This window comes from Pleurodeles waltl, chromosome 7 (assembly GCF_031143425.1).
Source record: "Pleurodeles waltl isolate 20211129_DDA chromosome 7, aPleWal1.hap1.20221129, whole genome shotgun sequence".
NCBI lineage: Eukaryota > Metazoa > Chordata > Amphibia > Caudata > Salamandridae > Pleurodeles > Pleurodeles waltl.
In genome coordinates, this window is record NC_090446.1 from 259,452,947 (window position 1) to 259,525,035 (window position 72,089).

Sequence of the window (72,089 nt, forward strand, 5' to 3'; positions counted from 1 at the left end):
CATAATATATACCAAGCATAGTAGTCCATGTAGTGCTCTAAGAAAGTCAGTGGAACACTGGGACCACACGGTATGGGCGAGTCCCACACAAGATCCCCGACCATGACGGAGAGAACACTGCAGGGGCATCAGAGAGCAACTAAACAGGCACCTCAGGGGGAGTGAAAGGGGGTCACCTCAGCCACTTGAGTGCACAACGCCAAATCCACGAGGGGGCCACAGCCCACTGTTCCATCCTGGGGAGTGCAAAGCCACAGTCTCTCAAGTCTCTACAGTGGGTGGGTTGCCCACTGTTCAATCTTGGGGAGTGCAAAGCCACAGTCTCTCAAGTCTATACAGTGGTTGGGTTGCCCACTGTTCAATCCTGGGGAGTGCAAAGCCACAGTCTCTCAAGTCTATGCAGTGGGTGGGTTGCCCACTGCCATATCCTGTGGAGTGCAAATATACAGGCTCTCAAGTCTATACAGTGGGTGGGTTTCCCACTGCCATATCCTGGGGAGTGCAAAGCCACAGTCTCTCAAGTCTCTTCAGTTGGTGGGTTTCCCACTGCCATATCCTGGGGAGTGCAAAGCCACAGTATCACAAGTGGATAACAGTCTCCACTGGTTCTGGAGGGGGCATGGTGCCCAGAGTGCTTCATCCTGCTAAGGACAGAGGTAGTGGATGACAGTCTCCACTGGTTCTGGAGGGGGCATGGTGCCCAGAGTGCTTCATCCTGCCAAGGATTGGGGTAGTGGATGCTTTTCTCCACTGGTTCTGGAGGGGACATGGTGCCCAGAGTGCTTCATCCTGCTAAGGACAGAGGTAGTGGCTGACAGTCTCCACTGGTTCTGGAAGGGGCATGGTGCCCAGAGTGCTTCATCCTGCTAAGGACAGAGGTAGTGGATGACAGTCTCCACTGGTCTGGACGGGGCATGGTGCCCAGAGTGCTTCCTCCTGCTAAGGACAGAGGTAGTGGATGACAGTCTCCACTCGTTCTGGAGGGGGCATGGTGCCCAGAGTGCATTATTCACCCCGTGACGGACTCAGTTGCATCAGTGCCCTTGCTGCTCATGGGCCAGCATTACTTGAGATGGCGGTGCCCTGTGCAGCGGTGCTTGAGGCGGCGGTGCCCTGTTCAGCGGTGCTTGAGTTGGCGGTGCCCTGTTCAGTGGTGCTTGAGACGGCGGTACCCTGTTCAGCGGTGCTTGAGACGGCGGTGCCCTGTTCAGCTGTGCTTGAGACGGCTGTGCCCTGTTCAGCGGTCCTTGACACGGCGGTGCCCTGTGCAGCGGTGCTTGGGTTGGCGGTGCCCTGTTCAGCGGTGCTTGAGACGGCGGTGCCCTGTTCAGCGCTGCTTGAGATGTCGGTGCCCTGGTCAGCGGTGCTTGAGATGGCGGTGCCCTGTGCAGCGGTGCTTGAGTTGGCGGTGCCCTGTTCAGCGGTGCTTGAGATGGCGGTGCCCTGTGCAGCGGTGCTTGAGATGGCGGTCTCCATTTCAGGATCTCAGCTGCTGGCGGTCCTTCATGGCCCAGCGGGGCTTGTGCTGGCGGTCCTTCATGGCCCAGCGGGGCTTGTGCTGGCGGTCCTTCATGGCCCAGCGGGGCTAGTGCTGGCGGTCCTTCATGGCCCAGCGGGGCTAGTGCTGGTGGTGGCATCCTGGGCAGGCGGGCTGGTGCTGGTGGGCCCCTCCTGGGCAGGTGGGCTAGTGCTGGCGGTCCTGTCCTGGGCAGCTGGGCTGGTGCTGGTGGGCCCCTCCTGGGCAGGTGGGCTAGTGCTGGCGGTGGCCTCCTGGGCAGCTGGGCTGGTGCTGGCGGTGGCCTCCTGGGCAGCTGGGCTGGTGCTGGCGGGCCCCTCCTGGGCAGGTGGGCTAGTGCTGGCGGTCCTGTCCTGGGCAGCTGGGCTTGTGCTGGAGGTGGGCTCCTGGGCATCGGAGATGATGGCGGACTTCTCCGCTGTGATGCCCTTCCCAGACTTGCCAGGTTTCTTGTGGCCCTTCCCCACCTTGGAAGGTGTCCCAGCTGACTCCACACTCCCACCGGGACCCCTGGGAGCGGCTTTGGTGGCTAGAGTCTTCCCCCTCTCCCGCCGGGCACTGGCCAACTTCTGATGCTTCACAGGTGGGGGACTGTCTGTGCTGTGGCTCCGTGCCACACTGGCTGCCCTGGTGGCCGGTGCACTCCAGATTCCGGTGACTACAGGCACCACTGGTCCCGGAGATGTTGTGGCTGAGGTGCTACTTCGGGACCTAGGAGATGGACGGGGTGGGGGAGGTGTGGGAAAGAGGTCAAGGGTGGACAGGAAAAGTTTTTTGGACACACTGGGATGGGTAGCTGGAGGGGGTTTGGGAGTGGAGTAAGAGGTGGTGGTTGTAGGAGGTGTACGTTTGGTGACTTTGGGTGAAGGTGCATGCTCTGGAGGCTGTCGTGAGATGGATGGCTGTTGGGTGTGTGTGCGTGCCTGCGTTTGTGTATCTTGGGAGGGGGCGTCACAGACACACTGGGAGAGGACACAGGGGACGTGTGAATGGTAGTGGGGTGGTGACTGCACGTAAGCGGGGTGTGGTGGTGGGTGTGCTGGAGAGGGACGTGGTGGCTGTAGAGGTAGTGCATGCAGGTGTGAGTGTAGACGAGACTGGGAGGGAGGAGGGAGACGAGGATGAGGGGAACACAGTGGAGGCAGTGGATGTTGGTGTGTCTGCATGTGTGTGATGATTGCGTGAGTGCCTGTGGGATGTGTGGTGCTTATGTTTGCCAGAGCTTCCTTTGTGTGTTGACATGTGTGCATGCTGGTCTGTAGGTGTGCTTGGGATAGGCTGAGGTACAGGGGATTGGGTCTGGGTGGAGGAAGTTGGAGGGGGGAGGCTAGACAATGGCTGCCATCAGTGCTGAGGCCCGAGTCTGAAAAGCTCGCTGAAGGGCCGCCTGACCAGAATGAATGCCCTCCAGGAATGCATTTTTTTGTTGCAACTGCCTCTCTACACCCTGGATGCCATTCAAAATGGTAGACTGCCCAACAGTGAGGGACCTGAGGAGGTCAATGGCCTCCTCACTGAGGGCAGCAGGGGTGACTGGGGCAGGGCCTGAGGTGCCTGGGGCGAAGGTGATGCCCACCCTCCTGGGTGAGCGGGCACGGGCAAAGGCTGAGGGGCTGCTGGGAGGGCGGTGCTGGTAGGGGGGGTGGTGGTTGTACCTGCAGATGCGGGGGCACAGATGTTGCTGCCACCTTAAGGGAGCTCCCATCAGAGGACGAATCCGTGTCGCTGGTGTCAGCTCCTGTCCCCGCCGTTGAGCTCCCCTCGCCCTCCGTCCCACTGGTAAACTCTGAGTCCGTAGTGTCGCCCTCCAGAGCCTTGTGGGATGCAGCTCCCTCGTGCTCTGGTGCCACTGCTCCTCTGCCTGATGATGCTAATGCACACAAGAACAGGGAGACCACAAAAAGGGGGGGACGACAGAAGAAAGACATGTTGAGTGCATGCATTACCGCTACCGTTGGTGGACATGACAGACACAGAAGCCCCCTGCACTATGCCACGCTCTTGGGGTCCACTGTTCAATTGCTGGAAAATTGCCTACAAGGCTATGGACGACATCTGCACACATAGATGACACAGGGGTATGACTAGGTGTACTTGGCACTCTACAGAGGTGGGGTGGGGTGCCACATGGCCTGCCTTACGGAGGGGCTTTGCCTTTGGAACTCGCCCTGGCCTAGGGGAACCCACAGCCCACCTCCCCCACCCAGACACCTCCACTGCACGTAAAGTCAGCAGAATGAGAGTGTACTCACCCCCTTGTGGCTGCTGTGATGCCCTCAAGCGCCCATCCAACTTCGGGTAGGCCACCGCCAGGATACTGAACATCAGGGGGGTCATGGTGCGACAGGCACCCCTCCCACGTTGGGAGGCCATCCCCAGCTGAGCCTCGGCCATCTTCTTGCTCCAGCGGCGAATGTCCTATCATCTTCTCCGGCAGTGGGTGCTCCGTCTGTGGTAGACCCCCAGGGTCCAGACCTCCTTGGCGATGGCACGCCAAATATCTTTTTTCTGGTGGGCGCTGACCTACATGAAATGTACAGGGGAAAAGAGAAGTTTTTTACGAACTGCACCGTCAAACTGATTGGTCCCATCCCTACCCTTGCCATGTGGCACATGCATTCACCGTCTTTCATGCACGCAGCACTCTCCCCCCTTCCTTCTTACATCCAGCCCTCTCCACACAGGCATATCCCATACAACAAGCTCCCTGTGTACTTACCTGTTTGTCTGGAGAACCGTAGAGTAGCGTGTACTGGGGGAGGACTCCATCCCCAAGCTTCTCCAACTTCTCCGATGTGAAGGCAGGGGCCCTTTCCTCAGACACTCGAGCCATTGTCTCTTCCAGACCGAGGTCACAGCAGCACTTGCAGTGTAGATCCTCTCCTGTCGAAGATCAGGTATCGCCGGCGTACATCGTCATTGGCTCCTGGGACCCATAGGGTCCAATGTTAACTGTTAACCAATGCAGCATTGCACCGCGGTCTTTGATCGCCTACCGCAGAGGTGTACAACGCCAGCGCAGTTACCTCACATCCCATTGTCCCACTTTACAGGTCAGGCAGCCGCCATTTCAGGGGCCACCATGGCTTCATTTTCAACTGCGTCACACATACCTTGGCCTAGACTCTACACACATACAGGCCATCTTTTGTGTATGAATGGTGTTCTGTGTAAACTGTGGGTACGTACCTCTGAGTTGTTTGACTCTGTTCTCGCTGTTGTCCTTCATAGGCACTTTCCGCTGGGACATGTGAGGAGATGGTGGCATCCTCCGGTGTACCGACCGTTGGTGGACCTGTCGACAATGGAGGAGCGACATGTGATTATCACATACAGGCTTGACCGTGCCACAATCCAGGAATTGTGTACCCAGTTGGAGCCAGACCTGATGTCAGCAATCCGCCATCCCACAGGAATCCCCCCCTCAAGTGCAGGTGCTGTCAGTGCTCCATTTCCTTGCAAGTGGGTCTTTTCAAACAACATTGGCCATTGCATCAGGGATGTCCCAGCCTATGTATTCCAACGTATTGTCCAGAGTGTTGCCTGCCCTTCTGAAACACATGCGGAGCTACATAGTTTTTCCTCAGGTGGAGGATTTGCCTACAGTGAAAGGTGATTTATATGCCCTGGGACACATCCCCAACATCATAGGTGCAATTAATGGGACCCATGTGCCTTTGGTTCCCCCCCCCCCCCACATGAGTGAACAGGTGTACAGAAACCGGAAGAGTTATCATTCGATGAATTTACAGATGGTATGTTTGGCAGACCAGTACATCTCCCATGTGAATGCCATGTTCCCTGGCTCAGTGCATGACGCCTACATCCTGCGGAATAGCAGCATCCCTTATGTAATGGGTCAACTCCAGAGGCACCGTGTGTGGCTATTAGGTAAGCACCTGGAAGCAAGTCAGTGGGAATGGGTATCTGGGTCTGGGGATATCCCTCCAGGTTAGTGCGTGTCTAAAAGTTGTCCCTCACCATTTGCAGGTGACTCTGGTTACCCCAACCTGTCATGGCTACTGACCCCAGTGAGGAATCCCAGGATAAGGGCAGAGGAACGCTGCAATGAGGCCCATGGGCGGACTAGGAGGGTGATCGAGCGGACCTTCGGCCTCCTGAAGGCCAGGTTCAGGTGCCTGCATATGAAAGGTGGATCCCTATTCTACTCACCAAAGAAGGTTTGCCAGATCATTGTGGCCTGCTGTATGCTTCACAACTTGGCTTTGCAACAACAGGTGCCTTTTCTGCTCGAGGATGGTCCAGATGGCGGTGTTGTGGCAGCTGTGGAGCCTGTGGACAGTGAAGATGAGGAAGCAGAGGAAGAAGACATGAACAACAGGGACTCAGTGATCCAGCAATATTTCCAGTGAGACACAGGTAAGAGTACAGACCTGCCTACTACATGTACTTCAACACTACTACCTCTCTACTGTCTGTCGTTTTCACCCAGTGTATGGTCACTGAGTTGTCACTTTCCCTTACGATTTCAAAGATGTGGGTCCCACTGTGTGACATCTGCTTAGATTCCTCATGGACTAGAGCTGTGTGACATAGGTATGTTGACATTACAATTGAAAGAGCATTTTGTCACTGTAATTGCTAATACACTATTTCGAAATCACAGACAGACTCCAGATTGTTTTGTGCTTTAATTGTGTTTATTTAAGTGCTCAATATTGGAGGGGGTAGTGAAATGGTGAGGGGTGATGGCGGAGGAATGTCCATGGCAGAGTCCAGTCTATTAGTCTCACAGGTGCATTGCCCATATGGGCATAGGAAGTGGAGCTGGGGCAGTTTAAGTATGGACAGGGTGACAAAGTGGGACAGTAGGATGACAATCAGGGTGGTCTCATTTCTTGGCGGGGGTCTTGGCATCGTGCTCTGTCTTTGTCCTGGATCTCAGGGAGCGTTTGCGGGGTGGTTCTCCCTCTGCAGGGGGTGGGGTGCTGGTGTGGTGGTCTGTGGCGGTGCCTCCTGTCCACTAGCGCTGGCGGAGATGGTGGGCAGTTCATCGTCCATGCTAGTGTCAAGTGACCCTTGTAGTCCCACAGTGTCCCTCCTGGTGTTGAGTACTTCCTTCATGAGACCGCCAGCCTTACAGTGGAGGTCCTACCACTGCAGAGCCAGCGGTAAGGACCGCCACATCAGGAGTTGTGAGGTTTGGCAGACGGCAAGCTTCCACAACCCCATCATACCAGCTGGTGCGGTGACACCGCCACGGCCGGCGGAGAGCACCTCCAACCCGGCGACAGGCCTCAGCCTGGCCTCCGGATTACGAGGGTGCAAACCACGAGGCTTACTGTGGTGGTCACCCTGCCACGAAAACCTTGCAAGTCATGCATCTGGTGACAGGAATATTCACTCCTATTGCCGGCACACACATACACACATGTCCGCAAACATGTACATATCCCCCCACCTGTCCACACACTCACACACACACCCCACACCCCTTCACTCAAGCATGCATACACATACACACCCATTCAGCATATGCATACAAGCATTCAGACACACCCACTCACTCACATTGATCAACACAGACACCCCCATTCACATGCACAACAACGCAAACACACATTCACATTCACTTGCATACACACACGCATTCAGCCACCCCGGCAAACATGCACACACACACACCCAAACACACAGACTCTGCCCCCTTTGGACGCCCATCTACCTCCGCAGTTGAGGGGGACATCCAGGAGGGAAGGTCTCCGCCAAGCTGTATTACAGCTTGTAATACGGCGGGCACAGTCTTGCGGTGTGGCGGTGGTGGCGAGGGACCCGCCCCTGCAGCACCGACCACCAGCACAACTGCTGCCTGCTTTCTGCCTCAATAATGGCAGAAAGCACCCAGCACTTGTAATATGGACTGGTGGTCATCTGATGGGTTGGGCTTTAGCAGTCAGTGTTATTGACCACAAAAGCCAAAAGAGGGCCCTATGTCATTCAGCTTAGCTACTCTACTCAGATATCTAACTACTGGGACAAACGAAAACACAACGTCAAGGCTAGAATAGAAATACTGAATGTGCTCCTGGTTATAGAATGTTGTTAGTAACAGACTACAACTTATCCCATAAGTAAGGGGCAAACTATGATAAGTAACACCTTCTTTGACTGATGAAGGAACTTGCGTACACACATAACAATTCCTCGCATCCATCATCTCAACATACTCAATAAGCGATAAAAAAACATTAGAAGAAAGTTACCCTTGTGCATTGTCTACGTGCTGCTATTTCTCATCTAACCTAAACTTCTCTATCTCCGTTAGTGCAGCAGTTGTCTCTAAAGCTGAAGTATGGTTGGCTTTACTCTTGTAAAGAACAGTCATTCCAACAATCAATAACAAGCACAATATCACACACACAATTACCAAACCAATACTCATGTATTTACAGCACCTGTCCTTCCTATCCTGCTGGCTAATGTTATTCATGATCTGTAAAGAATCATAAAGTAGAAGAGAAAATGTAATAGCTATACAGAAAAAATCAGAAACAAAATCTTCAATCTTCTTTCAGCAATTATTTACAGCTCTCATTCTCACTTCCAGGATCCTTTGGCAAAAATCGGTTTAGCAGCTTGTCAAATCAAATTTCAAAAGTGTTTTCCGGTTACTTTCAACAGTCTCTTTTTATTCGTACTTTTCTCAAATTAGTCTCAACAGTTCAGTTCATTAATTTCCTTCAAGTGCTAAAATATTGACCTGGAATGTCTCGATCAAAACCAAAAATACAAACATTTTCTTTGCCAGTGACTTGTTGTTGCATACGCCCATTCAGGACCTGCATACTTTCGACTTGCTATTCTCTTTCTTTTCAACTTTTGATCTCCATTCTATTCTCCTTCACTCAAGTCCTCTCTCTTTGTCGTATCTACTTCTTCCTCAAATGTTCTTACAACAATTGCTTCCTTTCTCTTTGATTGTGACTCCTGCCACTTGTCTCGTTTCAGTGGACCTTTGGTCAATGCTCTTTTCAGTGTTGAGCTTGAAATGTCTTCTTGCGCTTCAGGATTTTCTCTTGACAGACCTGCAACTGGTTCTGGAAGAGTCAGACCACATTGGCTTTGATACACCTCAACTCCTTCCCCCTCGGGGTCTGGTGTTTGCTCTGTTTGTCTCTCAAAATAATGTACATCAGGGATAGCCCCCCTCTGACTAGACTCTTCTGCTGCCTCAATTGAGATTGGCTCACTGTCACTCTCCTGGAGGTCTTCTCCTTCGCCTCTGACAGGAATGACTGAACCATTCTCAATGTGCTCAGATCTGGTTTGAGTTCCTTTTTCTTCTCTTTCCAGCTCTTAGGCTTGTCTGGTTGTTGCTGGTACTCTCAACGCCTCTTCATTGTCCAAAGGACATGCCATTTTTCTCATATGACTTGTGTGGATCCAGTTCGGAACTCCAGCGCACTTCACAGCTGTGGTAGTGATCAGATTTACCTGGAAAGATCCTTTCCACAGAGGTTCCTAACACCTCTTCCTCATATGTTTTTGGACCACAACCCAGCCACCAGCTCTCAGGTTGTGCCTTTGATCTTGAGACGGTTGCAGTGTGGTGGCTTCCACATGCTGAGAGAAAGAGTGAACCACATCAGCCAGAACTTTGCAGTAGTCCAAGACCATATCATCTGTTACGTTCACAAGAGCATTTACAGGAACCACTGCTAAGCTCATTGCTCTTCCCATGAGGATCTTGTGCGGTGACAATCCTGTTTTCCTGTTGGGTGTGTTTCTCTTGTATCCTCAGAACTAATGGTTATGCATTGGGCCATTTCAGATTTGTGGACGCACACATTTTCACCATTCTTGATTTCAGGGTACCATTCAGCTGTTCCACTAGTCCTAATGCTTCAGGGTGGTAACTACAATGCAACTTCTGCTCAATGTTAAAGGCTGCACATAGCAATTTAACTACTTCATAGATGAAGTGACTTGCTCTATCTTATTCTAAAAAGATCGGAAACCAAAAACGTGGAGTCAGTTTCCTAAGCAGTAGTTTTGCTGCTATGAGGCTGTCATTCCTTCGTGTAGGGTAAGCTTCAATCCAATGACTAAAGATGCAATCACCAACACATATCTCAATCCTCCACATACCGGCATCTCAATAAAATCCATCTGCGTTCTGCTGAATGGACCTCCTGCTCTTCCAGATTAACCACTGTCTCTTTTCCCGCGTTCATTTGTTGACAACTGCTTCAGCAACTTGTCTAAACCACAGATTGAATCAATTTTGTTTAAAGAGACGAATCATGGCTTCCCCCCCAACATGTGCTTGACCATGATAATACGTAGCCATTTGAGACAGACTATTCGGCAAAGCCAATTGACCCTCTTCTGAATCCCACAATTCATCCTGTCGCTGTACACATTTCATTTTGCTCCATCATTTTTCTTCCCTGTCAACATTATTCTGCAGTGTTCTCAATTCTTCCAATGTATCTATCACTTGCAATGCATAACTAGGACATGTTTCATCTTCTTCAGGCAACAAATCCCACTTATCCTTGAATGATATACAATTCAATGAGCAAACCTTTGCTTCTTGATCCATGTATCTATTTCCCATTGACACTAAGGTGGTCATTCTGAACATGGCGGTAAACACCGCACCACCAGCATTGGTGGTAAATACCGCCAACAGACTGGCGGTCCGGACCGGCAAATAATGAAGCTCATGAGAATCAGGCAGCAGGCCATCCACCCACCGCCATTTTGGTAGTCTCGTCAACGACAGAGGAGGAAACCCTCAGCCCGGTGGAAAGGCCCTACCTACCCATTAAATTATAAAACACCACACTGCCATCAGTTCCAGGGCGGGAAATGACCCATATAAAGGGAAACACTCACCAGAGGCACACAGAACATGCCAACTCAGACATGGAACACGAGTTGGAAATAATCCCAGTGCTTCTGCTTGCCATATTTCTCCATTATCATGACCGACGACGAAGATGACGACTGTAAGTACAGCAGCCTAGTACACATGGGAGGAAAGGGCACAGTTACACACCCACCCACCCCACGCACACCGCAACGCACTCCTAACCCCTGCCACCATCCCAAGCCATACATGCCATAACAAGATGTACTTACCAGACACAAGCCAACAAATACCTGCACCAATGCACACACCTGTGCACACCACACCCCCACAGTGAAATGCTGCACAACAGCTCAATATTGTGCCAACAGGACTGCTGGGCACTAACATTTACTGCAACTTGATTAAAAACAAATGTCCAAACAAGGCCATAGACCAGTCCATACTCAAGTTCCAGAAGGGCAAATGTACACTTGTCTCCCACAATGGCAAAGGAAACTCCACTGAGAAGGGGCATCTATGGGGCAGTCAGGCACCATTAGGGGCAGGGGTGGCGGGTGGTGAGTCAGGTTTTGAAGGGGGGAGTCTTGGGCTTAGGTTTAGGATGTGGAGGTGGAGAGGATTTGGGCTTGCCCTTGGAAGGAGGGGTAGTGAGCCTGTACCGGGGGTTGGGAGAGGGACCTGGGGCAGCACAGGCTTCTTCCTCCCTGAGGAAGTGGCACAGGAATGGGAAGGCTGGACTGTTGAGGACTTTGAAGAGGAAGAAGTGGACTGGGCTAGGGCATGGGAATGTTTAGGGACAAGATGGGTGGGCCAGTGGGTTCAAACAGGTCAACACGGGAGAGAAAAAGCTTCTTAGGCGCAATTGGAGGGTATGTGGAGCCAGGTCTGGGAGTGCACGTTGAGGGAGTAGTGGTACAAGGTGTAGGTGTGCTAGACGTGGATACAGGTGTCTGTTTAGTCTGCTTATGTATGTTGGATGTGTGTGGTGTGGATGAGTGAGAGCGTTTGAGTGTTTTGGGAGGAGGAGGGCTACACAGTGGGAGAAGACAGGCTGCCAGTGTGTCTATGGGTGTTATGTGGGTGTCTGCAGGTCTGGTGAGTGTGCTGCAAGTGTCTGTGAATGTAGTTCTGGTGAATGCAGGTGTGGTGTCTGGGCTGCATGCCTGGATGTTAGCTATTGTGGTGACTGCAAGAATAGGGGCAGCAGCAGTGACTGAGGGTGCAGTGCATTTGGGTGTGCATGGTGAGATGACAGACAGGGAGGCAGAGGAGGTTGACACAGTGGGGGAGGTGGATGTTGTTGTGTGCGCTTTGGTATGTTGGGTGCAGTGCCTGCCTGTGGAGGGAAGTGTGATGGTTGTGTTTCATGTGTGTTGATCTGTGTGCATGGCTGTCTGTATGTGTACTTGGGATGGGTGAAGGGAGTGGGGTGCTGGAAGGGGTAGAGGTGGTGGATGGGGAAGGAAAGACCATGGACACTGGCTGCCGTCAGAGGAGGCCAGAGCCTGAAAAGATCTCTGTAGGCCAGACATAGCACTGTGAATGCCTTCTAGGAATGCATTGCATTGATACATCTGGGATGCTAGACCCTTGATGGCATTCACAATGGTTGTCTGCCCTACAGAGATGGTTCTCAGGAGGTCAATAGCCTGCTCTGTGAGGCCAGCAGAGCTGACTGGGGCAGGGGATGAGGTGCCTGTGGCGAAAGAGACACCCACCCTCCTGGGTGAGTGGCATGGGCAACTCGATGGGGAGCAACTGGGAGGGCAGTGATGGTATGGGGTAGCGGAAGATGGCAAAGAACGAGTAGGACCAGTAGGGTCCACACCACCAGAGAGCTGCCAAAGGAGGTGGTATCAGAGTCACTACCTCCTGTGGTAGTTACCTCCCCGTGGTGCTCCCCTCGCCCTCCAACCAACTGGTCCCCTTGGCGTCGGTGGACTCTGCCACATGGGTCCTGTGGGCTGCAGCATCCCCACTCGCAGGAGCCTCAGCTCCCTCGCCAGATGATGCTAATGTACACAGGGACAAAAGAGCATAGGGTGTGGGGGCCAAAACAAGAAAGAAGTATGTCAATCCCAGGGAATTTGTACAAGTTGTGACACATACAGTACCACCCAGCTCAGGCACAAACCCTCAGCAGACACAACACAGGTAATGAATGTGCTCCTGACTTGTAGGCATGACCCCACCGTATACTTCATTCCTATCCTGCCCCACTACTCTGATACACTTTGTGAAGTGAACCAATGAGAGACGATGTCAAGCCAACACATCTGCAAGTCCATGAGGCTACACTGAATACAATGCCCCAAACAGGGAACCCCTCACAGGCCTACAGACCCAGCCAAAACTACCTAGGACACTACCACATGGACATGGAGGGGGGCAGGACTACAGGGACACAACTGTCTATGTGCCTGGCATTACTATGCATGCACCCCTTAGCACCTAACTACACTCATCATAGTGGCATCACAACAGTATTGGTACTCACCCCCTTGTGGCTGCTGTGCGGCCTTCAAGTGCCCTTACAAATCCACTGACAGAATGCAGGCCATTAGGGGGGCCAGGGTCCGACTGCCCCCCCCTTTCGTCGTTGGGAGGTCTTCCCCAGCTGGACCTCTCCGGTCTTCCTACCCAAAGCCTCAGGTTCTCCCACCGCTTCCTGCAGTGGGTGCTCCACTGGTTGTAGACACCCAGGGTCTGCGCTTCCTTGGCAATGGCTTGCCACAATCCTCTCATCTGATTGGCGCTGACCTGCATGGGATGTGACGCGTGAAGACTGGCAGCGTTCTACTTGCGGATCGCAGTCAGATCGGCTGTCTGCATTTCACGCGACCGGTCCTGCTGAGGGCCGCTTTTCAGTTCGCGACTTGTTTTTTGGGCCACAGCGTGACCTGAAACTTTCCCTTTGGGCTCTGTTTCATGCTGCGCCCACCATTTACCCCCCTAGTTTTACTTACCTGTTTCTAACTCTTTTTGTTCTTATCTTCTTTTTCTCTTTTTCTTTTTTGTTCCTTCTGGGCCATATTTTCTCTTTCCCAGGAGTCTGTGTTTTCTTCCCTGCATGCCTTGCTCCCTACCTTTTATATTACGGTTATTTTTCCATTTACGTTAATGTGGCATTTCCAAATCCAAGATGGTGTCTTCATTACTTCCTGCATGTTACTTCCTGCATGTCATTTCCTGTTTGTCAGTATATAAGCACATTTGGTGTTCTGTTCCTTGCGTTGCAAACACTTCAGTTCCGGTTGTGCTCCTTGCTCCTGTATCCTGTGATTTTGGACTTTACCTGCTTTTCCCTGTCTGCAGTTTTTGTTCCAGACTTTTTTGTCTCATTTTTTTTTCTTTTCTTTATATCTTTTTTAGGAGTTCCTTGATCTGAAGTTTTTCTGAAGATGTTTTTTTCCCTCTGGGACTCCTTCTCGAGGGTACGGCCTGCTTGGTGTTCTATTGTCAGCAGCACTGTGTCTACTGGAAAGGCTCGCCCCTACCTTGGTCAATCCAGAACAAGCAAGAAACCTGGTGGTACCCAGAGACTGGCAGATTACAGTGGTAAGAAGCGTTCAGGTCGTGACATGGGACACACAGAGTAAAGAAACAGACGTCAGTGTGGGTGTCCTATACACAAATGCCATGCCCGTTCAAACTGACATGGCCCATGGAGACATACATATGGACAATCAAAAAACTGCCAGACACACTACGGGTGAGCATTCACACAGTGAACAGAAACGCATACATGCATCTGCCACAGTCACACATATCTAAGGAGGACAAATAGCAACTCACCTGCTCCTCTGGTCTCCCATACAGCTTAGCATACAGAGGAAGGACCCTGTCCACCAGCTTCTCCAGCTCCTCCGCGGTGAAGGCCGGGGCACATTCCCCTAGACACGTGCCATCTCATGGACCAGAGTCCGGACACAGCAGCACACGCAGTGGAATTCTTCCTTTCTCGTAGTGCAGGAGTCAAGGGACTGTCACAATGGCGGTAGATACCGCAGCGGTGTGCACAGTCACCACCAGCTTGGATCATGATTGGCCCAGGTTCCCCATTGACAACCATGTTAGCCAATGCTCAGGTGCACGGCGGTGAACACCGCCTACCGCCATGATGAGTTACGCCAGCGGAATGAACTCACTTCCACACTGCACTACCTGTATGGCAGAGGGCTGCCATTTTGCATCCACCACGCCTCCATAGCCTGACTGGGGGCCACATCCATGGCTCCATTCCCTCTTCCCTTCATCGAGTACTGACATGAGTGCTGGTCCCCTACATGTAATCATGGTTGAAAGTCTGTCTACACTGTGATGCCTTTATGACTGCGACACCTCACCACACATTAGCCTGACAGGGTAACCTCCTTCTTTGTGTCTGCATGCGTTATATATGTGTTGCATGTAAAACATGAATTCTGTCACCATGTGATGCAAGTGTATGTCCCAACTCAAAGTGTCTTCCTTTCTCCCACATAGGTACAGACCCATGTGGCGAGGGAGAGCCCATCTGTTTACAGACCCCTGGTAGATCTGGCCACCATGGAGGAACGTCACATCATCATAACTTACCGACTTAATCGAGCTACAATCCTTGACCTCTATGCAGAAATGGAGCCTATTCTGAAGCCGGCTAATAGGAATGACCATGCCATACCTACAACGGTGCAGGTACTATCTGTGCTACATTTTTTGCCCACAGGCTTGTTCTAAATGACAGTGGGCATGGCTGCAATGGTATCTCAGCGAATGTTCAGCCACATCCTGTCCAATTTCCTGAATTCATTTGTTCAACACCTGCAAAGTTATGTTCAGTTTCCCCCATAAGGCTGATCTCACCACTGTCAAACCTGGATTCTATGCCTTTGCAAATATCCCCCATGTGATAGGTGCCATTGATGGTATCCACATAGCCCTCATACCCCAAGAGTAAATGAACAGATGTTTTGGAATCGTACAAACTATCACTTCATGAATGTCCAAATGGTGTGTACTGCTGATAAGTGCATTTCACATGTCAATGCAAGGTTTCCATGATTCCATTGTCCGGAAAAACAGCAGTGTGCCACACATGATGGGACAACTACAGGGGGACAGAGCTTGGCTCATTGGTGAGTGTGTATGACACTGGATCAGTTACATAGCTGACAGGCAGGCTGTATGCAAGTAGATTGCGTGTGTTTCAACCCTCTTTCACCCACTTTTTCAGGGGATTCTGGCTACCCCAACATGGAATGGCTCCTGACACCTATGAGGAATCCCAGGACAGATGCAGAAAGGATTTATAATGAGGCACATGATCGTTCTAAGAGAGTGATTGAGCGGAACGTAGGGCAGCTGAAAGCAAGATTTTGTTGCCTGTGCTATGTCCCTGCCAAGGTGTGTAAGATAGTGGTGGCCTGCTGCATGCTATCCCACGTCTGGAAGAGGAGTATGCTGTCCAACCAGCCCTGCTACCTCAGAGGAGGGACGAGAGTGATGGTGAAGAAGAGGGTGGAAGCATCATCTGCGCACTTTACCACTGCTAACCAGTGCTAAAGTGCATATGCTCTCTCCCTTTAAACATGATGACACTGGATCCTTCCCAAATGGATTATTTAATTTACTTATAAGTCCATAGTAAAGTGCACTATATGTGCCCAGGGCCTGTAGATTAAATGCTACTAGTGGGCCTGCAGCACTGATTGTGCCACCCACTTAAGTAGCCCCTTAACCATGTCTCAGGCTTGCCATTGCAAGGCCTGTGTCTGCAGTTTCACTGACAATTTGACATGGCATTTAAAAGTACTTGCCAAGCCTAAAACTCCCCTTTTTCGACATATATGTCACCACTAAGGTAGGCCCTAGGTAACCCATAGGGCAGGGTGCTGTGTAGACAAAAGGCAGGACATGTACCTGTGTCGTTTACATATCCTGTTAGTGTAAAACTCCTAAATTCGTTTTTGCACTGCTGTGAGGCCTGCTCCTTTCATAGGCTAACATTAGGGCTACCCTCAAATACTGTTGTAGCTGCTGATCTGAAAGGAGTGGGAAAGTCATATTTAGTATGGTCAGAATACAAAATCATGCTGACTGGTGAAGTTGGATTAAATATTACTATTTTAGAAATGCCACTTTTAGAAAGTGAGCATTTTGCTGCACTTAAATCCTTCTGTGCCTTACAATCCACGTCTGGCTAGGTTCAGATGACAGCTCTCTTGTGCAGTCACTCAAACACAAGATGCTCAGCCTCATTTGCATACATATGCATTTTGAATGGGTCTTCCTGGGCTGGGAGGATGGAGGGCCTGACACTTAAATGTCAAAGGACAGTAGCCTGTCCTCACACAAAGGACTACCACCCCACCTACAGGGACCCTGGCAGACAGGATTGAACTGAAAGGGGACCTTGTGCCCTTCTGAGCCACTCTTTGAATTCTCCCCCACTTCAAAGGCACATTTGGGTATTTAAACAGGGCCCCTGCCCCAACCAACTCAGGCACTTCTTGGAGAAGAACCTGAACAAGAACCTGCAACCTGCCAAGAAGAACTGTCTCACTGCCCAAAGGACTCACCTGACTCCTTTCTGTGAAGGACTACTGCCTTGCTGTTGCCCTGTTGCATTGCTGTTCTCTGGCTGTGCTGAGAAGTGCTCTACAAGAGCTTGGATAGAGGTTGCCTCCTGTTCCCTGAAGTCTCTGGACCAAAAAGACTTCATCTCCGCAAGAAGAACTCCCTGTGTGGCAGAATTCGATGCACAGCCGGCAGAAAACGACGCACAGCCTGCATCTGGGGAAAAATTAACTGCACGCTGAACCGGAATGACGCAGCCCAACTTGGCAAGGAGAAGATCGACACAGCGCCAGTGTAGAGACTGGAATTACGACGCACGGCCCACTGGATCGATGCACAGCTGAGGCGGAACAACGCAGCCCACTTCCTGAGAGGAATCTACGCAGCGCCTAACGTGCAGTAGAAATTTCCAGGCAACGGCCACTGGATTGACGCAGCCCCTGTGACTTCATCCTGCTAGTGTCTGAATTCAACACATTGTCCCTGGGGCGTCCGAAAACCCCGCAACTCGAAGGGGATCCAAGACCCAGCGCCAGAAAACAACGCAAAGCCTTCCCTGTGTGAAAACATCCGTGTGCAGCCAGAGAAATCGACGCACACTTCCCTATTTTCCACACATTCCCTCCTTTGTGGTTCCTTGCAGAGATTTTGTACTTGCAAGGGACATTTATTGCTTTTAAGAGACTAAAGGCACTTTATAACAATTTTACAGTGATATCTCAACATATACTTATTGCATCTTAATAGTTTTGACCTGCATTTTAGCAGGTAAATATTATATATTTTTCTAAACACTGTGTGGTGTATTTATGTGGTGTTAAACTGAGTTATTGCATGATTTATTGCACAAATAATTTACACATTGCCTTCTAAGTTAAACCTGACGGCTCAGTGCCAGGCTACCAGAGGGTGGGCACAGTATAATTTGGATTGTGTGTGACTTACCCTGACTTGAATGAGGGTCCTTGCTTGGACAGGGGGTAAGCTAACTGCAAACTAAAGACCCAATTTCTAACACTATGATACTGATGGCTTCATTGCATTGTTTCAGGGTGACTTATGTAAGGGCCGTGGCGTCCTTTACCAATGATATAGCAAAATCATGATTAAAGTGGCAGATGCAAGTTAACGATATGGAGTGTACAGTGTGGCATACTTCAGACACTACAGTCTGTTAGACCCCCTCCTGAAATAAATGCTGCTTTATGATGGTAACTGGCTAATGCATTCACATTCACAATTGATTGCTCATATTGATTAAATACAGATGCTTTGATTGCACAAGTGTATTCATTCAAAGTCAAAACATCCATGAGTGTTGGGACAGTGGAAGGGAGTGGGCACATGGTGAACAACATACTCAGGTACATATGCTCAGCTGTTGGTAGCACAGGGGTATAGTCCATGAGGCCGTTGGAAGATGGTGAGATGGCAGTGGCATGTCAACAAGGTAGCTCTGTGGCACACAAGGGAGACAGTTCAGGGCAGAGTCACTTCCTGGCGCTGGGCTTGCTCTTGGCTAGTGTTTCAGTGGGATGTCTGGGTCTGAGGGCACGTTTGTGAGGTTGAAGCTGGGCTGCAGGGGTAGGGATGCTGGTGTCCTGTGAGTCCTCTGGCAGTGCCACCAATCCAGTAGCTGCTGTAGATGTAGATGGCAGGGCAGTGTCCTGGCTAGTGTGAGGGGCTTGCAGGTGGGTGGAGGACTCAGGCTGGATGTTTGTCTGGCACTGCAACATCCCTGCAATTGAAGCCATGGTAGCACTGAGCTGTTTCCATTGCTCTGTGGCCTCCTGGTGATGTGCTACCTGCAGCCTCTTATTCTGCTCCAACTTCGCAGGGATCTGGCCCATCCTGTCCTGATAATGGTGGTATGCTCCCAGGACCTCAGCAATGACCTCCTTGGCAGCAGCATCCCTCCTTGGGCCACCACCCTGGGCCACTGATACCCTCCCACTGGCCCTAGCACACTGTGCCTGTGTCCCCTGCACAGGTCTGGCAGTCCCATTTGCAGTTGGCCCTTCATCATCCTGCCTGGTTGTGTGTCGAGACTCAGGGCTCTGTACATGTGGATAGCCAGTCTGTGGCCTGGAAACACTGGTGTGGGGTCGTTTGGCCAGAGCTGATGGTGGTGGCTGAGTGGTAGGGGTGTCAGTGGTGTCCTGGGTGGGGCTTCTGAAGGGTGACTGTCCAGGGGAGTGGGATGGGCCAGGGATTTTCTCTGTGTCCAGGCATCCCTCTGCACTCTCCTGAGTGGGCCTTCATCTTCAGGTGGAGGACTGGCACTCCTTGACGTCTCCATCCGGGTGGCATGGGTGATGGTGCCTGTGTGTGAGAGAATAGAGATGTGGGTGTCCTGTACTTTCTTGTCAATTTCAGAACTGGTCAGCAGTAATTGGTGGTTGAATTCACATGTAATGGCATGCAGGGTCCTTTTGTGTTCATTTTGATGCATTATTGAGAGGGGTGGTGGTGCATTGTGGGTGTTGTAGTGCTCCTGAGATTACATGCATGGGTTGGCGACTGTGCTCAAGGGTCTGGATGGTGATTTGTATGGGGGATTGTGGCAATGCAGGTAACTAGGATATTAGTGTGGGGGCATTGTGGGCTGGGTAGGGGATGGGGCTGCATGGTGGTAGTGAGAGGGATGGGGAGATGCATGTATTACAGGTGTGGTGACTGTTAAGGTATTGCAGTTGACTTACCCGAGTCGAGTCCTCCAGTGAGTCCAGTGATGCCCTCTTGGGGCAGGATAGCCAGGACATTCTCCTCCCAGTTGGTGTATTCAGGGGGAGGAGGGGGGACCACCACTAGTCTTCTGTGTGGCAATGTTGTGCCTGGATGGCATGGAACGTACCTTCCCACACAGGTCGTTCCATCTCTTCCTGATGTCATCCCTTTGTGCTTGGATGGTTTCCCACTGCGTTGACCTTGTTGAATATCCTCTGACAAAGCTCCATCTTCCTGACCAAGGGTGTCTGCTGCACCTGTGCCCCGAATAGGTGTGGCTTGATCTTGAGTATTTCGTACACTATGGTCCTTAGCTCCCTGTCTGTGAAGCAGGGGTGCTTAGGGGGTGCCATTGTGTGTGTTGGTGGGTGTGTGGCTTGTGATGGTGGGTGTGCAATGTATGGGTTTTGATGGTGTTTCTTGTGTGTGTGACGTGTGATGGTTAGTTCAGTGTATGCGTGTTGTGGTGTAAATATCTGTCGTGCAATTGGCAATGCAACGGTTTGCGGGGTGTGTATGTGTGTTTTAAATTGTTGTGAATGTGTGTCAGTTGTCTGCTTTTTTAACTTTCCAATGTGTGTATTTGTTATTGGCAGGCCCATTGCTGGCTGTGGCAGCCCATACCGCCAATGGTCATTCGACATTCACTGTCCGCCAAGCTGATTTGTGTATCATTATTTGGTGGGTGGGGAATTTGTCTGCATGGCGGTGGTGGGGTGTTGTGTACGGGCTTTCCACCATCGTTGGCCCTGGCTGTGGGTGGAGGTTGCAAGATTTTTGGAGGTTTCTCTTCTTGGCATTATTTTACGGCAGTATGCAGTTCACCACCAATGACGTTCCTTTGTTCACCGTCAGCACGGCGGTTGGCGGTGATTGCCGCCAGGTTCATGATGAGGGCCTAAATCTTGCGATTTCAGATGTGCACTGCATTTCACCACTGCAATTTTTTCAGCCATTTGGATAGCTTGCAACAACTCTTGAATTCTCTCACCATTTCTTGCTGGTGAACCAGAAGAGGTAATGAAACCTCTCTTTGACCACAACTGGCCAAAGTCATGGACTATTCCAAATGCATACTGGCTATCCGCATAGACAGTAACTTTAAGCTGAGCAGAAACATGACACGCTCTAGTAAGGGCTACCAGTTCTGCTACTTGTGCAGAATGAACTCTTCAAAACCAGAACGCTTCTAGTATACCAGAAATTGTGCACACAGCATATCCTGCTCTCAGTATTCCCGTATTGTCTTTTAGACAGGAGCCATCAACAAAGATAATTTGGTCATTTTCTTCCATTCGGGTGTCTCTTACAGTAGGTCTCAGTTTTGTGAACAGAACAGTTACTTCAAGACAATCATGCTCAATGTCTTCTAATTTTTCCATTTCAACATTTTCGGAAGGAAGTAATGTTGCTGGGTTAAGCACTGGTAATTTTTTTATTGACACATTGGGTGACCCTAAGATACTCGTCTCATAGCGAAGCAATCTAGCACCTGTCAAGTGCTGCATTTTGGTCCTTGTATGTAAAACTTAAATGGAGTGAGGGACCATAATAGTCAAAGGATGTTCCATCACAATGCCTTCACACTGTGCGAGGCTCTGTCCAACTTCTGCAACTGCACGCAAACAGCCTTTTAAAGCTGCTGCAACTGGGTCCAAAGTAGCTGACAATATGCTACTGGGTGGTTTACACCTCCATGGACCTGTGTCTAGACAGACAAAGGACACACATCATGCTCATAATAAAACAATGTGAAGGACTTAGTGTAGACAGACATACCCAAAGCCGGAGCTTTGCACATACTCTCTTTCAACTCAGAAAACGCTTTCATACTAGCCTGATCTAACACCAGGCGACTTCTTTGTGAGTCAGCTTCTGCAAAGGCTTGGAAATGACTGAAAAACTGGAATCCACTGGCAACAGTAGCATACCATCCATAAAAACATCCTGAAATCTCTCTGTGTGGGTGGTGGATTTATCTGCAATATGTCTGTGAGCCTTTCTCTGGAAATGTTCTTTATTCCCTTCTCAATCTGGTGACCGAAGTATTTCACTTCTTTCTGACAGTATTGCAATTTAAGTGGGGACACTTTATGACCATTCTTTCCCAAATGGTTCAGTAAGGGAATTGTGTTATACTTGCACTCTACCTTTGTTTTGGATGCAATCAAGTTATCAATGTACTGTACCAATGTCAATTGGAAAGGCAATTCCAATGACTCCAGATTATTTTTCAAGATCTGATTGAATTTGGAAGGTGACTCTGAAAACCCTTGAGGAATTCTACACCACAGTACACTCAGTCCACAAATTTGAAAACAAGAGAAATTGACTATCCTCATGAAGAGGCACAGAAAAGAAGGCTTGTGAGAAGTCTATGACAGTGAACTTTTCAGCATCGCGTGAAATATGAAACAAAATCACAGCTGGATTTGGCACCATGGGGCAACATTTGATCACAATGTCACTTATTTTTCTCAAGTCCTGGACAATTCAAACCTTCCCACAGGTCTTTTTCAATACCATTATCGGTGAATTACATGGGCTGCTCAACACTTCTTTCAAGACCCCTTGGTTTACAAATTCTGCAGTGATGTGAGCAACCTTCATAAGGATGTCCTGTAGCATGTGATACTGGGGATGTGAGCAAAAATTGCATTTGGTTTTACAGGAACTTTAACTGGCTGAACTCCCTTTATCAGACAAATCTCTTTCCCTGTCAAACCCCACACTCTCTCTTTAACCGTTCCCTGTAAATCAGGAGGAAGCTCCTTCACTGTGAATACTGGAAATAAATTAATCAGGGGGTACTCCTCATTTATAGTCCTCTGGTTTCCTTTGAGCCCCCGCAGCGCCCCCGGCCCAGGCCCAGCCACCTTGCGGAGCATGCAGATCAGACGGCCATCGCGCTCCGTGGCCAGACCATGCTCCAAGGAGCCGATCTTTTCAACACCGCAATATCTAGCCCTGAATTTAGATCAACTGGGATATCTCGACCTCCACATTGTGGAACACATACTTCACCTTGCATCATTTGACTTCCATTCTGGTACCCAACACCTTACATTCCAACAACATTCCCTATATACAGCTGATTTTGAAACCTCTTCTTGGCTAACTTGCTCTGGGAAAAGATAAACTTCTCTTTAAACCTTTTCTGTTTCATTTCCATTTCATCACTACAGTATCGTGCACCTCAAAATCTCATCTAAAGGTTTAGTTTGCCAGCAAACCACATTCTGCTGTATGTACATAACATTTTTTGGGTGCAAACCAAGAACGAACTGTGACACAACACTTTCCATATCTACCTTTTAGAATTTTCTTAACCCCTGTGTTTTAACACATCTCTAGCATTTGTTCATATAGGCATGCACTGATTCTTTATCTTCTGGAGTCACCCTATTGATCTTATATCAATCAATGTCTGTTGTCAGAACCTTTCCTTTCGAGAAAGTAATCACCTCATCATACTTTCTCACCACTGTAGATGAAGGTGCACGGGTTCAGGGATCTCTTGGAGGTTCTGTATGTGGTCACCTATCTAATACTCAGCACATACTTCACTAGGTACCACAAAGTCAAAAAACATATCCAAACCTTTCCACAAAACCTTTGAAATTTTCACAAGCCTATCAACCTGGGTATCCCATTGAGCAGGATTCTTTAACACCTGAGGGAAGATGTTTGTGAATGTTGCAAGATCACCTCAAATCCATGGCACATGAACATGTTCTCCACCTTTTCTCTCCCTCATAGAGAATGTAAAAGCCTCATCTTCATCAAGGGTACTGGAGGTAGTTTGACATTTACCTCAATAGTGTCTGGTTGCTTTTTCTTTTCCTGCTTTTTCACCCATTTGCTCTCTGATCTGTCAAAATCACTTCATTTCCAAATGCATTTAACAAGTTCAGCAATGTGCACCTGCATCCCTGAAGTTCGCATAGTGACAATATGCTTCATCATCTAATTGTGCCTTGAAACTTGTCTGCAAAGGAATAAACTTAGGAATATATACCTCATACTTTCCTATCAATTTTATTTATTTCTCATAGGTACTAAAAGCAATCTTTGTAATTTCTGTACTTAGGTACACCAGTTCAATTTCCTAGTATTGATTCCGATGTGAGATGTCTAAATATCTCCTAATGATTCTTTCAGTTCCACCTTCAATTTTGGTGTGTCTGGTGATCTAGCCCTCCTCATGTGGATGCTTTCTCTCTGTCACCTATCCACCTACTCTCAGATGTTTCTTCATACCACGAGGATAAAATCTCATCATTGAATGGGCCAAGTCCCCCTTGAGAAACTAGAGTTTTCTCCCTTCTCTTAGAGACTGGACTTTTTGTGGTGGGGTCCAGGCAACAATCCAGGAATTTGCGAGGTCGGGATAAATCATGTCAATGCCACTCTACCTACAGCTCCTGATATAGCAGGATTTGGGACAATAGTTACTTGTGTAGATACAATAGAAAGTGCTAGAGGTTAAGCTGATATAACTTGTGTCATTGGTGCAGGAACAGTCACAATAGAAGCTGAAACACTTGGAGCAATCAGCAGTGGCTGCTTCAGCAGGTGCTACTGCAATCAAAAGAGTTGGTAGGGGTCCCTCAATCCAAACTACATTTGGCTGAACAGGAGCTATGGCAACTGTACCACTAGATGTTGTAGCACTATCTGAAGCTGATGACAGAGTAACATAAGGCAGTGTTTGTGAGACAGAAAAGCATCTATTAGATCATCACCAGAATCACTGTTGGTACCAGGTTTCTCCGCAGTATTGGCTTCTTCATTCCCCTGCTTCTGATTCTTTTTAGGCTTCTCTAATGTCAATGCTGAGTACATTCTAGCTTCCTCAACTTCACCTTTTCTTCATCTATGCTGTTCTTTGTCCACTTAGTATCAGCATAATTAGGCACTGTACTCTTTGCTTTATTCTGATATTCTTCTTTCTCTTATGGATGTGCTTCATTCTTCCAAGCATTTATTGCTTCACAGTGTGCAGTTCTAGGAGGGGGTTGCATGTCATATACTATTTCCCTCAAATTCTCAATAATCTTGAATTCAAATGTACCATATTGTGGAAATCTCAATACTGTCTCCTTTTCAATAATCTTGTTCATTGATGTAGACACAAACATGTATGAAGCCCTACACTTGTTGCAATATAATGACCTGGCGTACCTTCCAATGGAGCCTCCTCACCTTAACAGACAGGGACTCAACACATCACCTCTCATTAAATCTCTAAGGACCACAACCCCTCAACAATGAAATGAGCAAATTCAAATGACATTGTTCATTGCAAGGAAGATGGTGCTATGACGGATAGTCGTGGACAGGGTCAACGCCGTGGGACAGCACCCCAGAACAAGGGATGACATCAGGAAGAGGTGAAATGACCTACGGGGCAAGGTGCTTTTTGTGGCTGCAAGACAACAGGTAGCCGTACAGAGGATTGGCGGTGGACCCTCACCTCCTCCCCACAGCTAACAACATGGGAGGAGCAAGTCTTGGCGATCATGCATCCTGCGGGCCTCGCAGGAGTAGCAGGAGGACTGGACTCTGGTAAGTCAAATCTTTACTACTATATCCCCCACCCTACCTGCATGCTATCACAAACTGCTACCACTAGCCTCACACCCATCACTCCACCACCTCACATATACCCCACTATCACAACCCACCCATCCCAATACCAAGCCCTGCATGCAACACCAATGCATGGACACACATCATAGACCTGCATGGACACCCATCACTAAAGGATGCCCATTAGAGAGAATCACCTAGCCCACAAAATCACCACGCACACAAGGCAAAGCTGACAGGGCTATCACAACCATGGAGAGAAACACACCCATGCACAAGATGGCACATGCAGATACAGTAACACTGCATTTACATCCCCACAGGACACCCACTCAACGTCACCGGAGAGGAGGTACCACCAACATCCAGTCCCCCCACAGAAGAGGCCCACAGTGATGACAACAGCTCTGCACGCCTGGATCACGATGACCAACCTGCCCCATCGGGGAACTCTGGACAGTCAGTTACCCTGCCACAGTCCCATACCACCACTCACCCTCCCCCCTCAGGAAACACCAGCACAGCACCCACCCAGCGGGCCCATACCACTGTCCCCAGGATACGTCAATCAGCAGTGTGTCCACCACTACAGGGACCCCAGGCAACCCCACAAACCCAAGACAATCATGGACCGGAGGTCAGTGGCAGTGGGCACACAGATCAGGGTGACAGAAGCACAGGACAACAGGGAAGCTGGGAGGACTGCTGTGTGATGGGTCGGACAGGCCCAGGGAACCCACTGTCCACGAGGCACTTGCAGGGATCCTGGGAGCATACCAACATTCCCAGGAGACCTTGGGCCAGATGCTGGCCAAGTTGCAGGAGACCCAGAGGCTGCAGGAGGGACGGTACATGGGGATCAAGGAGGACCTCAAACACATCCACACCATGCTGGTCACCATTGCAGGGGTGCTGGCTGACATGGCCAACACCATGAGGGAAGCAGTGGCACAGCAAAGGGCCCCTGACACTAGCCACACTGAAGAACAGTCCTCCACCTCCGCCGGCAGTAGTGGACAAGATGCCCTGCCACTGGAACAACAGGCCTCCAGCACCCCAACACCTGCAGAAGGACAACCACCCCACAAACGGTTCTTGGGATCCTGGCAGAAGCCAGAGAACATTGCCAAGACCCCGCCAGGAAACAAGACTCTCCTGATTGTCATAATCCAATGACTACTGGCACCACTGGTCCCGCCGATGTTGTGGCAGAGGTGCTAGGTTGGGACCTGGAGAGTCGGGCCCTAGGAGACTGAAGGGGTGGGGGAGGTGATGGAAAGTGGTCAAGGTTGGCCAGGAAAAGTTTCTTCAGAACACTGGGACGGGGAGCTGGAGGGGGTATGGGAGTGGAGGAAAGGGTAGTGGTTGTAGGAGGTGTACGTTTGCTGACTTTGGGTGAAGGTGCATGGGCTGGAGGCTGTCATGAGGTGGATGGCTGTTGGGTGAGTGTGTGGCTGAGTTTGTGTACCTTGGGAGGTGGCCTCCCAGACACACTGGGAGAGGACAAAGGAGATGTGTGAATGGTAGTGGGGGTGGTGACTGCACGTGAGCGGGGTGTGGTGGTGGGTGTCCTGGTGATGGACGTAGTGGCAGAGGATGTAGTGCATGCAGGTGTGAGTGGAGACGAGACAGGGAGTGAGGAGGGAGACAAGGAGGAGGGGGACACAGTGGAGGCGGTGATTATTGGTATGTGCGCATGGGGATGGTGCTTGTGTGAGTGCCTGTGTGATGATGTGTGGTGCTTATGTTTTCCTGAGCCACTTTTGTTTGTTGATGTGTGTGCATGCTGGTCTGAAGGTGTGCTTGGGATAGGCTGAGGTAGAGGGGATTGGGTTGAGGTAGTGGAAGTTGGAGGGGGGAGGCTGGACACAGGGACAATGGCTGCCATCAGTGCTGAAGCCAGAGCCTGAAATGCTCTCTGTTGGGCCGACATGCCAGAGTGAATCCCAGCCAGGTATGCATTTGTTTGTTGGAAATGCCTCTCGACACCCTGGATGGCATTTAGAATGGTTGACTGCCCAACAGTGAGGGATCTCAGGAGGTCAATAGCCTCCTCATTGATGGCAGGAGGGCTGACAGGGGCAGGGCCTGAGGTGTCTGGGGCGAAGGAGATGCCCACCCTCCTGGGTGAGCGGGCACGGGAAACAAGCTGAGGGGCTGCTGGGAGGACGGTGCTGGTAGGTGGGCTGGCGGCTGTACATGTTGTTGGGGTGACCACAGAGGTGTCTGCCACCGCCATGGAGCTTCCATCAGAGGAGGAGTCACTGTCACTGGTCTCCCCTCCTGTCCTCGTCGTGGAGTTCCCCTCGCCCTCCGTCCCACTGGTGGCTTCACCCTCTGTGGATTCACCCTCATGGCCATATGGGATGCAGCTCCCTCCGTCGCTGGTGCCTCTGTTCCTCCGCCAGATGATGCTAATGCACACAAGGACAGGGTGACAAAACAAGAAGGGGGGGATAGACAGAGGACACACATGATCAATGCCAGCAACAGCACTATCGTTGGCGTACACAACACACACTGAGCTGCCCTATGCACTAGGCCATGCCCAACCACTCACTAAGGTAGTCACAAGCCCATGGGGTACAATGCCTAATGCCAGCACCTGCACACCTGACACCCACAGGAGCCTGCACACTAGTAGTTGGCCACTTGTACCATTGGGGTAGGGGTGCTTCAGAGCCTGCAAACAAGGGACCTACTCTGACATGATAGCCCTGGCCTAGGGGCACCCACAGCCCACATCCCCCAGCCATCTAGTTCCTAAAGCACGCTGAGTCAGCTTTCTTAAACTGTACTCACCCCCTTGTGGCTGCTGTGATGCCCTCAAGCGCTCATCCGACTCTGGATAGGCCACCGCCAGGATGCAGAACATCAGGGGGGTCAAGTTTCGACGGGCACCCCTTCCACGTTGGGAGGCCAGCCCCAGCTGGTCCTCCCATCTCTTGCGGCAGTGGGTGCTCCGCCTGTAATAGGCCCCTAGGGTCCGCACCTCCTTGGCGATGGCAGGCCAAATACCCTTCTTCTGGTGGGCACTGACCTAGAGGGTAAAGACAGCGGAAAGTGTAATTACTCACCGTCATACTTATTGCCCACCATTTCCCATCTATGCTCTGACGCACATACAGTGACCACCTCTCATGCAGCAGTCAGGCCAGGACGACTTAGCACCTCCCAACATGTTGCTTACACCCACACCACTCCAAACAGACATTGCCCATGCATCATGCTCACAGTGTACTCACCTGTTTGTCTGGAGGGCCGTAGAGTAGCGTGTGCTGGGGGAGGACCCCATCCACCACTTTCTGCAACTTCTCCGCAGTGAAGGCAGGGGCTCTTTCTCCAGACACATGAGCCATTGTCGCTTCCAGACTCAGGTCACAGCAGCACTTGCAGTGTAGGTCCTCTCCTGTTGATGGTCAGGTATCAAGTGAGTGAATGGGTAGAAAATGGTGGTGACATCCCTGGCGGTGCGTACCGTCACCGCAGGCGTGCATCGCCATTGGCTCCTGGAACCTATAGGGCCCAATGATAACCAATGCAGAGTTGTGCGGCTGTCTTTGACCGCCTACTGCGATGCTGCACAACCCGTCATTTTCCCTGGTCCGTCGTCACAGGTCAGGCAGCCGCCATTTCAGAGGGGCACATGGCATGGCACCTAAGTACGTCATAGCACATTTTGGCACATATACTGACTCCCGATTTCACACACTGCTTCTGTAACATTAATTGAGACACAGTTGTGCTATCTATGTGGTAAATGACCTTCTGCTGACAGTTCTCCTCCATGGGCTACAACCGTTGAGGCAGATGATGAGATGGCGGCATCCTCTGGTATACAGACCCCTTGTAGAGCTGGCGACAATGGAGGACAGACACATTACAATCACATAAAGACATGATCGTGCCACAATCCAAGAACTGTGTGCCCAATTGGAGCCAGACCTGATGTCAGCTATTGGCCACCCCACAGGTATCCCTCCTCTAGTGCAAGTCCTGTCAGTGCTCCATTTCCTTGCAAGTGGCTCCTTCCAAACTACAGTCGCCATGGCATCAGGGATGTCTCAGCCAATGTTCTCAAGCATGTTGAGCAGGGTGTTGTCTGCCCTGCTGAAACATATGCACAGCTACATAGTGTTCCCCTAGTTGGAGGATTTAGCCACAGTGGAAGCTGATTTCTGTGCCCTGGGACATATCCCCAACATCATTGATGCCATTGATGGTACACATGTGGCATTTGCCCCCCCCGCAGAAATGAACAGGTGTACAGGAATAGGAAAAGCTATCATTCGATGAATGTGCAAATGGTGTGTTTGGCGGACCATTACATCTCACATGTGAATGCCAAATATCCTGGCTCTGTGCATGACGCCTATATCTTGCGAAATAGCAGCATCCCTTATGTGATGGGCCAACTCCAGAGGCACCGGGTGTGGCTAATAGGTGAGCCCAAGGTCCCCTCACAGTATGAGTAGGTGTCTGGGTATGGGGTTGTCCCTAAGGGTTAGTGTGGGTCTCACAACTGTCCCTCAATATTTGCAGGTGACTCTGGTTACCCCAACCTGTCATGGCTACCGACCCCAGTGAGGAATCCCAGGACAAGGGCAGAGGAACGTTACAATTAGGCACATGGGTGAACTAGGAGGATTATTGAGAGGACATTCGCCTCCTGAAAGCCAGATTCCGGTGCCTCCATCTGAAAGGTGGCTCCCTGTACTACTCACCCAAGAAGGTGTGCAGATCATCATGACATGCTGTATTTTGCACAACCTGGCAATGAGACGCCTGGTGCCTTTTCTGCTGGAGGATGAGCCTGGTGATGGTCTTGTGGCAGCGGTGGAGCCTGGGGACAGTGAGGAAGAGGAGGCAGAGGAAGAAGATGTTGACAACAGAACAAACATTATCCTGCAGTACTTCCAGTGACACACAGGTAAGAGACTGTAGCTCCTCTTCACATTTCAGTATACTTTGGGACATTGTACATGGCAGCCTCTTACCCTCTGTCTATGGACACTGACTGTTCTCTTTGGGTTTCCTTTTTTCAGATCTGTGTACCCCATTCTGGCTTCTGCTGTGTGTACTGCTGCCCAACAACTGTCATACGTTGGTATGAGTAAATGAACATATACCTTGCATGTTTTGATAATGTTGTAGTAATACATTTGTGAATCATCAGACTGACTCCAGATTGGTATTTGTTCCAAGGGTGTTTAGTTAGGTGCTAATAAGTATAGGGGTATGTGCAAGTTGCTGGGGTGATGGTGGAGGAAGGACCATGGTAGAGTCCAGTCCCATGGCATCACAGGGGCATTGTCCAAGGGGGCATAGGAAGTGGAGCAATGGCAGTTCAAGGTGGACAGGGCAATAGAGTGGGACAGAAAGGTGACAATCAGGAGGGTCCTATTTCCTTGCGGGGGTCTTGGCAATGTTCTCTGTCTTCTGCCTGGATCGCAGGGACCATTTGCAGGGTGGTTCTCCTTCTGCAGGGGGTGGGGTGCTGGTGGCCTGTTGGTCCTGTGGCGGGCATCCTGTCCACTAGCGCCGGCAGAGGTGGAAGGCTCTTTATTGGTCCCTTGGTTGTGTCACTGCCTCCCTCATGGTCTTGCCCACATCAGCCAGCACCTCTGCTATGGTGCCCAGGATGGAGTAGATTTTTGTTATGTCATCCCTGATCCCAATGTACTGTCCCTCATGCAGCCGTTGGGTCTCCTGAAACTTGCCCAGTACCGTGCCCATGGTCTCCTGGGAATGGTGGTATACTTCCATGATGTTTGAGAGTGCCTCGTGGAGGTTTGGTTCCCTGGGCCTGCCCTCCCCCTGTCGCACAGCAGTCCTCCCAGCTTCCCTGTTGTCCTGTGCCTCTGTCCCCTGAACCATGTGCCCACTGCTACTGACCCCAGGTCCCTGATTGTCCTGGGTTAGTGGGGTTTCCTGGGGTCCATGTAGTGGTGTACACACTGCTGATTGACGTGTCCTGGGGACAGTGGCAAGGGCCCGTTGGGTGGGTGCTGTGGTGGTGTTTCCCGAGGGGGAGGCTCTGTGGTAGTTTGAGACTGTGGCAGGGTAACCGACTGTCCAGAGGTCCCAGATGGGCCAGATTGGTCATTGTGATCCAGGCGTGCAGAGCTGCTGTCATCAGTGTGGGCCTCTTCTGAGGTGGGGGAACTGGATGTAGCTTGCACCTCCTGTCTGGTGACGTTGGGTAGGGGTCCTGTTGGGATGCAAATGCATTGTTATTGTATATGTGTGTGCCATCTTGTGCATTTGGTGTATTTCCCTTATAGAATTGTGCTTTCCCTGTTGCCTTGGCCTTGTGTGATTGGTGATTGTGTGGGCTGGGTGAGTCTCTCTAGTGGGCATGCTGTGGGGATGGGTGTCCATGCAGGGCTGTGATGGGTGTCCATGCATTGTTGTTGCATGCAGGGCTTGGTATTGGAATGTGTGGGTTGTGATGGTGGGGTGGACGTGAGGTGATGGAGTGATGGGAGTGAGGGTATGGGTGGAGATATGTGATAGCATGCAGGTAGGGTGGGGGGATAAAGTAGTAAAAATTTGCCTTACCAGAGTCCGGTCTTCCTGCTACTGCTGCGAGTCCCTCAGGATGCATTATTGCCAAAACCTGCTCCTCCCATGTTGTTAGTTGTTGGGGAGGAGGTGGGGGTTCACCACCAGTCCTCTGTACTGCTATCTGGTGTCTTGATACCACTGAACGCACCTTCCCCCATAGGTCGTTTCACCTCTTCCTGATGTCATCCCTGGTTCTTGGATGCTGTCCAACGGCGTTGACCCTGTCCACGACTCTCCGCCATAGCTCCATCTTCCTAGCAATGGACATCTGCTGCACCTGTGATCCGAATAGCGGTGGCTCTACCCGGATGATTTCCTCCACCATGACCCTTAGCTCCTCCTCAGAAAACCTGGGATGTCTTTTGAGGTGCCATGATGTGGTGTGAGTGATATGTGTGAGGGGATGTGTGGGGTGATGTGTTGGGATGTATAATGTGATGTGCGTGGATGGTGTATGAGTGATGGTGTTCTGTGCCTCTGAGTGATTGTGTGCTCTTTGCTTGTCTCTCTGTGCTTGGTCTCTTTTTTTGGGGTTGTAAGGGGTTGTGGGTAGTGTGGGTGTGTGTTTTATAGTTATGTGGGTGTGGTGTGTGTATGTGTGTCAGGTGTGTGTATTTTTGATTGTCCAATGTGGTATAGTTTTGTAAGTGTGTGTGTATTTTGATTGCGGTGGTGTGTACCGCCAATGGTTTACCGCGGTTGAAAGACCGCCACGTTGATTCGTGGGTCGTGATACTGTGGGCATATTCTTGTTGGCGTGACGGTGTGGGTTTTGCTATTGCCAGTTTATCACTGACCTTTGGTGTGGCGGACTTGTCTGGGTGTCTGTATTGTGGTGGTATTCTCTGTGTGGGTCATCATATCCGTGGCGGATTACCACTGCCGTCATTGTATGTTGGTGGCCGTCAGCATGGCAGTAGGCGGCATTTACCACCAGGGTTGTAATGAGAGCCATTATGCTTGCTTAGAAACATTAAGGTTTAGCCAAGAATAGAGATTTGATTTAACCCTAATCCCTGGGGATGCTGACAGATAACGCAGAGGCACCTTGGGAATTCCTGACAAAGAGGAACCTCTGCCAAGGAGAAGAGCTGAAGAGCTGGAGGAGGAGTACTGACCCTTTGCCTGTGACTGTGCTTTGCTGGGTTGGACTGCAGTTGCTGCTTCTGCCTGAAAGAGGACAAAGTTTGGACTTTGTGGTATATTCCTGCTTGTGAAGAATCTGCAAGGCCTTGGACTGAGCTTGCCTCCTGTTTTGAAGTCTCATTGCCATCAAAGACGTCCTCTGCCAGCACCTGAACTCTCTGCTGAGACTCCTGCCAAGTGGTGCCCTATCCAGTCCCTGGGCCCTTGAATGGTGAAGCTGGTAGAACAAGGACTGAAATCCACACACAGGAAGCCATGGTGGGAATATTTCGATGCACCACCTGCAATGCGGCTGTAAAAACAACGCACCACCCACCTCACGGCTGAAATTGACGCACCACCTGCACTGTGGCTGTAAAATCTATGCATCACCTGCATTGTGGCTGGAGAAACAATGCAAAAACCTACTTGTGGCTGCTGAAACCGACACAAACCCCATGCAGAGTGGTTATCCATCACCATGTGGCCTGATTTCTCATGCAACGTCGCTGGGTGTCAAAGTCATCCTGAACCTGCGAGGTTCCCCATTCAGAAAATGACGCATCGTTCTCTTGCGGGAGAGAAAAACAGCACATCGCCTACCCAACCGACTTGTGAGTAAGGAATCAACGCATTGCTGACTTTTCTGATGCACGCTCGCCCATGCAGCTTTATTTTTGATGCAAACTAGGTACAACATTTCCATTGTTTTCTATGAAGTAAAAATCTATTATTTTGAAAATTCATAACTTTACTTGTGTATGTTTGATGTTTTTTCTCATTTTGGTCTTGTTTGATTTAGATAAATATTGCCTATTTTGGTGTGGTGTCCATTTTGTAGTGTTTTCTCGGTATTACTGTGTGTATGTTGATACAAATACTTTACACATTGCCTTTGAGATAAGCCTGACTGCTTGTGCCCAGCTACCAAGGGGGCGAGCAGGGGTTACCTAAAGTTTGTTTCTCCATTGCCCTGACTACAGTGAGGGTCCCTGCTTGGACAGAGTGCAAACTGACTGCCAACCCCATTTCTAACAGTGCCCATACAGGTGCACCTCTATTTTGGGGGTGTTAAGCCTCTATAAATGGTCAAGCCTGTGTTCTTCTGTTATGGGGTGTAATTGAGCTCATACCATTAAATGTGGCCTTCTCGTGTCGCTGGATTGATCAAGGTGATGATCCAGCACAACATTGCAGTCTCCGCCCAACACAACATATGTGGGCCTTACACTGGGGAACTAGTGCTATAACCCTGTCTAAAAACAAAGGGGTTGGTAGTATTGGGTTCATGCACATAAGCCAGCTTAAGGGGGCGGCCCTGAAGTGTGCCATGTAGGACCACATAGCTTCCCTGTTTGTAGCAGATGGATGCACTTGTGCACCACTAAAGCCTTTTGTGAATGGGACTAACCAGGCCATGGGCATAATTGGATTATGCTTAAGTATGTTTTTCTGTAAACCAGACTTTTTACAGTTGAGGATGGGAAGTGTCAGTGAGGTGGAGCACCTGTAGACAGCAAATATCAATCCAGTGGTGATGGAGATAAACAAATATGAGGTGAGTTTTACAATGGTCATTGAATCTGTAAATTTTCCAGGTGAGGCATTTAAGAGTATTCATCGCAATTCAAGGTGGTGCGTGATCTAGTGGTGGATCCTATAGTGGCTTCTCTGGATGCATGAGAATGTCTTGGATGTACTGTGAAATGTGAGTGTGTATGTGCTCTGCCATAACAAAACACAGACATAACAACAGTGAAACACCCCTCCTTCCACCCACTTCAACGCCCCCAACTCGTTAAACTATCTGAACACTCCCCCTTCCCAACATGTGAGCAACCAAGAAAGATAGAGGAATACATCCCTCTGGGTGTCAGAAGGCCTTGGAAACAGTCCAGCTGTAGTAGGCTGGGTAACAGAGGGTGGAAAGTAGTCATATCAGAGGGCCTTATGGCAGCCGATTGTTCAGTGTGCTTGGCTACAAATTGGTACTTAGCTAGTCACAGCAGATGCAGTCTGGCCCCAGGGGGGTATGTCCAGGCCCTGCCAAGCCCAACTGGAATACCACCAGCACCAAGAGGATCCTAGAACCGGGATGCACCTGTGGACAGCTGGTCCTAGTGATATTTTAGGAAGGAGTGTGGTCAATCATTGTCACTAAGGTTAGAATTCGGTGTGGCCTCTGGTGAAGCGCGGTAGGACCCTGGGTGGACTCAGGTTTGTATAAGAATTTAAGGGCTGCCTTTGGATCCATAAAGAGGTAGATTTTGCCCTGCAGAGAAATATAAAGCTTGGCAGAATAGATCAGGCAGCTAACACCACTGCTTTCAGGAGTTGTCGCTTGGCGGGCAGTAATTCTCTGCGTGCTGCCTGTATGGGCAACGTGAAATCAGGTTAAAAAAAGAGCAAGTTTCCTTGATTCTGGACATCACGTTTCTACAGGGCCATTTTCAAGATGATTCTCTGACTTTGTAATTAAGGAAATGTGTCTTTATTGGTCGCACTGGGGCCTCAGGCAGGTCTTCATGGTCCCAGTGAGTGGTGGGCATTATCCATGATGAGCGTGAATGATAAAGCCCCACCAAACAGATATTAGAGCACAGTCTAACAGTATGGGCCAGATGACAACCTTGAAGATGGGATACTCCCCCCCAAAAGTGACAGATAACTTGTCCGAGGGTTTTACAAGTTCCATAGGATGTAATAGAACTTGTAATACGGCGGGTGAGATATCTGTCATGTTTAGAACAGAGTAATCCCCTACGCCAAGGTCTTAATGAGGCCCTATGGGTCCATTCTCTTCGTAGTAGTTGACTCTGGTATCCCCAAAATGCATAAGTTGTTCTGCCAGGACCTGTTCTCCAGTGTTTAATTATTGTTTTTAAATACCTCTATAACTGCCCGGGAGGTGTTAATTCGCAGCATCCATGACCTCTGCTACTCATGCCTTCAGTTGGTAGATGCGCCCGCCATGCTTGTCCAGTCAGCAGACATCTGTGCTTTAGGTGAGTCTTTTCTTTCTAATATATCATTATTTTTATGGTCTATTATTTGTGTATTAAAGCTATGGGAAGGTTAGGTTCAGAAGCACTACTTGACAGTCATGGATACATCTGTCATCAGGTTTAGATTAGGTTTGGATTAGAAGCTGGAGCTCAGATATAGTAAAGTTTTGTAAATGCACTCACAGGACAATAAGCAGTGCTTCATGACACAACCAACTTTGTCAATCAAATTTGTCTGCAAAAGACATTTTTGTCCTGAAAGTTCACACAACCACAGCACAAAGGGGCATATTTATACCCTGTTTGCGCTGCATTTACGTCATTTTGTTTATGCAAATGCGCCGAAAACTTAACTCCATATACATATTGTGATGCTGTACATGCCTAGTGTCAAAATGATTGGAGTTTGCACCATTTTGTGGATGCGTGAACCCACCTTGTGACACTGAGAGGCAAGGTAAGCGTTCCCATCCAAAAAATGATGCTATCCCCATAGCACCATATTTATTCCTCATGCTAAAATGATGCACAGGTAGGAGGCGGACTGAAATAATGCTGCTAAGCCTGCTTAGCGCCATTATTTAACATCTGGGTCAGACCAGGTGTTAGGGGACCTGTGGACCCATTTCCATGGTCAAATACCATGGAATAGATCCACAGGTGCCCACCCCAAGCTCCAATAACAACTCCACCCACACCAGAGGGACACAACAGGGTGGGAGACCCTATCACAGGTAAGTAGGGTAAGTATAGGTAAGTATTTCTTAAAACATTTTCTAAGTGCCATTGGGGGCCCTGGTATGGGCCCCCCTACATGGCACTGGGTGCAATGGCCATGCCGTGGGGACACTGGTCCCCTGTGATGACCTTTGGAGTGGTGGACATGACTCTTGTCTTTTCTAAGATAGGAGTCATGTTTTTGTATGGTTGAGCGTCTGGAAATGACGCAAGGCTGGTTAGAGGCATTTTTATTGCCACTAACCAGCCTAGCGTCATTTTCTGTTGCACAACCTCCTTTTCTCATACCACCAACCCCACCCGGCTAGTGTATTTTTTTTTACACTAGCCCAAGCTAAGCGCCAGCTTGTGCCATTCCTTAAATATGGCGCCCGCCTGACGCTGTAGAATGGCGCAAGTCCGTACTAAACTTTTTGATGCAAAAATGCGTTAGTGCAGTTTTGCATCAAAAAGTATGCACCTAAATTCCTTTGTATCACAGAGTGCTAAACATCTAAAACATGTAGGGAAAGGGTTCATATGTTGTTGAGCTGGAACAGCACAAACACCTTTAGAACTTCACTCTAAGGTAAATAACTAAACCAGCATGATTTGGATTTCCATCAAAACCCAGTTCCAAATGAAATGAGGTGCAAACATGGGAAAGCAGAATATTGCCTAATATCTGTGAAATTACACATTTTATACAGTTTACCCTTATATAAAAATGTATACTGTAGGGTGAAACTTGAATACGAATCTGATGCAAGATTCCGATGGTACTCCGTAGACTGCCACAGCAGAGCATAATTTTACGCACAAACTTATGCAATGTAATGCAACTCCTTGCATATACTGCACTTTGGCATTTTTCTGCATTACATTTTCATGCAGAGCAGTGCAATATTTAGTAAATCAAACCCTGGATTTATTGTATTACAGAAGATACTTCTCTAAAGTCACCAATTTCAAGGAATATTCATTTACTGATTTCCGATTGACCATACCCTTGAACACTATAGCCTTACTGATGTGCTAATTGATTTTTTTTTTAAAGTAAAATATTGGGTGTATTCTTTAATATAACATGCCACCCCAGGTAGTTTGTGGAAACTAAGGTCCAGATTTACAAAGCCCTTGTATTGCTATCGCACCCCTCAAGGTAGTGCAAGGCAACGCAAGGGCTTCAGTGAAATTTAATTAGTCATGCAAAGTCACTATCCATGGTTCTGTGTGGCTTAGTAAATGTGGAGTAATGTAAGGCAGTGCAAGGGTGAATGTGTGGGAACACCCACACTCCATCCATGGAACGGGTTCTTAGGTAAGAAAAATGCCAGGCAGCACTGCCTTGTATTATTCTGCCCTAGAAAGGCGTTCCATGGGTGGAGAGTGGGTGTTCCCACGCATTTACCCTTGGTTTTTGGCATACTCCCAAATGTACTAACAGTAATAAACCAGGGAATGTGTCAGAATGCTATGCTACGCTCTCCCAGGTGAGGCACAACGAGGAGAAATTGCTTCATTTCTTGTTGTTTCTTCCTCTTTCTATGAGTGCTGCATTTGTGGCACAAATAGAAAGATGAAAAACCCTCAGAGGGTTGTTTTTGTGCAGAAAGGTGTGCTTCCTGCACAAAAACAATCATGCCTGTAATGCAAGCACCGTTGCACCATGGTGCAGGAGTCCATGTGTTAGCACTAGGCTTCACTCAGTGTGCCAGTACAGCAGGAATGTGTCATACCTTACTACAGGGGTCTTCCAACTGTGGGGCACAGCCCCGTGTGGGTCCGTGGCTAGATTCCCAGGTGACTAAAAATGCCTCAACAAGTACTCCTATATGAAGATGGCCTAGAACACGACTTTGTGTATTAGGCATGTTTCCAGACTATCTTCTTTTACATGAGGCCCTAAAAATATATGAGAAACTGATTAGCTTAACTTACATTTACTTTCCATTTAAGGTTTCTGTTACCTTATATGAAAGTGAAAATCAAGAGAGTTACATAACATTTCGTATTTTTTAGCCATGTATATTCTGTGTCTGGTTAGGGTCGAGCCTGCGTCGCATGCGCTTGTGCATGCGTTTCGCTAAGCGAGACGCTTTAGCAATTAAAAAGGGCTCGGAGACCTGTCCACGTCACGTCAGTGTCTTTCATTGGCTCGTGGGCTTGTCTCTTAGAATCTGCTTGATTTCATTAGTGGAAGGAATGCATACGTCATGCCTTTTCCGGTGGATAGCCCTCCTCGAGCGCATGGACCAAGTACAGAAAACAAGCGAAGCTCACTGTTTTCCGTCCGGCTCGTGGACTACTTTTTCTCTATTTTCCCTGCGCGATCTCACTTGGCAGAAGTCGATCGCTTTACAAAATATCGTCCCTCTTACACAGTTAATTGCACTGTTTCCAGTTATGTAAATAATTGCACTTTTGCCGATAGGTTTCATTACCAGTGAAAAGTCCGGTTAGGAGTTTACTACGGTATCAGCTCTTAACACGAGCAAACACAAGACCTGTTGCATTGCAAATGCTTGTTTTTCACTTTCAGTTAACTGCATATAAGACAATGCAGAAGCCTTAAAGGAAAAATAAATGCAAGTTTAGCACTTGAAACAACATTGTTTTATTATATGCAATTTTCTTTGGTGAATGTGATCACTGCAGATGTGTGGAATAGTGACTTGTGTATTTTTTGTGCTACGAGTATGCAAGTCATTAGGATGTTGGGGAATTATTGGGGCGCTTTTGTTTTAAAAAGCCATTAACGCAGCAGGTGCAGCCACACTGGGGCCAGGGCTATGAGGTGCCACCGCACCACAATCGTGTCTGCCCTAATAGCAAAAAAGGACTGGGAGACATTTTCATTGCTAGCATAATTTATTTTTTATTTTTTATAGAAAGTGCCAGACAGCCTCCTTTGGGTCTCCGGCTTAGGCGTGATGGCCCAGTAGAGTTGACAGAGGACACAGCATGCTTGGAGATATTTTAGCTGGATCGCAGAGAGATGGCAGAAAGGTTTGGGGCAAGTTGTGGGTTCTTTGGTTTAGCTAAGAGCAGGGGAGGCTGCCTGCTTCGCAAGGCAATAGCTTTCATTAATGAAGCCTGAGCAGTGGCAGTGAAGCCCACAACTATCAGGGGCCCACTGCATAACAATTATTATTGTCTGCCTTTACAAAATGGGCATGAGGGGGTGGCTCACTTTCCTTATTAGTATTAGGGAAGCGGGCGCCCTTACTGTAAAAGGGGGGCAACATATAGGAGCTATTTGTTTATGAAAGAGACAGTTTGTTTCAAGATTGGAGTGTTGGGCAGACTTGAGGGGAAAATATGAATGAGTTAGAGGAGGTAGCCTGCTTCTCAGGGTCTCATGTACTATATTGCTGCAGGTACAGTTGCTTTGGAAGCCGGCTGACAGCACCCCAATTATTGGACCTAGGGTTTTTGGTTGTTGTTTTGTTTTAATATAATTACACTTTTAATAATCTCACATTTAGTTTGAATTTTATGCCACAGAAACATTCCCCTGAAATGATGTCATAAGCTCTGCTCCCTGTGCTCAACCATACCTCTCATGTTCTCTATATTCTTGCCATAAATATTTGGAGGAGAGCTCGACTCGATTTTGCTTAAAGGGGCTCAGAGCAAAATGTTTGAAGACCTCTGCCTTAGTAGATATGATGTATTCATGCACCTTCCCTATGGGCAAGCACAGTGCAGCAAGTTGTTTTGGTGCATTGCGCGACTTGTTAGTAAATCTGCCCTCAATTGGCTGGAGGTGATCGGATGTCTTGAAGGGTAGTGAAAACATAATGGACGATTTGGGATTTTTTCCTCGTACCTTTGTGCTAGTTTCTTTTATAATACACTGAAATTCAGATTTAGCCTGCCTGTTACCAAAGTGTACAGCAGAAATAATGCCTATAGAAGCATGTCTCATTCCTAATCATTTTCTTGACTGATGAGCTAAAAGCCCCCACCATCTCAAAGTCACATAGAAGTAATGAGTTCATTTTCTATAATGTGACATGTCAATTAACAGTGAAGACAAAAGGTTTAATTGGTAGAACAATGGCCCTGATAATAGGGGTAATCTGACCTGGGGATATCTTTTCTATTAGAATTAGTAATGTCTTTGGCTAGTAGTAAAAGGGGATGAGTCCTCAATGGCAGCTGAGAAATTCATGATTATTCAGATGTCAGACGTGTATTCAGAGGGTGCAGTCAGGGACATGGTGTTTCAAGTGTTTATATATATGTACACAATTGTAGGTATGTGTATTGTGTGAAGTGTATAAAAAAGTTAGATGAAATAAATATTGAAATATTAGCAGCAGCAACAAGAGTGTCATATACAACTCAGAGATCAAAGCCACATGCCCCATCAAGCAGACTATTACCAATCTGCACTTGGCGGGATTATGTATCTGATCATGTGATAATTATTGACATCTACTGCCTCTTTCTTCTTTTATTTATATTTTAGAAAATGCAATAAAGATTGATTAAAGAACAGCCTCGTAGCTCTGGGCTTTGAAAACTGGTAATCATCTGGTTATATAACAACAACTTGCCTTATATACTGCACTTATACAGTTTTCAAACATTGTGAAATCAAAGATGTTACTATCACCTCATTTATAATGCTTGCTTAACCGATCTTGAAAGAATGAAAGGCTTTGTTGCCTTGCTAGCATTTGAACCTGTGACCTTAACATCACTGGCAAGGGTTAGGTGTGAGCTTCACCTCACGAGTCACCATGCCTCTCATGGTCCCTGTTTGTAAAATCTGCATAAACATTCATGCGGGTTAATTACTTACGTATTACTGATGCCAATATCTCTGAAGGGAATTGTGCATTAATATATTTTTGTATGCTTTTGTCTCAATAAGGACGGTTTGGATTATCAATTTTACACAATAATCTGTAAATAATTAAAAGATGCCCATTAACCAGAGAGGGATAGTCAATAGTCCAAAGATACGTTTGTGGAAATCCAAGAAAACCTTTGGATTCTAAACAACAAAACTGTAGTTAAAAAAAAAAAAACATGCTTATTGATACTTATAAAACAAATCACAAAATGCACGGAAGTCAGACACATAAAAGGGTTATCACATCAAGAAAAATAAGCAAATATTTCTTATTATACAGCCTTGATCTGCTTAACCATTTCAGTTCACCGGATGGCCAGGAGTCATCTGATGCAACAGTGCTCATGTGCGTTGGGCAGCTCCCGGCAGTCCACGCACATGGCACTTATAATCCCTCTGCTGTAGGCACCAGAGGGATTTCTTTTAGAAAGAAATGGCCTCCAGAGATAGGGAGAGCTTCCCCATCTCCTGAGGCTGTTTCTTTTGTTTCAGTGAAATGACGATCAGCGTGCACGTCATACTATTTTAGCCACCTGACCACCGAGGCAGACAAGCCAAATGTATCCTTCTCCAGTGGATCCCTGCTTGGGCATCACCACCAGAGGGTGATCCCAGAGCAGGGATCCACCCACTAGGCACCAGGGAGGGAGGAGCGGCCCCTTGGGCAAGGGCTTTTGCTCGCCCCCTTTTTTCGGCATTTTCAGTCTTTCTTCCCCTCTCAGAGGGCAGAAAACCCACTAGAAAAGAGGGATTAATTTTGTATATATATACTGTATATGGGTGAGGGGCTGACCTGAATGGGTTTTGTACTGCCCTCACCCCTCCCACAAAGCAGCACAGTCTTTTTGCTCCCCTACGGGGACAGATGAAAGTCTACTAGGCACCAAGGATTCACTTTTTATTCATCTATGGGCTGCCCAGAATGGGCACTACAATATCCCCACCCCATCCCCCAAAAATCAGCACAGTTGTTCTGATCCCCCTCATGGGGAAGAGGGGGCAAATGGCCCCCCGAGGGGGGAGCAGAAAGCTGTCTATGCATCAGAATTTGTTTTTGGTAGTGTAGCGTTACTAGAATGGGAATGGAAATGCACCCCCTCTCCCTAAAAATAATGGGTACAGTCTTTCTACTCCCCAGGGGGCAGATGGGGATTATTAACTCTGATCTTCTCCCAGGTCAGGCAGAACATCCACTGAACACCAGAGAAACCTTTTTTTTTAATAGATGGGTGGCTACCATCATGGGCATGGTTATGCCCCCCACCCCAACTGAAGTGGGCAACAGTCTTTCTGCACCCCCATGAGCTAAAGCATCTTATCTCATTGGCAAGCAATTGGACATGTGACTCCTTTGGGTTTTGATTTTACGTATGGGCCAAGAGAGCTTAGCTATCTCCCAATATTGTCTCTCCTGCAACGGTGAGCAGCAGCACTTTTTGGAAACATCTGGGGTAGTCCATGGTGGTGTGCTTCACATGCACCCCACACAGTTTTCTTACCCACCATGCCCTGCAAACCTCCAACTTTGCCTAAAATCACAGATTTTCCTTACCTTTCTTTGATGGAAACTTCTGTAATCTGCAGAAATCCACAAAATTCCTTCCACCCAGATTTGCCCCCTCTGTACTGATATAAAATCTGCTACACTTGTGTGGGTGCCCAAATAAGGATTTAATAAGTCAGCAGGAAATTTAGAACATGATATGAATGAACGTAGAAAACAAAACTGCACACACATGCAGGAGTTGCATGCCCCAATGCCCCACATCTACCACATCACATCTATTAGTAATTAAAAACAGGTATATAGAATGCCAAGTAAGGCATATACACCAATATTGAAGAAAACACAATGGTGATAATTAGTAGTTAATAATCTTTTTATGGCTTTACAGGTTTTAATTTTTCACCCTCTATGGCACTTCAGATGAAGGCCTCCCATTTGCACATCAGATTTGTTTTTCCTCCTGTGGAGACAGTCCTGACTACACTGTCAGGCCTGGCTCCCTCCAGAGAGGAAAAAGAAGCAACTTCAGAATGTTTCTGGCCTGCTCAGGAATTGCATTCCTAGGACTTAGGATTTGTGTTCTACTACAACAACCAGCAAAGTGATGGAATGAATGCTTGAAATATTCTCAGCCATTGACAATTGTTCCAGGCCACATTCCACACCATAGTGTTTCACCCACCATGCCACTCCAGAGAGAAAACTACTGCATACAAATTATCCTTGTCCCTGATCCCCCTGGAATAGTCTTCCTCAAATTGCCAGGCCATATTCAGGTCCTCTCTGAAGTAAACATAAGCTATCACAGACCAATTTCAGCATAGTTTATCAGTGAAGTATTGCTTGAGTCTTATGGCATAGTGAGCACAGGACGTTACCATAGGAATACCCATTGTCATTAAGAGTTGGGCCAAGAGTGATTTTCATAGGACTAATCTCTATCTAGAGTGGCAACATAGGGGAAAATGATAGATGGAAATGAACCAAATCCATTGCCATTGGTTGATATTAACTCAATAATTTCTTTCATCACTTTATTGTTTGCTACACTGCACTCCTTAAGTGTGGTGGGTATGCCCAGATGTGTAATGCAGTTCTTAGAAATGACTCATGACAGAGATTAATTTACTCATTCATCACATCACGTTTTCCAGTATACGCCCTAAATGTAATGGGGATGCCCAAATTTGGATCCCATGCTCGCTGCACCACAGGAGTTAAGTTGCACCTCACTGAGGGGGCTCGTGTAGGCTGATAGTGTTTTGGTGTTTCTGGTGTTCCTACATACAGGGAATTGTCTTGAAGTCTTTACTGGCCCATTATTGTTGGAGGAGAGGCAAGAGGGATTTTCATGTGGCTGGTCTTAAAGTGCACAGGTTACCCTTTCAACCTAGCCCTGCCTGCCGGGAGCCCTGTAGGGTTTATCAGTCCTTTGTGTGAGGGCAGGTCACTGGCCTTTGAAGTGTAAGAATAGCCTCTCCACCCTTCCTGCCCAGGGAAACCCATCTGTATGCAGATGAATGCAGATGCAGCTGAGTGTCCTGTGTTTTTGGCTCTCTGGGTGGAATGCACAAGGGGAGCTATCAACCAGCACAGGCTAGACATGGATTGTAGACAGGCTGTAAGGCAAAGATGACAGTAATGGCAGAATAATGTCTACTTTCTAAAAGTGATATTTCTGAAACAGTAATGTAAAATCCAACTTCACCAATAAGTTGGATTTCCCATTACCATTTTGGCCATACTAAACATAACAGGGCTACTCCTTTCAGATTGGAAACTACCACTTAAAAGTATATAAGGGCAGTTCTAATTCTGGCCTATAAGAGGAGCATGCCTCACAGTAGTGAGAAACAAATTTGTGAGTTTTTCACTACCAGGATATCTAAAACACATGTCCTGCCTTTTACTTACATAGCACCCTACCCTATTGTTTACCTAGGGCCTACCTCAGGGGTGACTCATATGCAGAAAAGGGGGGGGGGGTTTAAGGCTTGACAAGTATTTTAAATGCCATGTCTAACTGGCAGTGAAATTGCACACACAGGTCTTGCAATGAAAGGACTGAGACATGGTTCAGAGGCTAATTATGTGAGTGGCACAATCAGTGCTGCATGCCCACTAGTAGCATTTAATTTACAGGCCCTACGCACCTCTACTACACTCTGCTAGGGACTTGCAAGTCAATTAAAAATGCCAATTGGGTAGGAGCCAATGTTACCATGTTTAGGGAAGAGAGCACATGCACTTTAGCACTGGTCAGCAGTGGTAAAGTGTGCAGAGTTCTCAAATCAGAAAAAACAGAACCAGAAAAATGGAGGGAGGCAGGCAAAAAGTTGGGCGGAGATCACCCTAAGGCTATCAGGTCTAACAGCCTTGAGTAACTCATCGGCTTCATCTTGGATCCTTCAAATTGTGAACTTTGTCATTATACATCACACGCAGGGAATTCTAAAATCTAAACTGGGTCATTGCTCATAAACTTTTGAATTTCTCAAGCCACCTGCCAATCGCCAATTGCCTATTTATAGTTGCACAAGATAGGTCAGACCTGATTTCAAAGGAGAAGTCCTTCCCTCCTAAGGATTACATTTTTAGCATTTAGCAAAATCTTTTCTTTTAAGGAGTAGATCTGAAAGTTTAGAAGGATTTTACGTGGTTTGGTTTTATTAGCATTTCTCATAAATTGATTCCTATGGATTATCTGGATATCCCTTGCAATATCTTCTATCTGTGTGTCTATCTGTGTTCCTGTCTTTATAAGGGAAAACATACGTTTTTAAATCATCGCCTTCCCCCCAGTCTGTAATATTTCAGCTTCTTAAGTTGTTTCTTCTTGAGCGATTTTCCAATTGCTCTAATTTTTCCGGAATTTCCTGCTCATTATGGTGGTCATTACACACACTCACACCTCCATACATGCACACTCGCATCCAACATGCAACACACACCCGCACCCACACACATACAAACATACACACACAACCCCCCCCACACACACACAACACCCCCACCCCTTCCCCTGTCAGAGACCAGACTTACCTGTGTGCAGGGGGTCCTCCGGCAGGAGACGGGACGGGGCGCTGCTGCTACCAGCAGCGTCCGCCAGCAGAACACCACCAGGCCATAGTATGGGTCATAATATGGCTGGAGGCGGTCTACTGGCATGGTTGGCAGCAGCTCCACCTTAGCGCCATCCGCCGGTATGGCCACAGCCTAATTTCTGTCATCCGTCTGGTGGAAATCCGGATGTGGTCATAATACAGTGGACGGCTGGTAGCCGTGGCGATGGTCTTTTGGCAGCCATCGCTTTGGCAGTAGGCGGTTTTTACCACCAATATCAAAATGAGGGCCTATGTTTTAATGCCTGTATCTCCATCTGGTTTTTCCCCAGCTCCACTTTTAAACACGTACTGTGTCCTCGAGAGCCTGGATTCTTACAGTAAGAAGATCCAATTTTTTCTCAAGTTCTTTACAGGATCCCCTCATTTCTCTCTGATTTGCAGAAACAGCAAAGCCCTTTTTTAATATCAGCCGAGAGAGATAGAATCATAGTTTCAAGGAAATCTTTTATGATTATGTGTGGTTGCTCTGTGGTCTTTGAGGAAGTTGACTCACGTATAGGCTCCTGTCTAGGCTCCTGTGTAGGCTCCTGAGAGAGAACAAGACCTGAAGGGACAGAGCATGCTTTGGTCGGGTTGCTGGTTACTTCTCCCCCTGCACCCCTTATGCCTTGGGGTTCTCCTCCAATTTCTCCAACCTTCCTTTTTGTGTAATCTCAAGTAGCCATCCTTAGTACATTTTATGTTGCTTCTTTTTTGAATTCCAGTCCCTCCCTTGGGTTTTCCTTTGCTTCACTATGAGCTCTCCTAACATCCATCACTATAGACAAAATCTTGAAAAAATACCGTAATGAAGAAGTAGTCAGTCAGTCAAAGAACTTTATTCGGCGATTGCCATAAGTGCATACAAAGACACATATTACGAATCTGTAAATAGTATAAAACACAATTAAAAACTGTAAAAACAATTTCTAAAAACACCATGTAAGCATCTGATCTAAAACCCCTTGACATGTAACAAATAAATATACTAAAACATGATTAAGAATCGCAAAAACACAAAATTTACAGATGTTATCTCAGAATAGAAATCTCTCACAAACATATAGAGATTAAAATAGAGTAGACCTTTTCCTAATACTTAAAGAAGCTGTAACAAAATTTAGTACGTGATGACAAGTTTGGATATCTGGCAGTCTCTGAAAATATAATAGAGCTTCCTTATAGTGGATAGGTCTAAGATGACATAAAATGGGTAAAATAAAAGCCTTTCTAGGAGCAGCATATAGAGGACAAAAGAGAAAAAAATGTGAGGTGCTCTGCTTTGATTTGGAATCACAGGGGCAGGGTGGTAAATCCTTTTTCCAAAAACATGGTTTGGGAAAGGCTACCTTAGAATGAATCAGATTAAATCAAAAAAATGTTAAAAGAGAGGTTTTTTCAGAACTTGAAAAGCAGATCAAATAAGGTTCAAGACATGGGACAGTTACAATCCGGATATAGGGATCGAAAGATTTCAGTTTTAGTGAGCTATAAAGTCTCAGCTCTGATATGTGCTCAAAATAAGTTGACTTCAAGACAGACCTAGAGTTTGTGGTTAACAATTGGGGTTCTTCAAACATGTACCTAAGCCCTAGCTTCTCAAAAGAGTTTCGTAGGAACACAAGCCAGGGAATCCTATTTGAGTTGTCCAATTGTAAACAATCAGAAATGCAGTCTTGAACACATTTTGCCGCAGGGTTCAGCCAGCATCTAATCCAGAGCAGTAAAGGAGCAATAGAGACCCTGTCCTCCAAAAAACGTTGACCAATTTCCTCATGGCTGATGATGTTTGCTATACATTTTGGAACCGTCAGTAGTCTACGCAGGAATTTATTTTCAGCACTTTGGAGAGAGGGTATTTTGTTATAGCCCCAAACACCTGCCCCGTATAGGACTGCTGCAGCACACTTGGAGTTATAAAGTGTTTTCATCTGTGCATAGGGTCTGTGACCTAATTTACTAGTAAAGTGAAAAATCACTTCATTATTCCTTGTCAACTGTTGGAACTTGAAATTAATGTGTGTCTTCCAGGACAAAGAGGAACTCATATACATACCTAAGTAACACATTTTTTTTACCTTGTTTAAAATATGTCCTCCCATCATATTGGTATTACGTGGGCCACATGTCATAACAAAAGTCTTAGGGCAGTTTACTTTCAAATCAAGGTTCGACATAAAATTATAAAATAGGTCCAAGAGTCCCTTTAAACCATTTGCGGTATGAGCAATTAAAACTGCATCATCAGCATATAATAAAACTGGAAGCGGTCTCTGGTCCATCTTTGGTACATCCTTTCCATGTTTTGCCAGCGAATCGTAAAGCCCATTTATATATATCAAGAAAAGAAAAGGTGCTAAGATACATCCCTGTCTCACGCCCCTTGTTGACGGAATAGGAGAAGTTCTCTGACCATATAAACCAGTCTGAACTGAAACCGTTAAATCTGTGTGTAGGCGTTTAATAAGCTCCAAAAGGGACGTATCACAACCTAAAGCTCCCAAAATTTGCCATAACATCGACCTATTAACCATATCAAAAGCACTAGTTAGATCAATAAAAGCCATATGAATAGACTCTTTTTTTAGCTGTCACATATTTACTAAGTATCAGATGCAGATTTAAAACTTGCTCAACTGTGCCTACACCGGGTCTAAAACCAAATTGAATTGGGGATAAAATCTGGGCCTCAGTCACCCAATCTTCTAGCCGGGATAAGATCGCACTTCCTAAAATCTTTGCAGTTGAATCAATAAGAGAAATTGGTCTATAACAGGAAAGATCTTGTCTGTTTCCTTTTTTGAAGGTGGAAACAATAATAGGCGATTTCCATGAAATAGGTACGTTGCTATTTACCGCACTATTCAACACATTTGTAACTAAAGGACCCCAAAGGTCAATTTCAGATTTAAAAAGATCAGCGGGGACCCCATCAGGGCCAGGAGCCTTTCCCTGTCTTAGCTGATTAATGGTGCTTAAGACCTCATGGAGATCAAAGGTGAAGAAGTAATTTTTGGCTTCTTCTGAACAATTGGAACAGCTCTTTGTTATGGTGTAAATTCGATCTGGAATGTGACACGCATGCGGCCTTCCGAAGGGGCTTTCGGAAGCCAGAAGTTGTTTTGTGAGCATGCTGTTGCTAAGGTCATATGCTGTCTTTTCCGACTCCTTGTAGTCTTCTTTGACAAATAAACCTACTTTTAAATCATAAAGAACTGTGTGAAGATTTTCGATGCCACAGGAATTACTGGCGACGAGGGAAATGTTACCTGCATGATACACAGAAAGACTGCACTAGTACACCTATTTTGATGCCTTTACACTTCACTCTCCAGCGATGACTTTTCTCCGGTGAGTGCATGGTGCGGCTGCAATATTTTTAAATAATGGGACTTCCGTATATTTTTGACAATTCCTTTGGTGAAGATTCCTGCTCGCGCGTCCGTCTCGTACACTGAGATTCTAGCTTGTGTGTCTGTTTAATGTTTCCTCGAGATGTCATTACGTCATCAGTTTGGACAAAGTACCACCAATCAATCTTAGAAATAAAACTGAATGACTTTGGCAGCCATATTTTGTGAACGCGTCACTGTCTTTTCACAGGGTTTGCTACACAGTGTCACCAGTGTTACCAACCATCATAAAAATTTAACGACTTTGGAGCCCTATTTTGGGAACATAACAGTGTCGTTTCACAGGATTAGGTACACAGTGTTTCCAGTGTTGCTAGCTATCATAAAGCATATTTTTGGAAGTGACTTTCAAAATGTTATGTTGTTTTTAAAACTTTACAACCTATGTTGCATGATATTCACATATCCAAGTAATTCTAACCGTTATTGTGACTGTTGGAAGTTACATATTTACAATTCAAGACTCATTTCTTTTATTCAGCTTATTTCAATTCTTGTCCTATGCAGAACACCTATATTCCTCTACCATTTTTAGCTGAACCAGTTGTTAGGAAACACAAATGGATACTTTGGTTCAAGAGTTTTGATAGTATTTGATAGCTATTGATGGTGATAAATTTCCCACTAAACGGAAACTTGCAATTCTTTACATTTGTTTGGGAGCTGAGGGTCAACGTATTTTTCTCATCTACCTACTGTTTTGCAAGCTCAGATTGGGATATATATTGGAAGCCGTTACCAAACTTAAACATTCATTTTAAGGACAAAACAAGTATTATTGTGGAGATACACAGATTTTTCACCAGGAGACAATTGCAATTTGAATCTATGGAAGCATATTTGGCTGGATGGAGGGTACTAGCAACTACCTGCAGGTTTGATGGTGATTTAAACAATTACTTCAGAGACCAAATTGTAATCCATTGTTTTGACAAAGGCATAAAAGAGAAATTATTTTGTTGCTATGATCTAGATTTACAAGAAACATTAGAAATTGCAAGAGTAACCGAAAGGTCAATTCAAGCACCAAAAGAACTTAATGCAGGAAAGGAACACATAAACACCGAACATATTAATGCTATAAGTACCAGATTTAATCCGCCTGATTCGATTGGAAGAAATTTAAAAAAAAGTGGAACTAATAATTGTTTGGAATGTGGATCTCATAACCATTTGGCCAATGCAAAAAAACATCCAGGTTTAAATAAATCATGCCTTAAATGCAGGAAAATAGGTCACTTTGAAAAAGGTTGTAGAAATACTCAAAAGCTAGGTTTGATAAAAGAAGGAAGCATGGTTAACACGCTTGATTTGTTAATGATTTTGATAATCGAGTTGTGTTGTCAGATGAGAAACAATTGCAGATCATATTAGTGCCCCTATTTGTGACATATTTGTTGACAATATCAAAGTGAAAGTTAAAGTTGACTCTGAGTTACCTATTTCTATTGTCACTGAAACATTGTATGAGTAAGCTTGGGGTTCAATTTGTTTGTCACCTTCGGATATCCGCACTGTTGCTTTTGGGGGAGACAATATTGACTTGTTGGGTTTCTTCAATGCCACTATTAATTTCCAGGATAGGCCGATAACCTCAAAAAGGTATGTGGCAAGGAAACATTATAATATTTTCGGTTGGAAAGATCAGGGTGGATTTGGAATGATATTGAGACTGGATACCACTCATCCTATATCTATGATTGAGTCAACCTCTTCAACTAGTTGGATGAATTAAATTATTGAAAAGCATAAACATTTATTTTAAGATTGCCTTGGTCTGGTGAAAGGATTTAAACATGAGATTCCCCTAAAGAAAGATGCAATTCCCATAGTGCATAAAGTAAGAAATATTCCTTTGAGTGTCAGGGATCAGTTGAAAGGACATTTTGATAAATCATGTTTCAGACAGAGTCACCGAATCTGTCAATTTGTCTGAAGGGGTCTCTCCAACAGTTGTGGCCAAAAAGAAAAATGGAGAATTGTGACTTTGTGTGGACTTGAGATCTCTCAATAAAAATAAATTAGTAGACTGTTTTCCACTCCCTAGGATGCAGAAATTAATAGCACAGTTGGGGAATGCAAAGTTATTTTCCACCATAGACTTGTGCGCAGCCTATCCTAAAATTGAGCTGTGTGGTGACATTTGACCACATTTAACACACAATATGGTGCATACAGGTTCCTACATCGCCCATTTGGTTTGGCATCTACCGCATCAGCGTTTCAAAAATGTGTGGGTGAGCTGTTTGGTGGAAATCAGCAAGTCTTAGCTTATCAAGACGACATTCTCATTTTCACCGAAAATGAGCAGGACCACTTAGTAGTTGCAGACGAAGTTCTAGGAACTCTTGAAAGCAATGGATTAACGGTTAAAAAAGAAAATGTAGATTTATGACATCTCAGGTACAATATTTAGGTCATGTTTTATCCAAAGATGGTATCAAGCCCTAGTCACAAATGGTTGATGCAATTAAGTTAAGTTCTGAACCCCAAGATAAATATCAATTAAGATCATAATAGGGATTGTGTGAATATTGTTCTTGATTATTGAAAAACTTCTGTTGCAAACTGAACCTCTCAGGAAACTTTTAAGGAAAGGAGTTGAACTTGCGTGGGGGTCTGAGGAGAACAAAGGTTTTGTTATCTTTAAGCGACTCATCATTAAAACTCCAGGGTTCTGCCCTTTCGTGGATGGGGCAAAACCAATTGTCACAGTTGATGCCAGTGGGATTGGTTTAAGAGTGGTTTTGTCGCAAATAATTGATGGTAAGAAGGGTACAATAGTGTTTGCTTCAAGATGCCTATAGGCTGCGGAACGTAATTACAACACAATTGAGCTAGAAACTTAGGCATATGTGTGGCCAACAAAGCCTTATGCTACATACATGTGGGGACGACAATTTGCATTAGTTACTGATCACAAACCATTAGTCTCTATTTACTGAAAAGGATCCAGGGAAAGCTAGTCCTAGGTTAATCAGATTACTTGCAAGAATGTATGAATATAATTTTGAAGTAAAACATATCCCAGGAAATAAGAATACTAGAGCAGACTTTTTGTCTAGATGTCCTATAAAACATCAGGAGGGTGAGCATGTTGATGAGGAAGTTGAGTGTATAGTAGGAATGGTGGATGATATCACAGTACTGGATAAAACTATTTCCTATTGTCAAGGGTTGGCCACATGAGAGGAATGTAGAAAGTGATGTAAAGCCTTTTTATAAAGTCAATGATGAATTGTCTGTAGAGGGTGATTTGGTGTTACATGGAAAATGCTTATTCCACCCAACAGTCTCAGGAACCGGTTGGTGAATCTGGCTCATCGTGGTCATTCTGGAATGATAAGCACAAGAAAGAGGATTTGTGTATTTTATTGGTGGCCAGGAATGGATGATGAGATTAATCTGTGGGTTAGTGGATATCCTGATTGTAGTCATGCTGATAAATCCTTAAGAGTTTATAACACTCCTTTATGTCCGGTTGAATTCCCTAAGGGGCTGTGGGAGAAATTAGGTATGGATTTTGTGGGGCCCATGTTGGATTTGCCAGTCACCATGAGATATGCTCTAGTTGTAGTGGATTACCATTCCAAATGGGTTGAGTGTAAGTTCTACAGAAACTGTCATTGATTTTTTTACTTCTATGTTCAATACAGAAGGGTATCCCCAAACAATTGTCACAGACAATGGGGTTCAATTTAACTCTGGAGCCATGCAGAAATTTTAAACGTACATAGGATTAGACACCTTACGGTTGCTTTATATAGTCTGCAGGCACATGGCATGTTCCAAAGGGTGAACAGGGTGATAAAAGAGAATATTCAAGTAGCTAATATTGCAATGAAGGATATTTTCAAAACTGTGCGTGATAGATTATGGGGTTATCACAATATACCACACTCAACCACACGGGTTCCTCCTTTTATCTTGTTGAGGGGTAGACATTTATCATGTGGCCTTTCCCCCTAAGTGGCTGATAGACAAAACGGAAGTAGCCTGCAGATTGCCTAGTGCAGAGTCTGTAAGAGATAAGGTATTAGAACAACAACTCAGAATCAAATCTAATTTTGATGTTTTGCATAGGACTAAAGACATATCTTTTGGTGTAGGGATCTGTTAAAAATAAGGAGACCCAGAGGAAGAAAGAGAGGCACTTCTAAATGTTTTCCTGCACCTCAGTAGTTAAGGTCTCCAACCATGCTATCATGGTTGAGAATGGTAAATGGTGGAGCAAAAGTAATACAGCTTTATTTAAAGCTACAGCCGTAGAGGGAGAAATGAATGGCAGTTTACCCATAGAAACCCAGAGTGAGATTACAAATCGGTGGTTGGAGCATGAAGGTATCAACAGTAGAAGGGAGCATTGTCAGGAAGTTACCTCTAGATATGTTTCAGATGAGTAAGCTTAATGGGTGGTGGTGACCACTCGTATTGTGACCTAAATGAGGTGGAATAACATATTCTGAATTCTGCAAATCAAACTCTAGATGTTGAATCTTCCATCTTGGATAACAAACACATTTTTAGGAGAAGTATGATGTTGCCAAGACATCTGAAAGACTATGTTTTGAGCTAGATAAAATTTAAGTTGTTGTAGCAATTCAGGGTCATGACAATGGGAGCTACATTATTTTGAATTTTTTGTTGTTTATATTCTAAACAAATGTATTTTTACAGTTTTCATTTTCTATGTCAGATGATAGGTCAACGTCATGTTATATTATGTTCATTCTAGTTATTTATAGGCCAATGTCATTTTATAATAATATAATATGTTCATTTGAGTATTTTTAGGTCAATGTAATGTTATATTATGTTTATTCTAGTTATTTCAGTTTCCTTTAGTCTAGGTTGTAGATATCTTCTTCTAATTATTTCATGGTAGGAGAATGATGTTATGTTGTGAATTCGATCTGGAATGTAACACGCATGTGGCGTTTCAAGGTGCATTTGGAAGCAGGCAGTTGGTTTGTGAGCGGGCTGTCGCGAAGGTCATGCACTGTCTTTTCCAATTCATTGTATTCTTCTTTGGGAAATAAACCTTTTTTTAAATCATGAAGAACCGTGGAAAGACTTTTAGATGCCACACTCTTCTACTCACTTTGCTGCTTATTGTAAATTACTTCTTGAGGCTGCTTGCTGTACTTGTAGTACAGGGTGTGAGGGGTGGGTAGAAACTCCCACAACTTTGAATTCTGTCACTGGGGGCAGAGTGGGATAGTTTCTGAAGACCATTCCTAGTAAAGCAGTGTGTTTTACAGAGCCTGCCCTTACCAGTGCAGTCCACAGCAGAAGCAGTTACCTCAAAATTTGAGCCAGAGTTTGAGCCTACCTTGATTCACCATCCCCTCCCCTTTACATGGGGAGCCTAAATACTCCTCCCATCATCCAGGTTAGACTACTTCATTCTTACAGCCTCCAAACCCACATACTTAACCTCTGCTGCTGCTGCTATTACAGCTCCTGGGCTTGTGCTGACACTGACTCCTCCAGAGGAACGTGTGCCACTGCCCTTACAATACCTAGGGGATTCACCAGCTCACATACTGATTCTTCCAGAAACGCACTTGACCAAAGCTGAATGAAAAAAAAAATGTTGAAGGCCCAAGAGTGGGTCCAATTCTCTATCTGCACTTATCATAACTTTAACACAAAGGGGGTGGTCATATTGGTGAAGCAATAGTTTATAGCTGCTATACTGGGGGTTGCAACAGACAAATAAGGGAAATGGATTATACCAAAACCTCAACTATATGATAAGATTTTTGCATTAGTAGGGTTCTATGGCCCAAATTGTAATGACACCGAACCACTTAATGCAGTTTTCTCCTGTCTCCTTGATTTCCCATATCCATTTTTAACAGCAGGCCATTTTCTTGGACCTTAGATAACAAACTAGACAGGTCGACCAGAAGCAGATTGGTAGGGACCCCTAAATGACAGGAGTACCTTAAAAGTATGATGAAACAGTTAGGACTGTGCGGTCTATGGAGAAAAAAAGTAAGTGAACATGGTGTTTTTCTCCAATAAAAAGTATGGCCATGCTCCAAGGATAGATTACTTTCTGTTGGATCAGGTGTTAAAAAAGGCAGTTTATGATATTGCCTATCTAGCAGCCCATCTATCTGACAACTTTATTGTGATATTATCAAACCACCTGTGAAAGAAGATACATTATTGCTGCATAGCGATGTTGTCTCCCATCTCAGAAGAATGTTTTAAGGTAAACATGGGATCCTTTCCCCTATTTGTGGTTTGGGATACTTTTATGGCCAATATAGGAGGGAATATCACAAATCTCATGAGTTTTAGAAATAAGAGGTATAAGAATGAAGTGAGTCACTTAGAGATAGAGAAGGTTAAGATAGAGAAACAATTGTTGGCAAGGTCAGATGCTGAAGAAAAACTCTCATTAGAAAAAAGATTGAGACTGTTGAATGATCCGTTAGAAGAATTATTACAGGCCAGAAAAAAGAAAAATGGGAAACAAGTAAGCTTGCTCACTTCGAGTATGGAGAGAGTGCAGGAAAGCTGTTAGCTTGGAAGATTAAGGCAGACCAAGTTAGGCATGCTATTAAGGTGACTGTGGCAGATGGGGGAGAAGTGGACTAGCAGCTCAGACTTAGAGTCTGCGTTTCAGAGGTTCATTCGAGGGCTCTACCCTGAAGAGAAGCTAGTGACTGAGGAGATGTGAGAAAGTAGCTTGGGACAAATAGTTTGCCTAGTCTTGTATCCAGTGAACAGGCTCATCTGAATCAACAAATTACTCGGGGAGAGGTAAGACCAGCAATAAAATCTAGTAAATGTGGCAAAGTGTCAGGTCCTGATGGTGTATCAGTGGAGCTGTACTAGGCGCTGGGGGATTCTATACTTCCTGCTATGACAGCTCTGTTTGGGGAGATTATGGAGGCTAGTGTTTCTTTACTGAAATCCTGGAATGAAGCAACCATTTACTTGACTTGAAAACCAGGAAAAAACCCAGCACACTGTGATTCTTACAGACCAATTTTGCTTTTGAAAAGTGGTTATAGAATAATCGCGAAGGTGTTGGCTGAAAGGTTGAATGGGGTAGTAGAGGGGACTCTTACATTGTGATCACAAGGGTTTCGGAAAAGGAAGATTCCTGCATGAATTAACTTTTAATTTGACTGGCTCTATTGATTTGGCTACAACTTATAATATTCCCCTTGCAGTCTTACTGCTTGATACAACGAGGGCTTTTGACATTGTCAACTGGACCAATCTGATTACAATTTTAAAACAATATAACATGGGTGAAAAGTTTTGCAGAGCGGTCTGTCTGATTTATCAAGAGCTATCTGCAAGCGTTTTAGTAAATGGGAGTTTAACATCACCTCTTAAAGTATCCAGAGGCACCAGGCAAGGCTGTCCTCTATTTCCATTATTGTGCAATTAATATATTGTCCCCCTTGCCAAAAGGATAAGGCATGATCCTTTATTCTATCCCTTTTGTTGTTTCAGATGGGAGGAAAAAAGTCTTCCTCAATGCTGATGACCGCATGGTTTACTCATCAGACTTATTAACAACCTTTCCTGCTGTATTAGATATTGCAACAAATGCATGGAAAACTGAAATCTTGGTCTGGAACCAGAAGAGAGATACCCCTTTAATTAAGAAGATGAGATACTTGGGAATTAAGATCATGCAGGATATCAAAGAAATTTTGGATGTAAATTCTGAGAAAGCTCTGGTCGCAACAAGCAAGTTGATACAGGGGTGGGCCCATCTCACCCTGACATTTTTTTGGTAGAATCAGTCTGGTGAAGATGGTGATCCTGCCTAGGTTTAGTTTTCTTTTTTAATACAGCTCCATTAGAACTGATTAAGTCTTGATCAGTGAAAATATAGTAGGCACTAAACTCATTTATATGGGCATACAAGGGGCCTAGGATTGTGTGGAAAAAGTTGCATAGAAAAGAGGGATCTTTTCCTTCCAGACATGCATTGGGCCTTTCAATTAAAGAATGCCAGGATGCTTTTTAACTCTCCAGACAGCTCAGAGATTGGGTATTTGTTTAAAGCCCTGCTGGGAGGAGTTAAAGGGCAGCAACTCACTTTCTGTTTAAATTTAGAGAGCCAAAGTTCTTTAAGAAGGTGAAGTTGAAAGTGCTTCAAGCCATGGCAAAGGTATGCTCTAGCATCAGGGTTGCATCCCGGAGTGTCTGAAAGACAAACTGGCTCTACCGTTAAAGATGTCAGGCATGGGGGGCGTGGCTTGGCCGGCGGGCAAGATGGCTGTCACTGAGTGAAGCTCTGCCGGGCCTCGGCCGTTTCGGCGTATATTTTTCTGGATGGGCGAAACATTCAGAGGTGGGCTGGTGTACGGGTCCATGAGACCGCTGGTGCCGCGTTAGATTCTCTGGCGGGCCTCTGTCAGGGGCTGGCTGCAGTGTTTCCCCGATCGGAGAGAAGGCCCGGCCGCGCGGTGCAGCCTGAGAAGGGGCCTGCACTACTGGCGCCGGTACGCCCTGCCGCACAGCGCTCTCGGCTGCTCTTTGGAGCCGGGAGCAAGTGGACTTGCCTGGGGGGGCTTGCTCCCTCCGGTGGCTGGGGCCGTCGGCGGTCGGGTCGGAACGCGGCCTTTGCAGCGCCACCGAGCGCGGGTGAAGGCGACGTTGTGCCTGGCGGGCCGGCACGCCCGTGGTGAGCTGCCTCCCTGAGGGGGCCGGGCCTGCCCTCCGGTGAGCCAGGCGTTTTTGGCCTGGCACTGGTGATCGCTGTTTGGGAACCCTGGTGAAAGGAGAAGAGCGGGGGACTGGTGCTGGTTTGCGCCTCGAGGCGCGAGGTGCTGGCGGCTTGCCTGAATAGCCGGGGCCACCTGCCGCCGTGTGGCCGACCCGGCTGAGTGCACCTGGGCCCGACTGCGGAGGAGAGAGACCGGGCGTAAGGGGGAGGTGGCCTGCCACAGAAGAGGGTTTGGCTGGCTGGTGAGGTAAGGCCCAAGAGGTTGCGGAGGGGCTCCTGTTGGTGGGAGACTCCTGGATCTGGCTACGCTGCACTTCGTCTCTTCAGCGCAGGTGTTGGTCTTAGATCGGTTGAGATCATGGGTAAGGAAGAGCAATGCCAGGCTAAGCTTACCTTTGACGGAGGGAAAAATAGAGGTGGAGCTCCTGCCTTGGCATCCAGTTGCGACGGGGCTGAGGAGGGGAGCTCAGATGCTTCTGTGAGGTCCATGTTCTTAGAGCTCAAGAGCAGCCTGGCTGGTATTGACATGAAGCTGGATCATGTGACTGAGCAGTTAGGCCAAATTAAAGCTCAGGTGGACGACCATGATTCCAGATTTTAGGTCCTGGAGACGCGGACATCGGAGATGGAGGATGCCCGTCAGGGGGATAGAGATCAGCTTGCGCAAATGGAGTGTATCCTGGAGGTCATCCAGAATAAAAATGGGGATTTAGAAGCGCGGTCGCGATGTAACAATATTCGCATCATTGGACTCCCGGAAGCCATTGACATGGGCCGCATGGAGGATTTTGTGGAGAGCATGCTGTCTGACCTGTTTGCGTGCAAGCTTTCCCATTTGCTGGTGGTCTAGCGGGCCCATAGATTCTTGGGACCTCAACCCCTGCCGGGCACTCCTCCGCAACCCATCGTAGCACGGTTGCTGAATTATCGAGACAGAGACACTGTTCTACGCTTGGCACGGGAGAGGAAGCCGGTGATGTATAAGAACTCTGAACTCAGCTGTTTTCCTGACTATACCCCAGGAGTGCAGGTGGCGCAACGTACCTTTTTACTGACTAAGCGCTTGTTGAACCAGGCGGGTGTAAGATTTGCTCTGCTGTACCCTGCCAGGCTGAGGGTGCGGCATGAAGGAAAGGTACAGTATTTCATTGACCCAAAACAGGCCGCCAGGTTTGCTAGACGATTGCCAAGGCGGCCGGAGGTTGCGGACCCGGACAGCTCTGGATCCGAGATGGCTACCCTAAGTGATAATGACTAGTGAGCGAGCTGCTGGAGCTGGTGTGGCTCGCTGAGGCTGCCGGGCTGTGGTGGTCCGCTTCTGTACTTCGGATCGCTCTGTTGTTTAATCTGCTGTTCGGACCCTGTGCCCCTCTCTCCCAGTTTTATCAGGTGGTGAGATAGTAGGCCGGCTATCGCCCTTTGGATGAGTCCTGATTACTGTGTCCGTTTTCTAATGGGGTCGTTTTTGGGCTTGGGAAGGTGGGTTTCTGCTACGGCCCAATTGGGGGGTCTGCGTGGGAGGGGCGGGTCCAGTTGCATTGTATAATATTTGTCTTCTATGCTATTCTTTCTGTCTTCTTGTTGGTTTCAGGCAAGCGGGGTTGTGCTACATGGTGGCGCATGGTATGTACAAAGGGGGTGAGATGGGATCGCATAGTGTGACAACGGTACGTTGTTTGACTTGGAATGTACGAGGGCTCAACGATAGGTGGAAGGCGCGTCTTGTGGCAGCGTATGTTAAACGCCACGAAATAGGTATTTGTATGTTGCAGGAAACTCACCTTGTGGCGTCAATGCTGGGCAGGCTGAAGGCTGGCTGGATTGGCGAATGTCACTGCTCGATGTACTCGAGTTATGCTCGCGGAGTGGCGATTCTGCTGCGCAAAGGGTTACAGTGGCGCACTCGCAGGGTTATTCCTGACCCTGACACTGTTGGACAGAGCTTGCCGGCTGGTTGCTGTTTATGGTCCAAATGTGGATGACTTGGAGTTCTTTCGAGAGCTGTGGCGTCTGGTGGAGTCGTTGGGAACTGGTGCAGTACTCTGGGGTGGTGACTTTAACGTGGTTCTGGATTCGAGGATGGATGTGAGAGTGTGGCCAGGGTGCAGCATGGTGCAGCGGTGAAGGCATTGGCAGCAGTGATGCAGGGGGGCACTTTGGTGGATCTGTGGAGGCTGAGGCACGGTGCTGCTAGAGAGGGCACATGCGTTAATTATACCCACAGCAGCTGGTCCCGTATTGATCAGTGGTTGGGCACTAGAGATGTGGGGTTTGCCTCGCACAGCGTCTGACCACTCGCCAGTTTGGTTAGTGCTGGAGGTGCCCTGTGAGTTGGGGTGCGCGTTACTGTGGAGGCTACCTTGCGGGGTGCTGCGGGATGTGGCCTTTCGTGCGGAGGTGCGAGAGGCCATTTTATCGTTCTTTGCTGAAAACGGAGGCTCTGTGAGGGCGGCGAGCACTTTATGGGAGGCATTCAAGGTGGTTATTTAGGGGATATGTCTCTCGAAACAACATGGGATGTTGAGGATCCTACGTCGGGAACTGGGTGATCTGGAGGGGAGGATTGCAGAGCTGGAGCGGCGTTTAGTGGAGAGCTGGTTGGGAGAGGTGCTGGCGGAGCTGCGGAGAGCGGTGTCTTTGTATGAGGAGGCCTCCCTCAGAGAGGTTTGTTTTTTTGGGGAGAAATGCACGGGCATGCCGCTACGGTGAGGGGGAGAGGGCCGGGCACACACTTGCGGATATGCTGCGCAGGCCGTGGGCTAGTAATTATGTCACCGAGATTGTGGGTGCTGAGGATAAGCGTGCGGCTGGGATGAGTTGCGTCATGCACGCTTTTACTCAATACTTTGCACAGCTATATGATGATCCGGTTGGACTGGACGCAGCAGCGGCGCAGGCTTATTTTTCTGACATTGCACTGGTGTGGTTTGACGATGCTCACCACTCGTATTTGGATGTTCCATTCACTGTGGAGGAGGTGACTGCGGCGATTCGCGGCCTGCCTGGCGATAAGTCTCCTGGCACAGATGGTTTGACACCCGCGTTCTACAAGGAAAATGCGGATATTCTTGTCCCTCACCTCTTGGAGGTATACGCGGAATCTCTGGAGGCTGGGATTCTCCCTGTCTTGCTCTGGAAGGCCTTGATAGTCACGATCCTCAAACCCAGGGTTGCGGAAGAGGCACAACGACAAGGGTCTGCAGTACCGGTAACGACCCATTTTAGTATCTATGTATGCGGATGACATTGCGCCGTATGTCCGGGACCCGTGCCGGAATTTAGATACTCTGCTGGATGAGATTGTGCACTTTGGCACCTTTTCTGGCATTGTGATTAATTGGTCCAAGTCAGTGGTGCTGCCTCTGTCCCCGGGTGTGGCGATGTTCTCCTCCTGGTACCCTATAGCATGGGCGGAGGGCCCGGTTCATTATCTGGAAATCCAGTTGAGTTGCGACATCGAAACTCTTTGGTTGGCCAATTATGGTGCGGCAATTTCGTGGTTGGAGGAGAAAGCCGAGGCTTGGCGCGCCTTGCCGCTTTCGCTGATTGGCCGTATTGCCATTGTGAAGATGGTGGTTCTCCCTAAAAAAAAATTCTGTTTGTTAACCTCCTGCTCCCACTCTCGAGGAGTTTTTTGCGGCGTCTCCGCTCTGTTCTGATACGCTTGGTTTGGGCGGGCAGCCAACCTCGTATCTCCTGGGAGAAGCTGACGCTGCCTTTTGAGCTGGGTGGGCTTGCTGCCCCTGATTTGGAGCTTTATTATAATTGTGCGCAGGTGCACTTTGCATATTACTGGTTGTGCCCGATTCGATATCTGCCGCATTTGGCGCTTGAAAGTGACGCAGTTTGGCCGGACGGCTTGGTGCGCATGCTTGGGCATCAGTCTAGGCCTCGTTCGTGGGGCATCGATACAGTGACATGTGCGGCCAGGGCATGGAAGGCATTGATGCGGGGTACGGGAGCGGACACCCCTTTTGCTCCCTTGTTGCCTGTCTTGGCTGTTGCTGATGCCCAGATGTTCCGTGATGGGGAAATACGTGAATTTCTTTGGGATGCCAGTTTAACTGAGCTGGGTGATTGGTTTGCGGATGGCCGTTTGATTCCTCCTAGTGAGGCGCTTGGCGATGAACGCATCACTGTATTACAGCTGAGGGTCTGTGCTATGCTGCAAGCTCAGTTCCCTGGTCTTCCGGAGGTTCTGCCGGAGTGCCGTGCTTTTGAGGTGTTGTGTCGCGCGCAGTCGCCAGGCAAATTAGTTACAAAATTATACAACTGCATTCAGGAACAGCGGGTGCACTTGGAGAGTCCTCCAGGGCTCGATGGGAAAGGATGTGGGAGAGCCTATCACGGAGGAGATGTGGCGGAGCTGTTGTGCGCATATGAGAGTGCTGTCCCCGAACTATAGGCTGCGGCTGCTGCACTTCAAGTTCTTACACCTATATTACACGCCTAGTGGGCTCTGCTCCACGGATTTTCGAGCGGATGCATGCTGCGAGCACTGTTGTGCCTCGGACGCAGTTTTTTTGCATCTTGCATGGGAATGCGCTGAGGTTCATGCTTTCTGGGTGGAAGTCCTGCGCATAATTACTGAGGTGACGGGATTGGAGATTCCTATTTCCCCCAAAGTTGCGCTGCTTGGGTGTGTGAATGAGATTAGTGGGACTCACAGAAGGCTGGTAGGTCTGTTTCTTTTACTGGCTAAGCGCAGAGTTGCTATGTGCTGGGGCAGGGGGCGAGCTCCTCGTGGATTTGAATGGTTACGGGACGCTGCCTTTTGCCAAGATCAGCTGATGATTTTTTGGGAGCTTTCACCTGAGGGCTCCCGACCGAAGGACATTTGGGCTCCTTTGCGTGCTTATCTGGCGACCTTGAATGGGAAGGGTGAGTGATGTATGCTTTCTCGCATTTTGGGTGTCTCTCTCTCATCTCCCCCGCTCGCACTGTGTTAAGTGCATAGCTGTTAGCGGTTGGGCTCTCCTGTGCGCATACTCTGCCTGCCTTTTGCCTTTTGCCTTTTCTCTTTTCGATGTTCTCTTTCTGTTGTTAGTCTTGGCCTCACGATACTTGCTAAAGGCCCCTCTCCTGGACTTCTCGCGGGGACCGTACTACCGAGTAGGCTGGCGGACTCTGCTGATGCGGACAGTATAGAACCATGTTGCTTTGCGAGGCTGAACTTTGGATCCTGTTGAATAGATCTTACTTCATGTCAGGGGAGGGCTGCACTTTGACACAGCCTGTATTTACAATTGGCGGGCCATTCTTGCTGTTCTTTGTTTTGTAATTTGTAATAATCAATAAAAACAATTTAAAAAATAAAAAGATGTCAAGCATGAAATCTTGGGACAATCTTTCCCGTGATGGGAAACGAGATAAACAAGGAAGTAGGAGGAAATCTTTCCAGGTTCAAGTAATTACAGTTGAAAAGTTGGACACAGAGCACCCAAATGAATCTGGGATCTAAGAATCATTTGGAAAAAAAACTATTGGGAAAGCCCCCAGGGAAGAAGACAGAGGCCCTCATTACAACTTTGACGGGCGGCGGAGGCCGCCCGCCAAAGTTGCGCCGCAGGAATACCGCACCGCGGTCTGAAGACCGCGGCCGGCATTCCAAGTTTTCCCCTGGGCTGGCGGGCGGCCGCCGAAAGGCCGCCCGCCAGCCCAGGGGAAAACGACCTTCCCACCATGAAGCCGGCTCGTAATCGAGCCGGCGGAGTGGGAAGGTGCGACGGGTGCTACTGCACCCGTCGCGTATTTCACTGTCTGCTATGCAGACAGTGAAATACAAGCGGGGCCCTCTTACGGGGGCCCCTGCAGTGCCCATGCCACTGGCATGGGCACTGCAGGGGCCCCCAGGGGCCCCGCGACTCCCCCTCTCGCCATCCGGTTCCCGGCGGGAGAACCGCCAGGAACTGGATGGCGGGAGGGGGAGTCGGAATCCCCAAGCCGGCGCAGCTAAGCCGCCGCGGTCAGAATGCCCCGCGGGTGCCACCGCGTCCCGCGGCCCTGGCGGTTACAAACCGCCAGGGTCGTAATGAGGGCCAGAGTCATTCTGGTACTGGCAAATCTTACAGACCTCAGACAGGGATTGCCGGAAGAACTCTTGGGAGGATATGCTTGCAGAGGTTGCAGCTACAAGATATTTGGAAAGTATTGATGCTCACTTTATTCTCTTTTGTCAAACCTGCTTTTTTAAGAAAGAATCTTTTTTTCCCCCATTCACAGAACATACGTATCACTGTACAAGATCTTGAAGATGCAGGAAGTGGGAGTCCCCAAATGTGGTAAATGTGGTTTAGAAAAAACAACAGACATCCACATGTTCAAGGAATGTCCAGAAAATGGAGCTCAGGGAATCGATTCCACACCTAAGATTCTTGTAGTGACTCAATCTACTAGTGTGAAAGAGATGGATGAATGGGTACAATTCTTTAATGAAGGTACTCCATCTAAAGAGAGTCCTAGTACAGAAGTGAGTCAGGGAACAAGTCCATCAAACCAAGAGAAAGAACTCTGGATGTAGTGAAGCTGATTATAGAAATGGACGCAATGATTTTTTAAAAGCTTGGCTTGGAAGAGCTAGAAACTTATCAAGAAGATGAGCTTGCATTTATGTTTAGAGATATTGCTAACCGAGCGGTCCAGGTTCATGATAAATTGACAGAATCGGCTTAAAAATATGAGGCAGACTTCAATAAAACTAGGGCTCTGCAAAGGAGCTATCAAGTGTGCTTCAGTGAAAAAGACATTGCTGATATGAATACCTTGGGACTGAAAACTCAGATCAAAGAATGAATTCAGAAATTTAGGAAATGGAATGAATTAGGTAAGTGGGAGACTAAATGGGTGAAGAAGAAGGAGGTAAATAAGCCTCTGGGAGAACCTCCTCCAGATGGAGCGGAGGGAGGTGTTTCAACCTTCCCTTTGAAAAAGTGCCTGGTGGAGGTTATATTCATGTGCCATGGAGTAGAAGTGATTTTTCATCATTTACCAATGATTTACCGAAATTGCTAGCGAAACCAGTGGAATGGTATCAACAGGTTGAAAGGTTTAATACAAAAGGAAAAGGTGGAAGATGCCTAAGCGCTCGCACATCAACACAGTTTTTAAAACAATGTCCATAAACAGCAGTCTTTCAGCACAACCAATACTTGAAATATGGTGGGTGCCAAGCTGGCTGGGAACCTGCCACCACAGGTGTCAAAAAACGCTGACTGGAAACTGGTCAATGGCTGCATAAACTATGTGAACAAAAGACCAGGGCACAACAAAGCAAACCCCGTGTGGTTGATCCAAGTGGTCATTCAAGCAAACACAAAGTCCAAAGAACAGGTGAAACTGGACATTTATTGGCAGATGAAAAGGTGTGGTCAATATTCTTGTCAAAGACCACATATAACACAAACAATCCAAACAGCCAACAGCCGACACGTGTTTCGTCTCCTAGGATTTGCCAAGGCTGTGGGATAGATAGACAATATGTACATGTTGGTAAAATGGGACATTTACTTGTTAAATATCCACACACACTATCTATTTAAATTCAAGACCAAAACATCTACTCCGGTGTGACTATATATCTGACATAAACAGATAATATTCGTATACATGTGTTTAAACTAGTAAATTATAACAGAGTTCAAGCGATGCGCACCGTGCATAATCATTAAAGCACAAAGGAAAAAGTGCAAAGTGTAAGGACAAGAGAAGGTGAAATATTATAAAAGCAACACAAGACCTAACACCGTGAAATGAGAGCGCACTAATATGAAAAATGCAAGGGACCAATAACACAATGATGCAGTACTTTGGAGCACCACTCCTGGAGCCATTGGAGTGTGACTGGTCTCTGTCATTCAGACTGGTTTTGGATTGTGTGCAGCCCGTGTTTCGGTGCCTCTGTTGCCCTCTTGAATGTGCGCTGAAAGTTCGTCTTTCTACGCAGCACTTGCTTTCATTGGACGCTGATCTGTTGATATTCTTGCTGAGGGCTCATTACCAGACATGAGCGTTGAGTGTGCACTTGCTACGGGAAGCCGTTTATGAGTTGCTTTTTGTGGATCATGCAACTCTAAACTCACTGTTGGGCACACCATGGAATGCTGCTGCCTCGGCTTTGGAACATGAATGCTCCTTTGTGTTCCTTGGCAATGAACTTCCTACTGTACCACCTGCCAAAGTGGAAGGTTTCCTCCCTTCAATTACCCTGGATTCAATTGGTGACTTTAAAACTGACTCTGACTTTTGAAATTCGGCTTTCTCAACGCCACAGTTTATATTTTAAATTGTCCTTTTCATACATGCTCAAGTGTCTTTTCACTTGTCATCATTGACATTCCAAAATATCTATGCTTTATGATGCACTTTAGTAGCTTTTATAAATTAGATTAGGCTTTGAACCACCTTTGAACCGGCAAGGTAAGGGTGTTGTGTAGACATTTTAGCTGTAATTTTATGCACGTTATTTTAGCACACTAGGCCTGTCGATGTGCACTTTAACCTAGATACATGTTATTCGGCTTCATTTTTATTATTTTAACATTAGCCACATTTGAGGGCTTGTTTTATTTTTTCTATCTAGCTGTTCTTCTCCTAGGTCAGCACTACATTCTTAAACAAGATATTTCTTTCACTCTGTGCTTTTCTCAAGGCTGCAGTAAGATAGGTTTCTGGCAAAAGTGGTACGCTTTGTCTCCAATGTTCACAGAAACATACACACTCTTACGTGGGGATCCTCTCTTGGAACATCAGATGTTTTATTATAAAAGAACTAATTTGACCCATGTACGTTAGTGGGGGATTCCAGACAGATGACCACTACTGTATGCTGATTACCGATTGCTTTGCTACAGCTGCCTATGTAGACTACAGGCCTCTTGAAAAGGTATGAGGGATGATGTCTTCCCAGTGGGAATGGTCAGGAATCCCCAAGGTGCCTCCTGCGTTATCTGTCAGCATCCCCAGGGCTCAGGGTTAAATCATATCTCTGTTCCTGTTCTTCCTTTTAGTTTAACCCTATGCATGCAGGAAAGTTATATGTGATATAATTAATGCCCTTGTTTGTCTTTCTTGTGCATGATAGGTGCAACCACAGTTCTAATTGTAGTGTGCAACAGTGAATCTCTGTGAAGCCAGCCCTAGTGTTGCAGTATTTATTGTTATGGTACTCAGTTTGGGTTTTTGGTAATGCAGTGTTAGCAATTGTGGCAACAGTTATTATTATCCAAGAAAAGTGCTGGAGCATCCCAGTGTTCTTCTGCCGCTCCTGTGCCCATTTGAGAGAGATTAAGTTTCAAGGAAGCTGAGTGCACTAACTCTATTATCACTCTGACAACAACGACCTCCCCCCCCCCCCGAAGACCCCCTCTTCCACTCCCTCTTTCCTTTTGGTGTCACCTGATGGGGTTTCTGTGTCCACCCGGAAGTGCCGAGAGGTGTTCCAGGAGGTCGGGGGCATACCATCACCCCTGCAGGCATCCTGTTTTTCAGGTGAGTGGCCCGTCTTGACAGGAACCTGAAAGGCAGAATTAGAGCTTAAAATGCTGTGCTCTAACATAGCTTAGGTAGGAATTATCCCTACAAACCTTAGTGACACCATAGTAGCATTACTCTTGTGTTTTACTCTGCTTGTCACAATTTTAATCTTATTGTGCTTCATCGTCCTAGTTATTGCAATACATGCTTCATTATCTGAGATGCTATTACTTCAATAAAACCTTATTGAACTTTGCTCCGCCTCTCATTGTCCTTGCATATGTGAGACTAATGTAACTGAGAGAAACTGATGAAATCTGAGTGACCATGATTCCCCTAGGAGTCATGCGCTCGGTCACCCCAATCATCCCTGCTCTTGGGTGGAGATGGGGCACTGCTAGTTAGCCGGAACGAACCCGGATGAGGCAAGGTGTAACATGGTGCGGAACCAGACTCACTCCCCTGCAGTATAAGTGATTCTGCTGCCCAAATCCAGTAGTCTCATTAGGATAATGCGAACCTACGCGACAGAGGAAGCAGAAAAAGCTCAAGGAAAAGTTGATGGTCGCTCAAATGAAAACAGCTTAGAGAGCTAGTCAGATGCCCCCTAGCTGTAAATAATGCAGGCACAAAATAAGGTGTATATCAACAACCACAAAATCAAATTCAAGGTAGAGGTCTGGGAGTTCCAATAGATCCTGGTACTGGAATGGATATAACTCTCTGTCACATCTGCAATAAGTTGGGACATTGAAAGCAGGTATGTCATTTGAATCCAGCTAATCAGGGCCAAAATGCAGGGTGTGTGCCTTCTTAGAATAATACCTCTGATTAGACACAGGGGCCCTCATTACTACCCTGGCGGTCGGTGTTAAAGCGGCGGTAATACCGCCAACAGGCCGGCGGATAAAAAAATTGAATTACGACCACAGTGGAAACCGCCAAAATAGATAGCCACTTTGACTCTCCAACTGCCACGAAGGTACAAACAAACAGGGCGGCAGTAACCACCAACAGGCAAGCGGAAGACAATGTACCGCCCACCCTATCACAACATGGCAATCCACCACCTTTTCCGGGGCGGAACCAACGCGAATAAAAACACGGCAGAAACAGTACACAGAAGGGGAACTCACTCACCTCTACACACCACACGAGGAACCAGGAAGCCATGGAGCCAGATGGCGGGAAGTTCTTGCTCTCGCTCCGTGGCACACTGGCAGCCCTGATGGTTGGTGCACTCCAATAGCCTGCAATTGCTGGCACCACTGTGCCTGGGATTGTGGTGGCTGAGGTGCAGGGGTGGGACCTGGAAAGCCTGGCCCTAGGGGAAGGACGGGGGTGGGTATGTGTAGGAAAGAGGTCAATATTAGCCAGGAAAAGTTTTTTACACACACTGAGATGGGTAGATGGAGGGGGTTTGGGATTGGAGGAAGAGGTAGTGGTTGTAAGAGGTGTAGGTCTTCTGGATTTGGGTGAAGCTGCATGGGCCGGAGGCTGTTGTGAGGTGGATCATTGCTGTGTGGGTGTGTGCCTGCGTTTGTGTAGTTTGGGAGGAGGGCTCACTGACACACTGGGAGAGGACACTGGGGATGTGTGAATGGTAGTGGGGGTGGTGAGTGAACGTGAGCGGTGTGTGGTGATGGGTGTGCTGGTGATGAAGGTAGTGGCTGAAGATGTAGTGCATGCAGGTGTAAGTGTAGATGAGACTGGGAGGGAGGAGGGAGACGTGGAGGAGGGGGACACAGTGGAGGCAGTAGATGTTGGTATGTCTGCATGGGTATTATGCTTATGTGAGTGCCTGTGGTATGTGTGGTGCTTATGTTTGCCTGAGCCACCCTTGTGTGTTGAGGTGCGTGCATGCTGGTCTGATGGTGTGATTGGGATAGGCTGAGGTACAGGGGATTGGGTCTGGGTGGAGGAAGTTGGAGGGGGAGGCTGGACACAGGGACAATGGCTGCCATCAGTGCTGAGGGCAGAGCCTGAAATGCTTTCTGTTGGACTGCCTGGCCAGAATGAATGCCCTCCAGGTATGAATTTGTTTGTTGCAAATGCCTCTCGACACCCTGGATGTCATTCAGAATGGTAGACTGCCCAACAGTGAGGGATCACAGGAGGTCAATATCCTCCTCACTGAGGGCAGCAGGGCTGACTGGGGCAGGGCCTGAGGTGCCTGGGGCGAAGGAGATGCCCACCCTCCTGGGTGAGCAGGCACGGGACAAACACTGAGGGGCTGCTGGGAGGGCGGTGCTGGTGGAGGGGTGGCGGCTGTACCTGTTGATGTGGGGGTCACAGAGGGGCCTGCCACCGCAAGGGAGCTCCCATCAGAGGAGGAGTCGTTGTCACTGCTGTCACCTCCTGTCCCCGCCGTTGAGCTCCCCTCGCCCTCCATCCCACTGGTGGCTTCAGACTCCGTTGTGTCGCCCTCCAGGGCCAAGTGTGATGCAGCTCCCTCCTCCTCCAGTGCCACTGCTCCTCCGCCTGATGATGCTATTGCACACAAGAACAGGGAGACCACAAAAAGGGGGGGGAGACAGAAGAAAGACATGTTCAGTGCATGCAACACCACTACCGTTGGCGGGCACTACAGACACAGCAGCCCTCTGAACTACGCCATGCACTTATAGTTCCTAGATTTATCACATGCCCATGGGGTCCAAGGCCTAAGCCCGATTGCTTCACACATGGAAGTCACAGGAGCCTGACTGGGTGTAGATGGCACTAACCACTAGTGGGGTTGGGGTTCCACTGAACCTGCTTCACAAGGGATATTGCCTACCAAGCTTGCCCTGGGCTAGGGGAACCCACTGCCCACCTACCCCACTCAGACACCTCGTAATACGTGCAGAGTCAGCTGAATGTGACTGTACTCACCCCCTAGTGGCTGCTGTGATGCCCTCAAGTGCCGATCCAACTCCGGATAAGCCACCAACAGGATCCCGAACATCAGGGGGGTCATGGTGCGAAGGGCACCACTCCCACGTTGGGAGGCCATCCCCAGCTGGGCCTCCGCTGTCTTCTTGCTCCAGCGGCGAAGGTCCTCCCATCTTTTCCGGCAGTGGGTGCTCCTTCTGTGGTGGAACCCCAGGGTCCATACGTCCTTTGCGATGGCATGCCAAATACCCTTCATCTGGTGGGCGCTGACCTAGAGGAATAGTACAGGGGAAAAGGAAAATCTTTACCCGTCCGGACCTTCATACTCATTGTCCGACGTTCCCACCCTTGCCCTGACGCACAGGCACTCACTGTCCGCCCGTGCAGGCCTGACTCCCCCCGTATCTTCCATCCACACCACTCCAAACAGTCTTTGCCCATGCAGCATTCTCACAGTGTACTCATCTGTTTGTCTGAAGGACCGTACAGTTGTGTGTACTGGGGGAGCACCCCATCCACTAGTTTCTGCAACTCCTCTGAAGTGAAGGCAGGGGCCCTTTTCCCATATACATGAGCCATCGTCGCTTCCAGACTGAGGTCATAGCAGCACTTGCAGTGTAGGTCCTCTCCTGTTGAAAGTCAGGTATCAAGTGAGTGAACGTTCAGAAAATGGCGGTCACATCCGCAGCGGTGAGTACCGTCACCGCCGGCACACATCGTCTTTGGCTCTTTGGACCCATAGGGTCCAATGTTAACCAATGCAGACTTGCGCCGCGGTCTTCTACTGCCTACCGTGACGGTGTACAACGCCAGCGCAGTTACCTCATATCCCCTTGTCGCACCTTTAGGTCAGGAAGCCGCCATTTCAGGGGGCCACATGGCATTAATATTAAATGCGTCACACCGATGTAGGCCTTGCATACACACAGTAACACGCACATTACGGATTAATAACGTTTCGGCAAAATACACATTGTGATACCACAGTGTTGGCTGACTCTCTGCTCGCTGTTCTCCTCCATTGGGCACATCCGCTGGGGCAGGTGATGAGATGGCGGCATCCTCCGGTGTACAGACCGCTGTGGACCTGTCGACAGTGGAAGAGAGACACGTAATAGTCACCTACAGACTTAATCGTGCAATAATCCATAAACTGTGTGCCCAGTTAAAGCCAGACCTGATGTCAGCTATCCGACATCCCACAAGAATCAACCCTCTAGTGCAGGTCTTGTCAGTACTCCTTTTCCTGGCAAGTGGATCCTTCCAAACAACAGTGGCAATTGCATCAGGGATGTCCTAGCCAATGTTCTCTAGCGTGTTGTCCAGAGTGTTGTCTGTCTTGCTAAACACATGCGCAGCTACATAATTTTCCCTCAGGTGGAGGACTTGCCCACAGTGAAAGCTGACTTCTATGTCCTGGGACATATCCCCAACATCATAGGTGTCATTGATGGGACACATGTGGCCGTGGTACCCCCCGCAGGAGTGAACAGGTGTACA